At 45.7% G+C, this 71,799-nt stretch overlaps 2 protein-coding genes across 2 annotated transcripts in view; one reads left to right on the top strand and one right to left on the bottom strand.

Moving 5' to 3' along the window:
* The window catches only part of LOC123023091 (16 kDa beta-galactoside-binding lectin-like), a 6,671-nt gene extending 663 nt beyond the window's left edge, over positions 1-6,008 (top strand). The window contains exons 2-4 of the mRNA XM_044429471.1: positions 2,778-2,857; positions 3,307-3,478; positions 5,610-6,008. Of these exons, the coding sequence (XP_044285406.1) occupies positions 2,778-2,857; positions 3,307-3,478; positions 5,610-5,756 (399 nt within the window). The 3' untranslated portion in view covers positions 5,757-6,008. The remainder of the gene's footprint in view (positions 1-2,777; positions 2,858-3,306; positions 3,479-5,609) is intronic.
* Positions 6,009-14,839: 8,831 nt separating this feature from the next.
* On the bottom strand, positions 14,840-57,456 carry SHROOM3 (shroom family member 3). The gene is made up of 9 exons (XM_044429454.1): positions 57,335-57,456; positions 41,992-42,123; positions 31,937-35,273; positions 27,112-27,188; positions 23,514-24,398; positions 22,105-22,590; positions 21,090-21,234; positions 18,565-18,837; positions 14,840-16,450 (listed from the first exon to the last, which is right to left on the bottom strand). The coding sequence occupies exons 2-9, from the start codon at positions 42,048-42,050 to the stop codon at positions 16,100-16,102; spliced, it is 5,613 nt and encodes a 1,870-aa protein (XP_044285389.1). The 5' UTR covers positions 42,051-42,123; positions 57,335-57,456; the 3' UTR covers positions 14,840-16,099.
* Between the last annotated feature and the right edge of the window lie 14,343 nt (positions 57,457-71,799).

Here is a 71,799-nt window from a genome sequence, read left to right as displayed (position 1 = left end):
GTGACTGTCTGGAACTACACTTTGCACGCTTGAACTCTGACCAGGGATAGAAGTTTGGGGGTTCATTAAGGGCTCTCTAGAACTACTGGGATCGAGGAAGTCTCTGGTGCATGCATGCCTGCATTGTGATGCAAAGTTTATTTATATTAATTACTGTATCTCTTGGCTGCATGTAACAGAGCTCCTGGAAGCAGTGCTTTCTCTAATCTGGGAGCCCTGCAAGAGCTGCCTTTCGGGGCTGAAATCTGAGGCTGTTACTGGGAATAACAAGCCAGGGAAAGCAGAAACTCTTAGCCTGGAGATGCAGTGCAATTCACACTCCTGACTGCAAAAGCAGGCAACTTGGGGGTCGAAACTTCCTGCCTGTGTGTTTTAACTCCCATTACAATGAAAGAACTGGCAATGTTTCAACAGAAAATAGATGCTGCCTTGAACAAACCCATCCTATTCTAGTCTTTCCAATACTTCAAAATGATTCCAGCTGCTTGAACATCTACCTGGCTCAACTGTTGCTTCTCCTTTGGGTGCCACAACTGAAAAGGCCCTCATTCTTGTAGCTGTTCATCCAAAGTCTCTGGAGGAGGGTGTCTGTGGGGGACCTAAGGGTCCAAACAGCTGCTTATGGGAGTAGATAAGTTTGGGTGGGCCATATGGAGCCCCTGCCATTGCCCTGGTATAAACCCTGCAGTTCCCTGCAGAAATTGGCAGCAGCAAAAAACTCACCCCTTCGCCACCACAATTCAACAGTAAACCCCTACCAAGAGTTCCAGTGAGCAAATTGGGCATGTTTTCAAACTGCATTTGACTGTGGCAGCATCACCTTCCGTGTTGCCAGCAAAAATCAGTGGTAAATCAGTAAGTACTTTTTTTCCCCTTCTGTTGCATTGCCCAGTTTTTCAGGGTAACAGCAGCTACGGGGTGCAGCCAGCGTGGGGTCTAAATGCCTGTAAGCCCCCCCCCCCTTCATTCAGTACTCTGCTCCTCATCTATTTGGACTTAAGAGGGAGGCAACAACGCTTGAGCAGTGCTGGGGAGCCAGAGAGGCTGGTAAAGAACGGCATTGCGGGGCCATAACAGCCCCTGAGTGCGCCTCTGAGCCGTGCTCTTTGGAAGCCTCTCAAAGTACCACAGGTGGGATGCCACCACCTTCCCTGGCCATGCTCCTCACACCTGAAGACTCACCTGTCAGTGCACCACAACCTGCAGGTCGCAGTCTTGCAGCCTTCTCCCTGGAAGCAGCCGCCTTAAGCAAGGACCGCTCTGCAGCATCCAGGAGGGCGTCCTTCCCCAAGCCCTCCCTGAATGCACATCTGGCTAAGTTTGTGTGTTAGCAGTTTTGACGGCATATTGCTTTTAATTTGGTTTTCGTGCTTTCATTAATGCTTTAAATTGCCCTTTAATGTATATAATAATGTATTTAATGATTTTTTTTAGCTGAGAGATACCTTAAACTAGGATAGGATATAATCCTAGTTAGTCAATGTTTTTTCTTTGTATGGAAATAGGAGGTGAGAAAAGCATCACCAGTTGTTAAAGTTAGACTGAACTTATGAAAACAAATCTGACAGAGAGAGCAATGAGGATGCCTCTTTCATTATCCACCTCGTGAAAATAGTTGTGGCTGGAAAGTTTTCCATTATACATGGGAATGCAGACAATATAGAAGCACAGTGCCATAGCACTTTTAAATCTAAGTGAAATATTTTATTTAGTGTGGTTAGAGTACTGGGTTCTAGATCAGGAGATCCAGGTTCAAATTCTCACTCAGCTCACTAGATAACTTTGGGCAAATTACTGACACTCAGCCCAGCCAACCTCAAAGGGCTGTTGTGGGAATAAAATGGAATACGGATAATAAGATAATAGTTCTTTGCAAGAAGAAAAACGTGGGATATAAATGCAGTGTAGTAATAGTAATATTAGTGATAATGTCAAACAAGGAACCAATTTAGCAGCAATAGAACTTTTAACATTAAGAATATCTGTAATACTTTGGACTTGTGACTTGTAAACCGTTTATATAATCCCTGTTCTGCTATCAATAAACAGAAATATGGGCTTAAAACAAATAAGCATGCAAAACATTAAAGAAAAACTACTTAAACCTATTTATATATCAGAAACAAAAACTTTATGATATAAAAATTGAACCCCTTCTCAGTGAACTGATTAGAAAGAAACACACACTAAAAACACCATGACCTAAAAGCTTCCAGGGTGGCAAAGGTCCAGGTGGGAATGATACAGAGAACCACAAAACTTCCAAAGCATCTGTCCGCATGCACAGTCAGTCATTCTTCAGGAACAGGAACATAGAAGCAGAGCGAGTCAGAAGGGGACTCGGGGGCCATCTAGTCTGACCCTCAGCTTCAGCCGCTCTGCTCATGACATGCCCACCATGTGTGTGTCAACAGCCTCGTATACGCAGTCTGGAGACATCCTGGTCAAAATGCCACTGAGAACTAAATAGGAATAATCCAGGGAGCCCCAAAACGATGAACGCATCCGTTGGTCAAAGAGCCACCACCACTTTCCTTCAGGATTTACAGGTTGGGAGCGTAACCCTTCCATCACCATCATCCAAGACCCCTATGCCCTGAGGCATCATCCACAACCTGGCTGCTTCACAAGGCTGCCATGGGGAGACGAGCTCAGAGCTGCCTTGGGTTCCTCACAAGAGGAGAAAGGGTGGGATATAAGTACAAATGAACAACAACAACAACAACAGTTGTCCTGCCATCGCAGCTGTGTAGAACATTGGGTTTCTGCTCCCGCAGGGACTGACTGTCACTCATGTGAACCTCCAACCTGGACAAAGTGTGGAAGTGAAGGGGACGATTCTGCCGAGCTGCACCGGGTGAGTGGCGCAGGAGGCCAGAGCGCCCTGGCAGATGGGCACCGTTGTCCTTTGTTTCAGGTCCCACAGAGCGGTGATGCATTGCTGCTCTTCAGCTCTCAGCCTGGCATCTTGGGACTGGCAGTGCATGTGCCCACATCTTTGGCAGGGGAGAAGTTTCAGGGGGTCCTTTACTTCCACCCTCCGGATGTGGGGGACTGCAATGCCTGTAATTCCCAGACAGTAGCCCTTCTAGCTGGGGATCATGGGAGCTGTGGTCGCAAGCAGGTGGTGGGCACCAGGTTGGAAATGCCAGGTCTCTGTGCTTTGCTCTGCCATCGCCTCGCCTGGCAACTTGGCCGAGGGCTGGCCAGGAAAGGCTGGGCAGTCCTTCCGATCCCACCACGCCTCCCGGTCTGCGGCAAAGGGCCACTTCGTGTCACGATCTCGGTTTGCTCTCACCCTCTCAGCTTCGAGGTGAATCTGGGCAAAGACTGTGACAACCTGATCCTTCACTTCAATCCCCGCTTTAATTGCAAGGGGGACATGAACACCATTGTGTGCAACTCCAAGCGAGACGGTGTGTGGGGAGAAGAGGAGAGAGAAACCAAATTCCCCTTTGAGCAAGGCGGCAAGTTTCAGGTGAGGGGTTAGCCGGGGGCCAATTTGGCACAGGGGGGCAGAGCGGGGATGGCGGGGGCTGCTCTGGGAAACTCCTGTCTCGTTCATTTCCTTTTTCACTTGTTCCCTTTCTGTGCTGCCCAGCGCCAGGCTTCCTGGCAGTTCGCAAAAGCAAGAATCCAAAAATGGCAGATCATGGAAACATTAGGTAGAACCGAGCCTTCCCAGGACCAAACATACAGAATTATAAAATGATTTGCAGCAGTTCGTATGTGGGACCTGACGTGAAACGCTCGCATGCAGCTGTGCCAGATGCTTGGGAATAAAGCTGGTTTTAAAGCTGGGGCACGTGGGGAAGATGCGTGGTTAGGACTGACAGCTCTCTGCCAGTGTGGCGTAGTGGTTAAGAGCATGGGACTGGGACTCAGCGGATCTGGGTTCTAGTCCCCGCTCGGCTATGGAGCCAACTGGGTGACTCTGGGCCAGTCACAGACTCTCAGCCCAACCTACCTCACAGGGTTGTTGTTGTGGGGAGAAGATGGAGGAGGAGAATGATGTAAGCTGCCTTGAGCCCTTTGTAGGAAAAAGGCAGGATATAAATTGAATAAAAAAAAAAATCAGGTATCTCCACCTATTCTAATGGCCTGGCCATCCATTCATTCTGCCTACCGACTACCCTGGCCCTCCACCAAACAAAGCCAGTTTGCCCAGTGCCACGAACAGCGCCTTACTGGTGGCCGCAACTGCCAAGCTACCTTAAACGCAGGTTGTGTCCCTCCGGGATTCACAGCCTGTCTTTGGCTTGATGCGGCTACAGGTGGAAATGTGGCTACAGGCTGACCCCGGCCTTGGGTGTCTGAAAAGAGGGGCAGCTACGCCTGGTCCTTGGGCTTCGATGCGCCACAACCCCGCAGGACCTCGTCCATCCGCAGAGGGTCGCCCGCCCGGGGCCCTGCCGCTGCCACCCCTACTTGTCCACCCCGTCTTCTCCCCCACCGCCGCTGTCGGCCCCCAACCTGCTGCCTCCTTGTCCTCCGCTCTCCTTCCCTTCCTCTTTCACCCTGATCTCCGGCACCCTCCCTGCTGGCCACCACCAGTCGCTGTACTGGTCCAGTGGGGGCAGGTGGCCCCAGACCACCTCACCAGAATGCCTTGCATGAGGAAGGACCCCTCAGCAAGGCATTTGGGCCCCACCGAGCAAGCTGCGTGGAGTCGCTTTTCTGCCACGCATTTGCCCCAGTAGCATCGCTTCCCAGAGTGTCTCCCTGTCTTCGAGCCGGGCAGCTCGCGGGGTGCCCTGCAGGAAAAGAAGGCCCAGCATGGCTCTCCAGAGTGCCGGGGGGCCAGTACCCCACTCTGAGGATCCCTTGGAGCCGGTCCTCCCAGAAGTGGAGAGACCAGGCACCCCACCACCTTGAGGGGGATCTTTGCTGCACCCAGAAATTAGCACCTGTTCACCCCACCCCACAAAAGAACGAGCCCTCAACTTGTCCGGAAGGTCAGGCAGGGGCAGGCAGAAGGCAGATCTAGATCTCCTGGGAGACACCCAGAAGGTCTGCAGCACAGAGGGCTCCAAGGCTGCCTTACAGTGAGTCAGTCCCTTCCATCGAGCACAGCATGCTGGGCACTGACTGGCAGCAGCTCTTCAGGGAGGAAGGTTCCCATCCCTGCCTGGAGATACCGCAGGCTGGACCCAGGCCCTTCCGCATGCACTGCATGCATGGGCTCCCAATATTTTAATAATTCTGGTGACAAAAGGCCACCCTTTGGCCTTAAAGCTGACAGGAAGAAAGCGCGGAGTAACCGCGAGAGGATTTCTGTGCGGAGGGCTCTGTGCCTCCTTCAGCTCATCATGCAGATGCCTGGGCTCACACTGCCTGCATTCTACGTTTTTGCACCTGGCTGCTCCTGGGAGCGCTTGGGGTTCCAGCAACAATCAGCACAGCCCCCAGATCTAATGCCTGCTGAACCCTGCCATGAAGCACTGCGGTAAAGCCCCACGGAGATTCCCTTCCGGCGAGGTCACACTCCCAAGGGCCGCCCGTTCTCCTTTTGGAAGGGCAGCCACTCCGTGGCCTGCCTTTGCATGCCGTTGGGGCGTGTTCCCTACCCCAGGCTGGATACACTCCCGCTCTTGTTTTGCTGCTTGCAGGCCTCCTTTAATTTTGCTTCTAGCGAGATAAAGGTGACGCTGCCTGAGGACCAAGTGATCTGCTTCCCGAACCTGTTGGACCTTGATGTCATTGACTACATTGAAGTGGCAGGAGACTTCAAGATCAAAGTGCTCAAGTTCCCCTGATGTCGTCCTGACCTGTGGTCTGGCTACATGTCTGAAGAAAGCCAAATGTATTCTTCAGGCTGGACAGATACAAGTTCTGTTGCACTGCCTTCCCCTTTCTAGCAAGATGCTGTCCCTTCCGCAGTGAACCCCCTGCTAGGGTTTCCCGACGGCAAATGACCCAAGAACCTCTTTCTTCCATGCATCCGCTGTGACGGGCAGTCTAGGAGGTGGATCATTTTTATTATACAATAAACAACTTTTGAGGTTGAAGCTATGGGTGCTCTCTGTTTCCCAGAAGTTGTGCGTTTTCTGCTGCTGGCAGGGTACCACTGTTGGAAATTGTATACCGGTGGAATTTTCCGTATCATTCAGGAAACTGCCCCATACATAGCTAGGTGGAGAGGTAAACTTGTGGGCTCAGATAGCATGATAGTCCACACTGAAGAGCTGAGAGTGGGTTGTTGCTGAGCTGTGGTTTATTATGTTGTATGAACCCTAACCGCACTAACAAACCATGCTTGGTTAGTACTAGGTTAACAACATGGGTTTCTTTCATGGGTTGTTTGTGCTTAACCGGCCATACTTTGTTAGCATGAATGGATTCCAAAATCTTAGTAACCCTTCTTTCAACAACCTACAGTTCAATGACAAGCCATACTCAACCCTTGAATGTAGGTTATTGTGTTGTCTGAACTCAGGCAGTCAGTGAAATCAATAGAACTACTCCCGAGAAAGTTTGTGTCATGGTAAGAAGATGCTTCACACTTGAGATGTTCAGAGATCTAACATACCCATTCAGCATACATCTCCCTCCCAAAAGTCTTTGCTGAACAAGTAATCACACATCATCAGTGGTGCAATTTACGCAGGCATCACAACACTGTGAAGGCAAACCGTGTCATATCCTGCTTGGAGGAGGATTCCTCAGATGAAGGAGGCCAGTGCAGGGAGCCCACACAGGGGTTGTGGTTGCAGAAAACTGCTCACAAATGCCCAGTCTCTGAGTTACCCTCTTAAGAATCGTCAGTTCAGTCCAAGAGTCAAAGTCTGTCTGTGCGCGTCCAAAGTTCCAAGAAAGGCAGGGGTGTCCAGAAGGATGTCAGAAATCTAGATACCAATCAGTTTTAACCAAGTTAGAGAGTGCGGATAACGAGTCTTGTTGTTTGCAACAAAGAGCAGCTCTGTCTGAACCATTTGATAGCCAGCTGTAACTGAGCCCAGCTGACTGATTAGGACACAGAAAACATCCTGTTCAGACTGTTTGGGCTTCTGTGGAAGCCGTGCACGCCTCCTTCTTTCGAGTGGGTCAGAATCACTTCTGCTCCTGACTCCTCTTCTTGGGGAACCACAGGGATGCCCAAGAGGGACCTGGCTGCTCCCCAGGTGGAGAGCACTTACCTGCAGCCACAACCTCCGTGTCCATGGATGGGGCCCCCTGCACTGGCTTTCTTCTTCCAAGGAATCCCCCTCCAGGTAGGACATGACAAAGAGCCTGTGACAACTACGCAGACGCTCAAACATATGAAAAATAAGTACAGGAACCATTTGCAAAGCAAAGTCGATAACGCAAGCATCCTGGTATTGCTGCATTAGTTATCTTCATCGACTCTGCTCTGTGGATGCTCAGTTAGCTTATTTTCCATGCATTTAAGCTTTGATGCGGAGGCCAGCGCGCCACCTGCCCTGGCTACGTTTCGTGCAGGCTCCCCTTCAGGGGCTCATGCTTCCAGCGTCTCATGACGTGGACCGCAGGTCACAAAAGCCGGAGCCATTGCACCTTCGCTAGACTTTGGGTGCACTTATCAACCACCGAGAATCGTGTGGCACGTGGGAAAGGGAACGCTATTGCAAGAGGAGGCGTCTCCCTGTAACTTTGCAAATGGCAGGCTTTCTTTGGGGTGAGGTGGAGCTGAGCGGCAAAGAGAAGAGGGCAGGACAGCTGGAAGGCTCCGGGCCTCTGCTGGGGCTTGACGGTATGAGTTCCTGTAGGCAGACCAGCTGCTGCATTCAACAAATGGAGACAGTTGTGCTTACACATGACCGGACTGGGGCCATGCCTGGCCGGGGGGGGATTAGTTCACCCCCCTGCAAACGCCTGAGCTACTACTGAGCTTTCTCACACATACAAGGGCTACTGCACCGGCAGGGAAATTTAGTTTTGAAGTCTCATGCTGTGACGAAGGTGCTAGTGATGGGTTCAGAACAACATGGTAACTCTCACTTGATGGTAGAGGATTTTAAATTTAGTTGCTGCTACCATTTTCACTGTAACTTTATGGTTTTTAATTTTGGTTGTGATTTACATTGTATTATTGGATAATTGTTTTATATCCCCTCTCAGTTTACTGATTTATCTTTTAGTTATATTATATATTTATTTTATTATCAGTTGTTTTATTATTAATTTTATTGATACTATTGTTTTATTGTATTGTTGAATTTTCCTCTTGTGATTGTATGTAAGCTGCCCAGAGAGCCTACAGCTTATCGGGAGGCATATAAATCAATCAATCAATCAATCAATCAATCAATCAATCAATCAAATAAATAAATAAATAAATAAATAAATAAATAAATAAATAAATAATAGAGCAGGGGTTGTTGAACTGTGAGTTGTTGCTGAAATGTGGGTTTGTGTGTCACTAAACAAGCCATGAACAACCCATGAAGATAATTCATTATTTGTTGTGTTGTGAACTGTGGGTTGTTCATCATGGCTATTACCTCAGTGAGGCTAGATGGCATGGTAACCCACGATGCAGCAGCAACCTACAGTGTGTTGTCTGAACCCAGGATCTCAGGTCTGTGCAGAGGAGGAGTTCTCTGTTCTGGCACAAAACAAGGGAAGTATTTTTCCATCTATTGGCACATTTGTTCTCTATGCACACACAAAATGCTTACCTATAACGGGATGGGATATTTGCAACCTTCTTAGAGTGGAGGGATAGTGGGCATTTCTCAGATTTCTCAGGGAGTTCTCAGATGTGCTGCTATTAAGATGGTATCCTGGCCCAGTAGGTATCCCATCCCCTTGAGAAGGATGGGAGGCCATTAATGTCAACAGCCTGTTAGCCAGCTGGTGCTAGCGGCGCCAGGGCAGGTACTTCAGGTACATGGAATGGCTCCTCGCTTGAACACATGAAAAGCCAGGAAAGCGCCAAGGGAATCGCGTCCATCAATCGTGTGAGCTGGAGTTTCTGCGATCTGCCTCACTTGTTCTCCTAATTTGCTCCAAATCTCGCATGGCTGTGTGCGCGAAAGGCCTGACTGATTGAAGAGGCCGACCGCCAGTGCAGCTCCTCCCCCCGCAAGCTCCCCCCAAGCCCTTCACCAACTGCAGGGTTTGTACTGGCACGAGAGCCCGTCAACTGCTGATAGGGGCATTTGCTGTCCTGATCCGGGAAAGCAGCTGCAAATCTCCTTTCCCCACCCAGGCATCTGAACACCGGAGCCTTTAGGAGAGAACGGGAACTATGCCGTGCCCTCGTTATCTGCGACGAGGCAACAGGTGGTGCTTGGCTGTGCGAGAGTATCTGCCCTTGTAGGGCAAGCGAAATGCTCTGGGAATTCCCAGCACCTCAGTCAGTGAGGAGGAGCACTGCTGTTGCTGGTCAGTGGTGAGAAGGAAGGGGTGCGGCACAGTCGGGCTCTTTTGACAAGCCCAGGGGATGGCGCCATCCACCCCACGTGGCAGCACGTGGCCTGTGCTGGGGGAGCTATGGCTGCTTGGTACCTGCAGCCAAGGAGCGGCTTCTCAGCTCCTCAGCCAGGGTCGGATAGAACAGCCTTCCTCAGTGTGGCATTCCCATCACGACCCGCTGCCGTGTTGGTCGTCTTAAGAACAACCGATCCACTTAAATCTTGCATAGGCAAGATCAGCAATGCGTGAGGAATCCAGCTTGGGGGTGGGAATCCGTTGGGTTTCCTCAGCAAGCCACCCCAGACTTGGGTCCAGTTTCCCTCTGCCCTAAGTCCGCCTCATGCCACAGGTACGTACAGACATCTGTGCACCCAGCGCACAAGCAGAGTTTTGCTTCTGCAAAAACTTCCGCACATATGACTTACTTTGCAAAGAAAGGGACTGCTTCCTTTCCCAAATATTCCTGGACTTGAACTCAGCTCAGCTCATTCTCTAGGCCAGGGCCAAGTGCAAGAAATCTCTCTTGCTTGCCAGGTTCTGGGTGGATCTTCAGACCCTTAATCAAGGTAACATTTTTGAGCAATGGGTATGACTGCTGAAAGCCAGGCAGGCCCTGCTATAAGCCAGGGGTGGTGTTCTGGACCATAACGTCTGTCATCTCTGACTTTTGCCCATGCTGGCTGAGGCTTATGGGAGATGCAGTTAAATGGGAGGGCATGGAATCATGGGAAGGCAGGGAATCACTGTCCCTTTCCATAAACCCAATTTCCACTGCCCTCTTTGCTCCGTGAGCTTGGCAGTTCTTCAGTGTACACTTATTCCGTACTACTGTGTATTCGTCCTTGGACAGGACCGTCCACTGTGGGGATGGGGAGCGTGTGATCCTCCACAGGGCCACAGCCAGCTCCAAGCAACTCATGAGTAACCTCATGCAAATGCTGCCACGGGAAAGCAACTGGCAGGGCTCTCTGGAGGTGGTGGAGGACTCTCCAGGCTGGAAAAATGTGCAGGTCGCGTCAGGCTGGGGGTGAGGGAGCAGCACCGTCTGCTGTTCTTCCAGCTCCACCACATCACCTGGTCACCTCACCTTCATGGGTGGGCTGGCTCTGGCAGGAAGGGGGACTCTTTTGCAGCACTGGAGGAGAACCAAAGCAGCATCAGGTTCCATTCACGAATCTGCTTCGAGGGGGACACGGAAGCGCCTTTTCCCCACACCCATTTACTTAGCCATGGTTTTACGGTCGTGATACGAATGCCTCTGCGGTATACATTACATGGTCTAATTGAGGCAGGTCTCACAGCTGCGCTCACAAGGGCTCTCTTTCATCCAGACTCCATGCACACAACTCCATTTTATGCCTAAAACAACTCAAGGTAGATTTTGGCATGATAACTCAGGTCTCTAATTTCAGCGAAAAGGATACGACACTGGATCAGCGAGACTTGGAAGTGTTTAACTCTAGCGAGGGCCTTTTGCTGCTACCCTCAAAGGACACCAGTATATGCCTGCTCGTTTTCATTTCAAGGCAGTTTGTAGCCATCCAAGTTTATATTCTTCAGTTCGCATTTCTGGGGGGCTTAGCCAAGAAGCTATCAGTGGGTTCCTGTCCCTAAGCAACTGTGGGTGGGTGAGGGATAAACAGACAAGACACAAGAAATGTTTCTACGGGGCAAAATGAAGCAAGTCAGCCAGCAGACGATAAACCCTTTCCTTGTACTACCTGTTACCTTCAACCAAGGATTGCTAATGGAGCTTTGTAGGCCAGAAAACGAATGCAGCACATGCCTGAAACATCAAGAAACCGTCGCACAGAGAACTATTAACCTTTAATTGTTTCCAAGTACACACCATCTTTTCCCCAATGCTGATCATTCACAAAATAAAAACTCCCGAAGAATAATGACAATCTTTAGATGATGCAGTACAAGACAAACCCCCTTCTTTCTCTTCTTTCTTTAGTCAAGCAAACAAATCAACACAGAACTGGAGTAAAGCAATGTTCCAGCCCACAACACTTAATTCAGGTACCCCCGTCTGCTAGAAAATGGGCACAGAGTTTAAGGCCTCCAAAACCACATTATATGATTGCTAGTCGAGGATTATTCTCGTGCGTTTTCCTGGGACAGGCAAATATCATCTCCAGGTGACCATTCTGGGAAGCTTTTGCCAATTGAATGAACTGATTCTTCCCATCCCGCCCTCCTTTAGGCTGTTTCCAAACATTTCCTAGATGGTTACACAGGCAAGTTGACTCTTAGTAGATTTTAATGATGTGGTAACTATGAGTTTATAGCTGACTAGTTTGTCATGGATTGGCCACTACGCCAGGCTATTTGAAGAGGACACTAGGATCCTGAAACAACCGCTCTGCATCAAATGGGGGCGCTGAGGGGTGATAGGAATTTGGGGTTGGGCTATGCCACTCACACCAATTCCGTTAATCTCCAGAGGGCACTTGGATTAACAAGCTCAGGTTCTCTACTGAAACTTTCACCCCAAAATGCCCTGTGAAGAACCATTTCGTCTTTAGCATGAAGGTTCTCAACCTCCAGCATCAAGGCCTCAATTATTCCATCATGTGGAACTTACAACTTCCCTACAAGATCACAGTAGCTGAATCACACGATCACCATGGTTTTTTTCTCCCAGTGCACTCTCAAGGAAACATATTTTCCCCTCTGGGTGTTGCTGGAAGCATGTGCAAAAAGCAGGTAATGCAAGCGAGGGGGAGTATTGTTTGTAGCAGTTAATTAAAAAGAAGTGATGTAATTTTTTTTTAGTTCTGGACAGATGAAAGAAATAAGAATGTGAACTTTCATAAATTAAAGAGCATTTCACCAGACTCGGAAATAGACTCTCCTGATGAAATGGACTGTAATGTACAAATGTTGGAGGTATTTTCATGGAAGCAAATAAACCAAAGGGGCTTTTGCCGTAGGACTGCCCTGGCCTCTAAAATGAGGGAAGCCTGGACCACAAGCCTTCTGTGTTCTGCTGCTGTAATTACACTGAATCCAAAACATTAAGCTTCTGAAGAAACTCACTATCTGTAGAGTGACAGGCTGATAGATCCACAATGCAGAGTCTTTGTGTTGCATGGGTCCACATGTCATGCTAGGCTATCTTGCCAACAAGTCCTGGCTGGATCCACTGTGGGTTCCTCCTGCTTCCCCGTCATTTCTCCAGCTGGGTCCAGCGATTTCCCAGTGTCCTTTGACATACCTCCCCTCTGCTCCCGTTTTTGTTCTCCACCATTGCCGTTTCTCAGGGCCTCAAAAATGCACTTGAGGTCATATTATTTCCACTCCAGAAAATTGCATTAAAAAGTATTATTTGGGCCTTCACCGGTGTGCAAGCACACACACATATCTAACAAATATGTGAAGTCTTGCCTGGTCAATTCTCTTGTCTTTCCCAGCTCTCAAAGAGAGGGCAAGGTGAGGCTCCGTACAGGTGAATTTGCACAACACTGCTAGCAGTCATCTGCCTGGCAGTCAGGTGAAAAGCACCAGCAAGCAGGGCAGAAGAGGGGGAAGAAGGTACACCAGAAGAGGGGGCCAGCAAATCAGTCCTTTTGCAATGCAATACTCTGGGTTTTGGTTGCTGAGCTGACCTTTCCTGTTCCCTTGGCTGTTTCAACATGTCCTCAAGTCCACAGCTACTCACTCCAGAAAGGGGAGATACTTCCACGCTTTATGGACTCCGTTTCTGAACATCTTCTGTTGCAGTTCCCTGAGAGTGCTTAAAAAACCGTGCAAAAGCATATGCACTTGTAATGGCTGGAAAGTACATGAAGGGGGAAATTGTGCCCAATTAAAGGCTGGGAAATAAATGGAGGGGAATTTGCACACTTGCACTGACTGGTCCAAAAAATGCATAGAGGAGTTAATCTCTCCCCTTTCTGGACTAGCTGCTGACTAGAGGAAATTTTAAAAATAGGAGAAAGACAGAGAATGGTCACCTCAGCACTTATATTACATAAGTTATATTGCAAAGGGGGTGATAATGTCTCCACCCGTTTGATGCACTGTTTTTCCTGTTTTCTTGCCCTTTACTGGCCTCCCTGTCCCAGAGTGGTCACTGTGAGGATGAACTACCCTTGCAAATTAGAGAATGCTAATCAGGGGTTAATAACACTAGTGGTGCTTTCCGTACAGCAGAGAAGGGGCCAATCTTGATGGTAGGAGCAACACCATCGAATCAGAAGTGACCGACACTTGGCCCGTAAGCCACAAGAGTTGCTGGTGGCCAGACCCAACTGGGGCGTAGCGGCACCCACAACCCTTACTAACAAACCTGGCTGACGTGTTCAACCAAGAACATTCGGGGAGGGATGAGGGGAAGGAACCACGCATGTACCCCTCCACGCATGCTGAGCCTCCCTCGGATATGCTGTGATATTTGACCGTATGCTTGAACGTGCTTCTTTGGCTTTCTCCTTGGTTCTGCACAATGTGACACAGTAAGGGCCGCCATTTTAGAAATGAATCCTGTTTCAGAAACAGAACCCTTTTCTTGAGAAGAAGGAGGGAGGGGAAGACTCTCCTGCTGGTAATGTTGTGATAATGATGAGCTATAAAAATGAAAATGGAATGAATGCTCTTAAAATATACCTCCCTGTTTTGCAATTTAACTTGGTTGGAACTGCGTATTATAAGGGGAAAGCAGAGTTTATATCTTTGTTGTGGCTACGGATGACTTTGGCAATGGTCAGTTCCAATGGGACTGGCAAAGAAAGAGATCACGATGTTGAAAAGAGACAGGGGGTTTCAAACCCTTAGTTTACCCAATAATGGTCATCAGGGTGGGGTAATTTGCAGGGGAGGACCGGGATGGGGGGAGATTACTTATCTATTCCCTACGTGCTGGCTCTTCTCCATCCTGCCCTGATGGACTCTCCCCATGTTTATGATTTTATTGTCTTCCTGTTGGGCTCTGAGACCCAAAGAAAACAGTTGATGGGGAAGGGGACATTTGCAGGGAAGGATCAGCAAATGCAAGGAGCAGGAAGCAGCCCCCACCCTGCAATTTCTCTGCTAGAAATATTCCTGCATTTGCGTTAGCCAAAAGACACACGTTTGTAGGTATAGCATCATTGTTTTGCCACTGAACTGCATCTCGAAGCCCTTGTTGAACTCTGCTCCTGGCCATGTAAAGCAAGCTGCAAGTAAAAAAACGGTAACCCTGCCTTAAAAAGTTATGGAGAAGTATTTCAGATATTCAGCAGACATGTGAAGGCAGGATCTGTTTATCGGAATATGACAAAGCAGCATCTAGTTAAGAGACTGTGAGATAGTCAACTCCTTTTGCACAATTTTGGGGTTTCACATTCCGGTGGAGGCGAAGGATCACTCTGGAAATGGTCAGATACAATGGGATTAGCAAAACAAAGTACCACTACACAATGAAAAGAAACAACCAAGGCTAAGGATTTTTTTAAAGCAATCTATAAATAAGAACATTCAAAGAACCACCTCAGTAAGTCATTCAAATATCTCGCAGGCCGCATGCGGTTCCATGCCTTCTGGTTTATTGTTTTAAAATGGTCACTGAGCTCAAGACAGAGTCAAGGGAGAAGTCTCTTAGCTTCAGTTTCACACCAACTCCTGAGTTGTTTAGTTCACACAAGTGCTTGTTGAAATAGTGGTCACTTCACATCACAGATCTGGAAGACGGTATTTTGCTGTGCAAAGCATTCTCAGCAAGGTCACTTACTGGTACATTCAGTGGGTACTGAAAGAGATAAACACCTGGGGCTGGGGACTGCCTGGTGCACCAGGGTGGAGGGGCTGCGGTGCATCCTGCGCATGGAACCTTGCTTACAAACCTGCACAGGACCCTGCCGTGCAGGAAAGAGGGGAAGAGATTTCGCCTCTGCGCGCCGGAACGCACCGGATGTTGTTGCGTGTGGGAACGCCGAGTGAGCGCCAGTGGCCTGTACGCGCATGGACAGCGCGCATGGCTGGGGATTCCTACCCAACGGAATGGAGGACGTGCTCCCCATCTGCCTCCTGCTGCAGGCACAGCTGCCTCCACATCCGACGTCTGGGGCGATGCAAGCGAAGCACCAGCCACAGACAGCATTTCTGTGTGCATCAGCACCCCTGCAGAAGGACCCGAAGCTTTTTCTGCGAACCGTTCATCATGCTCCAAGCTAGAGTGTGTGGCTACATTCGGGATGGGTGGGAAGGTGTTCCTCTTCTGTTTTCCTCTGTTCAGTAAAACAAAAAAACATTTTTCTACATACATGTTGAAGTAGAATCAAATAACTGGTTAGCATATGTACACAATCTATACAGAATTCTATCTTGTGGGTTTAAAAAATATAAATACCGATATTGTTCAAGACAGTGGGGATCACATTAATATTTTAATTAAGGCTTCATTACTGTATATCCTTCATTCTTGAATGATCCACGGTGCACAGAGGGAACCGAGACGCCTTTCGTGGGAACAGCCTGAAATTCTTCAAGATAAGCCAGTCCTTTCCATTGCTGTTCGCTTCTGCACCTCACTTGCTGCCCGTTTCTGCATCACTTTTACCCACAAGAACCCCACATGGATCCAGAGAGGCGTTACAGTGTAATGTCACAGAGAAGGAAAAAAAAATGCTTCCATGCTGTTTATTTTCCCTATGTTAATTAAAAAAAATAAACTCATCATCAATTTAAAAAGTTAAAAGCTCTGTCTGATTAAATAAACTTAGGGAGGAGCGAGAGGTCAGAGCAAAGAAGATGGAGCAGGAGGCCTGCTGTTACTGCCGGTTCCGCTGGAGGGTGCGGGAGGTTCCGTCGCTGTTTTGCTCTGGAGGGTGAAGTCCGTGGGGAGGCCCTCCACAAGGCACTTGAGCTGCTCCTGACCGAGTTTGATCTTGTCATCCAGCTCACGCTGTTCTATAAGCAGAGTAGATTTCATCTTCACAAAATGCTGATATTCCTGAAGCTTTTCCTCTGGAAGGTAATTGCACAAAATGTTCAGGACCACACGCTCTCGCCGGTCGAGGTTCTCCTTCAGCTCACAGGCATCTTCATGCTGGCCTGCCAGCATTTTCCGCTTTTCATTCAGAGAGCTCTGTCCCATGTCATGGGGTGGGGAGGAAGGGAGGGAGGAAAGAAAACATGACATTGAGCACCGCAACTCAGTGGGTAGCATTCTCTAATCTGCTCCCTCATGCCATCAGGTCCAGCTCCCTGCTCTGCTTCCACACGTGGTCCCCCATCTGGCTGCAGCTTGTGCCTTTCCAGCTTAGCAAAGGTGACTTGATGGGCTAGCTCAAGGTATAGCTATGCAGGTGATACTTACACAGCCTAGAAATTGCATATTACTCCCCTAACAGTTCAGGAATCCTCCCAACATCATTGGCATGCTCTAAAAGGTGACCTGAGTTGAATTCACCTGAGAACGGGCTTGCTGCAGAACACCACTGCCCCGCACAGGTGTAGGAAGCAGGTCTGGACCTCCTTGGCCTACAGTGCACAGGAAGTTCCTTGTGTGAAAGCAGGGGCACACCGAGCTCTTGCCCCTGGACTCTCTCAGTGTGCTATTTGAAGGCCTTCAAGGTCGTGCACTGGCTCAGCTTGGGAAGGTGAATGCCTGTCCGCTGATTCACAAGATGCAGCAATCGCGATTACATTTACAGATTTTAAAAGCCCTGAATGAATGACGAACAGCAGAGTAAATGGCCTGGGAGATGACTGCTCACTGGTTTCAGATTCCAGGCAAGAACTGCATCGTTTTTGCTGTCTTTTTCGATGGAAGTGAGGGAGATAACCTCCCCTTTGAAAAACAAAGGGTTTGCCACCCGGATTCCTTTCTGGGCTCTGCTTCATCCGACAAGCTTTAAAGTGTGGAGCTGCCCCGTTTGTTACTACGAAGAAAGCCAGAAAGCCGCTCCTGCCCCCTTTGAAGTGCACAGTGAAAGCCAGTGTGAGCTTTGGAGCATATGCAATCAGTTGCTGGATCCGAACATGCACTCCAGGCTTCCTCAAGGTGGTATGGTGTAGTGGTTAAGGGTGCTGGATGGGGACTCAAGGGATCTGCATTCTAGTCCCTGCTCAAGCATGAACTGCTCTGCTTGATTTCAGGCCAGTCACTGCTTCTCAGCCTAGCCTACCTTACAGGGTTCTGGTGAGGATAAGATGCAGAGAAGGAGAATGTTGAAGCTGCCTTGGGTTCCTTGCAAGAGGAAGAAAGGCAGGATATAAATGCGGTGTGGCGGTGATGAGGACGGTGATGTTTTGGGCTACAACTGCCAGTATTCCTGCCCATCAAGTGCACTCCATACAGCTGATGCGAATTAAGGCCCACAATATCTGGGTGGCACCCAGCTGGGGAAAACTGGATCGTGCCCTTCCTAACTCAACTCAAAGAGCTTGAGTCATATCTGCTTCACTTCTGTATCATTCACGTTGGCAAAGCAGTCTGCTCCCCTCCCCAGAAGAGAAGTAAAACACCTTTATACTCTAGGATTAGCTTCAGTGGCTGAATGTGCTGTGATCAAATACTTGGGCGTGCCACTAAATTCATCGAGAATTTCCCTGAAGGCTACGACTGCAGGACTCTAGTCTAAACGCATCAGGGCTGGCACCCAAGCCTGTTTAGACAAAAAAAGCCCCTGCGATGGCCAGAATGACGAAGCCACTGAGCTGCAGGGGGCTTGCATTACACCCTCGGCTAGCCTTTTGCAGGGCCAGAGGTCCTGGTCTTCCATTTATGCAAACCTCCCATGTTTTCCGAATCGTCCTTCCCCCCTTTTTCTTATCACAGAAAATCTGCTAAGCAAAAAAAGTTAGCACACACTTTCTGACTGTCAGCAATAGGAAACTCCTGCCTAGAATCACCCTTGGTTGTTATTCTCAACAGTTTCTGTACTGGTTACGCAAGCAACGAGGTGCAAATAAAAGAAAGGTACATACAGATCAATCCCCATCAAAGAGCAGTGGTAACTTCAACAGCAAGTATTCAATTTCAATGAGCAAAGTGCAATGCGGTATAAACAAAAGTTTATTCCCCACTGCCTTGGCCATGTGGACTGTATTAAAAGTGCAGAACTTCATATACTGCTGTAGTAATCAAACACCCTGTGAACTGGCCATAAAAAAAGTAGGTATTTTACTGCCAAAATTACTGCTGGAGTTAATTTTTGCTGCTTCAGGCAAGCCCTGGATCTTGCTGAATCTACATACCCATTCTTGATTGTTGGTATCTTCTCCGAGGCTGCTGAGGACATTCTCCACCCGGGCCAGGCGTCCCGAGAGCGAAAGCAAGAGGCTCACCACCTTATCCAGGTCTCCAATGAACATCTTGTATTTTTCAAACTCGTTGGGCTTGCATAGACCACTGATCAAGGCCTCCACTTCTTCTCCCAAGGCATTGTTCAGCTTGATGTCAGCCAGCAGGTTCTGCTTGGCTTCTTGGAGAGTCTCCAGCTTGCGGGACAAGCTCTCAATAAGCTCGGCCTAGCAGGAGAGAATCAAATAGAAATCGGTCCCTACTCTCATACCAAAACATTTCTGCAAAAGATTCTTTATCGATCCCACGCCAGCCAAGTCATAAAATATATGCAAATACATTTATCAGAAAGAGGAGTGATTTCATGTATCGTGAGTTCACCACTGCATGATGTCCTAAGGCAGGTGTGGCCAATGTGTGGCCCTCCAGGTGTTTTGGCCTAGCCAGCATTGCCAATGGGGAAGGATGATGGGAGGCTGAAACCTTCGCAGGGTCCTAAATTCTGCACCCCTGCACTAAGCAAACCCACCATGCAAAGTGGGAGTAGCAAGCTACTGGGTAGAAAGCATGAAGCACAGTTTGCTGAGCAAGAAGGGGGCAAAGAGACAGACATTTTGTTCTCTATTTATGCAGCATAAAGCTAAAGAAGAAACTCCTATTCAAAAGCAAGAACTTGACAATGATACAATTTTCACTTGCTATTCCAAAAATCAAGGGATGTATTTTTCTGGTACCACTTGCATCACCACAATAGAGAACTTTTTTTTAAAAAGCCACCTAAATTTTTTTGCCTGCATGGTACCCTATGTACGTATGAGAGGTCGTATGTGTGAGATTATTTTGGCTTGCTCTTTCAACACCTGCAGTATCTACTGACCAAGGCACAAACTAAGTAGCTTTCTGTTAACAGAAAATTCTACGACACAGACTGAAGATCTTCACAAGCCTTCTACATTTGTCACATTTTAGCCAGAAGAAAGCAGTTGAGCAGAAAACACTTGTTTTCCCTCTTATTGTTGTATATTTGACATTTAGCCCTTTCTGTATGGATCAAGTTCCCCAATGCGAGTCATCTAGCCTCAATTCCACCATGCTTTCAGCATCAGTTTAAGACTGCCCTCTATGCCAAAGCTTTCCAACAGCTTTAAAGTGTGTGTGTGTGTGTATGTGGAGAGGTCAGTTGTTTTAACAGGCCTATTTCAATTAACTTTAGGTATTCGTTTAAATTAAACACAGTTGTTTTATATTCAGTTTTTCATAGAATCAGAGAATTGTAGAATTCACATCTTTCAGTAAATTGTTACAATGCTGTTACTGTTATCTGTTTTATGAGTTCTATTTTATTGTGTTATCTGTATTTTATGAATTGTTTTCAACTGCCCAGATAGCGTCAGCTATTAGTCAATGTGGAACTAAAGCAATAATGATAATTTCTAATTGGAGGCTTTATTTCACTTTCTTACTGCATTTGACCAAATTTCTCCCATTACCCAACGCAGATAACCCACCCAATCATGTACAAACCCTGCTTTTCCTGCCAGTTTTGTATCATCAACCTAGATTTGCAGTCTGCACGTTTTCTGTAGGAAACAGGAAGCTCTGCAATTGCTTTTCTTCTTTTCTGCAGCCCCTCTGCCCAACTCATTTTACTTGGGGAACAATTGCAGGAATGATAGCAAAGTGCCTGGGATTAGTGGTCTAATATTTCAGCTCTGAGCACACAAGCATTTGCTTTGAAACAATTAATGACTCCAAACAGTTGCTGCTGCTGTTTGCCGGGATACTGATAAAACAGAAGGGCCCGCTGAGGGCTTCCTGTCCAGCCCAGCACCCCCTTCCACCCAAACCCAGATTTAACCTGAGGTGTCACTGCTCTCCAGCAAAGAATCTGAGCTTCCACAGTATTTTCTGTTTATTTTTAAATGCAGTAAAAAACACAACCATGTTCATTGCAAGTGCAATAGCAATGCGACAGAGGTTGTTTACACGGATAGTTCCATTAGGGTCAGTCCTCAAGCTGGGGTGATGTCATGCTGGGCTCGGGGAGATCTGGATTCTATTCCCCACTCAGACATGAAGTTCACGGGGTATCTTTAAGCCCGATATTGACCCTTTGCCTAGCCTGACTCACAGGGTTGATTTGCGAGGATAAAAATCTAATCAAATAAATAAATAAACCGAGCAGGAGAGAAACCTTGTACGCATGTCAATCCTACGGAACGTCTTGCGAGATGGAAAAGGGTAGGATATGAAATCAATGTAATGATAAAATAGATAACAACCCCCAGGAATTCGCTTCAAAGTCTGATCTGGCACCAACTCTCCTAGATTCCACCAGGCATCCTGAACTGACTGTCCAGTCAAGGGTTAGCAACTTGCTTTCTGTTACTCTGTTCTTCCTCATGCACAGTTCAAACAAAGGAACGTGGGATTTGCACCATTCTGCTTAGGATCACGGCCAGGAATACATAAAACTCACCTTCTTTGCATTGATGCCCACCTGCTCTTCATCCCCATCTGCTTCTCTGGGCGAATCCTTGGCTTTGTTCAGGAGTTCTGGCTGGGGGACAGACATGCAGTAAGCTGGACATGAGACCAACGTCGCAACAGCTTCTTTGTCCTTCCTAAACAAAAAGAACATACAGAACGGAGTCAGGGAAGAGGTGTGTTTTTCTTGTGCCAGTCAACAAACACTCAACATTGGTATGGGAAGGCAAGGAAATTATTTTCATCTCTCTTTGAGAGCCCATCTCAGCCAGCATAGTACATTTCTAAAAGTACCTGGTCAGGGACATTAATAGGGGTCTGCCACCAGATGGCACAGGTCCACTGTTTAAAAAATAGTCCACATCTTCATGTACAGCATAGATTGTCTCCCTTTCAAGGAATCCTTTCCCCACTGACTCATCTGCCAAAGAAACCCACAATGTTTCAGACTCTAGGAATTGTGGGGCATCATTGCATGGTCTTCAGATCTGCCCTGCTGAACTGAACACATACACCTAACCAAGACTTCTTTGTGGATTCACATTAGAATGGAAATGCAAACAAGCCCTCTTCCAGAAAACCTTCTCTATTACTGATCCTCTTGCTGCAAAAAAAAAACCTTGATAGGTTCATAAGACTTGGGACAATCTAAGACATGTAACTCAGCTTGCACCTTCCACTCAAACTAGAGTAGTTTTTTAAAGATTTCTTGCAACAAAGACACAATGTTCCACTCCCACATGTAATAGAGGGGGAAAATAGATGTTCACTTTTCCAGGGAAGCAGGTAGAGGGCTGAGATAAACCTGATTGCTACTTCCCTTTTACAAAAGAGCAGCCCTGGCCAGAACCCTAGCAAGGACTACCCACAAGCGTGATGGTTACAAGAACACAACACGTGTTTGTTTCTTTGTTTGGAAAGCATGGAATGCTGGACAATCTTCTGTACTGGAAGCAGAGAGCAAATCAAAGGCATGTGGTGAAGACGGTAAGAAAAGTGGTGCTCACTTGTTATCTTCTGGAACTGAACCTCCGGTCCCTTTCTGCAATATTTTCCTTTTCCAGCTCTCTTTAAGTATCCAAGACCCTCGGGGAAATATCCCTTCCATCAAGTCCATGGTGGTCTTCATCTTGGCATCGGGATCCAGGATGCTGGCTAGTGACTTGTCCTTGTGGATGATCTCCTTAGCTAAGGCTTCTTCCTTCATTTCCTCTGGGGTCTTCGTCTTCCCTGTGTGACCTTCAGGGCTGCACCCAGCATTTTCGGAGTCCCTGCTAGCAATGACGGGCCCTTTAGGCTGACTGGCAGGTGTTTCGGCAGCTGGCCCCAGTGTGGCCAGAGGCGGTGGCTGTGCTTCTGAGGAGGATGCAGTGCCATTCAGCTTGGACCCTGAGCTCTCAGTAGGTGACGCTGCAGAGCTGTTCCTGGAGATGGTATTGCTTGGTTCTGCTTTCTCCTTCTCACTGAAGTTCCTGGGAAGCTTTTTAAGGTTTCTGTTAATAAGGAGAAAAAACCCACTTTAACTCAGGGGTTCTGAACCTCTCCAAGGCGAGGAGGGAACAATTTGAGCTTTCCCTAAAGTAACTTACATCCTGATTTTAAGTACTTGTATTTGGAAGTTACATCACATTGGTTTCTAAGGCAGTGAGCACAGGGTAACAATTTAAGGCAAAATGCCTTAATATAGTTTGGGAATCAAGCTGGACTGATCATTTGTAAACATTCAATATTTGCCAATGCATTCAATTTCACCATTGGAATTTGAATATGTTTGGATTCAAAACTGAAAGCTGCATTTTGCATGTGGATTTGTACATTGTAATGCAATTGCTTTAGGTTTTGTGGGCATCTCTTGATTGTGTGTTAAAACTGATGAAATCAGAACAATCAAATCGTACAAGCAACTGCGCCCCAATTGTAAATCACAGTCACCCATTAAATGCTATTGCAGGCCAACCTTCAATAGGTATAAATTACCACTGCCTATCAACTTGATCAACAACCAAATAGAATCAGATCCTACCTTACCACTATCAAATATCAACAATTATATATCAAATACTGAATAGCATCATGTATTAAATATCAAATCACCAACTGCTTGGTGAATTAGTGAATTCACTTGATGAATTGCTTGTAAACTGTACTTGTTTGTTGTAAGCTATCCCGAGACACTAGTATAGGGACGGTTTATCCAAAGCTTAGAACAAGACAAGACACTGAGCAATGGTTTGCATATTCAGAGAGTAGTGCAGAGAATAATTGGGGGGGCTAATTTTAGTTTGCAGCAGGCAGATGGAAGAAGAATGGAGGGCAGGCGCACCCATTCAGAGCTTTGCTGCTAAGACCCTAAGGCAGCTGAGCTGAAAATGGATTGCAAGGAAGAACAGGGAAGGGTTCGCCAACACCTCTGTACCTGATCACAAAACTCTCCCCTCCGGGACGCGCGGGCTGGTCTGCTGCCGGCTTGCCCGCTTCTGGCGCAGCGGCAGGAGGCGCTGGTGATCCTTCCGTCGTGCTTGCTGTGGTGCCGGGGCTCGGTGCAGGAGGCGGAGGCAAGGGAGGGGGAGAGCACTCGGATGAAGACCCCACGGAACGAGGCAGTGGCTCACTAAAGAAAACGTCGTCGTCGTCGTCCTCCTCTTCCCGACGGGTCAGCGGAGGAGACTCCTGCAGACAGGATTCTGAGATGCGGAGGGAGAATCTTCCTGGCCCAGAAGCAGTCCCTGTCTCAGAACTGGAGCTGCTTTGGGAGGGAAGGTTTGGCCACTGCTGGAAGACTTTCTGCCCACTTGTCTGAGGAGGCGTGCAGCTCTTTGGGAGGCCGGCATCTTTGACCCATTTAATTTTAGGTGGGAGACATCTCTGAGGCACAGCAGACTTCCACCTCCAAGATGCTTCTTCTGTCAGTTCCTTGGGCAGACTATCATCCCCCTCCAGAACGTGGGGCTGCCCTGTACCCTCCTGATCAGGTTTGGGCTGCCATTTTGTGAGGAGGCCTTCCGCAGTCCCTAGAAAATGCAGTGAGGCTGGTGTGGCATTAGCAGCATTAGACCAGCCAGATCTGGGAGAAGTATGGGGCCTGCCCGTCCTCTTTGAGTCGGGATGGTGACCCTTCGCATCTGCTGAAGGCGAGACGGATGCAGATGTTCTGCTGATGTGCCTGAGACGATCGAGGGCCTTCTGGCTCTCACTCAGTACAGATGAACTACCAACGCCCTCACCACTTGGACGAGGGTGGGGATGATACTGGGTGAACGCTGATGTGCCAGTCTGACCTCTTTCTTTACTGCCAAATAATCTAGGACAGGTGTAAAAATAGGAAAAGGTTTATATTCCTTTTTATAGAGAAAATAACTCAAGCTCATGCGTCAGTTCCATAAAAACGTGGCGTCTAGTCTTCTGCATTAAAAATAAAACAAGCAAAAGTTGAAGCAAAAATGCTAGAAATTCAGCAAGGAAAATAAAATCTGCACAGCTGAAGAATATTTACATACACACACTTTTCTCAATGTTTTCTAAATGCTAGAACTGTGTTATTCCTAAAGTTGAAAGATTTATTTTTTGGGTGGATTTTTTTTGTATCACACATTAAGACAGTGAAGGTTGTGGACTGCAATTACGCTGTAGCAGGTGAGATGATCTGCGGGGAGGAGGTCAGAATGCAGCCATGTTCACACTGCCTTGTCTCAACCTGTTACCTGCTTTATGATCATGACCACAGATGCTTTATGTTTACCCTTAGTTACAAGAACCAGAAGCCTATAAGTATTTTTTTAATGCACATATATTTAAGAGACACCATAGGGCAGTTTGGTGATACAGTGATATTTAGTGATCCAGTATCAGTTCCGATTGGGTATCAGCGTCACAGTCGATCACCTCACTGTTTACCATTTTTCCTGTCACAACTGCTCTTTATTCCTCTCTTGAAAGGAACAGTTACTGGCGCCTATTCTGCATGTCTTGCCTTTGATCCAGTTGTGGATTCCTATACCTGAACCATTTCTTTTCAAGAAGATCCAGCACTGGGTATGCTATAACAAAGGGTCATTATATGCTGGTAACTATTCCAGGTACAGAATCTCATTCCCCACCTTTACTTTCCTATGGATAGAAAAACGTTTTCCCTGGTTAATTAATGTTTTCCAGGTTCTGGCAGAGGTACGAGTCAGCATTTTCCCTGAAAAGGTCCAGACTGATTTTTCAGTGTCGGTCCAATTTAAGTCCCATTCGTTTTAATGCATCTACCCCTTGAAGAGAACTCACACTGGTACAACCCAACACACTCTGTTCATTTTAGTTCCTCCGCCATAGTTAGCTAAATGGTGGGTTATTGTTGCTTTTAACTCAATTTGTTCCATCTGGGAGGAAAAAAAAATCTGTAGAGTGACTCTTGAATGTAAAATACTCCCCTGCAGAGGAATGTACTTAATGCAACACATAAATTGCTGATGCAGCAATGGCATTCCAATGGTTTTAAGATGGTAACAAGCACTTAGGAATGTCAGACTTGTCACTAACATATATTACCTAATAGCCCATTTCCTGCTCCTGTTGGCTCATTTCTGTGCAAATGTCGATCTAGCTACTTAAGGAGCTGCGTGGAACAGGCAATGCACATATAATTTTGAAACAGTGATTAATTGGGGAAGATGAGAAGGAAAACTATGTTGTTTCCATGCAATACCACTAAAACTAGTTAGGAGCTACTTAGCAGGATTCTCATGTGGGGGGTGGGCATAAGCCCCAACTACCCCCTCTTCAGAGCACTCTCTTGTTAGAAACTAGACATCAACTCCAAGCCTAGCCTGGCAGCTAAAGTTCCCAAATAAACATTTTGGTGTGACTCTTGCTATCGCTTAGGGTTTCAACTATAATTTTCAGTTTATCAGAAGTCAGACACATGAGCCCTCCTGGCTGACTCAGAATGAAACAGGGGCTTGCGCAATGACCCCTTCGGGATGCTCCTGATAACAGGAAGACTTTCTGTCAAAGCGGTTAAGGCGACCTGCATCGTGCTTCATGCCACCAATACCTGCTCCCGCAGGAGACAGGTCAGTCTACACGGGAGATGCAGATCATGCACTCTGCATAGGAGATGTTCCACCACACACAGGTTAGCCAGGTGGGTGGAAGGAATGCACGATGCTCAGAGTGCTGCGAGAGCAACAGTGGCGCTCGTGTTTCAAGGTAAATACCAGGGCAAACATTTCACTGTGAGTGGGAACAGCAGAACAGTTTATGCTTAACCTGCAGTGCAACTTCAGGGTCTCTAAGATATCGCTCACCTACGGACATCTTCTAGACGTCATCCCCAGAGACACAGTCAACTGACAGCAAAGTCTCCATTGCAGCCGTTGGGTCTTCAGTTAGCAGGGGATTTACAGAAGTCAACCCTCGCTAAAGTGTAACTTCTGCATTAGGTAAGTTTTATGAAAATAAAACCTTTGTCCTGCACGCAGGTTCCATTTAACTCAGGCAATAGGGGCAGGGTCTGAGCATATATGGAAATGTTTAAACATGTTAAAACAGTTTCAAGGTGATTCCTTTAAAAATAAAAGGTCTCTCAAACTCATGGCAAAAGGAACCTTTTTGGATTTTGATAACTGTACCCCTCTTTTCTTGCTTCAGACACTGTCTCTGCAAGACTTTTTATAGGAAAACTGTTCATTTTAGTTTGTTTTAAAAAAATTGGGTTAGTTTGTGTAAATCCTTGCAGGTTTACAACTGTGCAGATATATTTGGCTCCCCTCTTGCCATGAGGCATACACTGACCAAACAGGAAAAACAAACCGCCATGGAAGAGGATATGGAAGGGGACAGTTAAAAAAAGTAATGGTGTTTTCATTTTCTTGAGTCAATTCTGTTATGCAAAAATATCCAAGAATACTTCATCTGGAGAAACTGAGAAATATCCAGTGCTTGACTGTACCAAAGTAAGCATCTGATTTCCTAATTCAAATTGTGTCATTAGACCACAAAGCATTCAACACTAGAAAATAAAGATTTACCTGCTTCCAGCATCCACCACATAGAAAGGATCTTTCACAAAGTGACTGAATGCAGTCTTGTCTCCCATCAGCAAGTCCTTAAGGTAAAAAAACAGTTAAAAAGGAAACAGAAACCTGAACTTTCTGCAAAAGAAACCTTTTGAAGGAAGTTGTATTTTGGGTGAGTCCAAGTGCACAATAAATACTGGAGGAAGAGGAAGAAGCTGGCTTGCATGTATGGCATGAAGGTGTTTGTGATGCCATGCTCACATCTTTCTAAAATTAGAGGTTCTTTGAACTCCTCATATGGAGCTTAGGTGAAACGAAGCCCGTTCCCCCCACCCCGAGCCAATGCATTCTTGTCAGCAACAATTCCTAATGGAGGGCCAGTTGAGAGAAACAAGAAAGCACATGGCAGGTGAGAATTCTCTCCTCATTCTGGAAGCAAATGGTCAGTTCGTTCCAGAGCCACAGCTGCTGCTCAGTCTGCAATCCCTTCAGTCCACCTCCAAATTGCAAGCAGGAGAGCTGATATCTGACATGAACTCATTTTGGCCCAGAGCTGTTCACCTGCCAATTGTGAGCTTAGCATTCCAATCCCCAAAGCACCCGCCTTGTATACTATATTTCACACAGGCAGTGAATCCTCCGTGCACACACGCCCCATCACCAAGCATTGTCCTACTCACAGATCATCTTTTTTGTTTGAAAGAAATGGGAGTTCTCTGTTCATTCTCTCTCTCTCTCTCTCACACACACACGATATCTGTGCATGCACAAGCGTGCAAGAGTACAGGCATGCCTTGATTAACACACTGAGAAGCCCCGTCTAATTCACCGAACCCAGCAGATCGGCATTTACGAGCTGCAGGAAAGGGGTTCAGTGATGTTTGCTTGGCAAAGAGGAAAAACTCCGGCTGGGACTTTTGGCTGGAATGCCTCCCCACAAAGCTGCTGCTCCGCCTCTTGATTCTCTCTCACTGATGTGCAGCTGTGCCAACTAGTTTTCCTGCAAGGGCACTTTTCACAATTGGAGAGCCACGTGTGCCTACCTGGCCTTGGAGATCATTGCAGGGCCTCTTCTGTGGGAGCCATCCCTCAGGGAAGCAAGCGAGGGGGCCAACAGAAAGACGGCCTTTCCTGCTGCTGCTCCCCACAGTTGGAATGCTCTCCCCAAAGAGAGTCGCCTGACTCCATCTTTGCATTCTTTTCGGCACCAGGCAAAGACTTACCTCTTTAAAAGATATTTTAATGTTCACTAGATGCCACTATGGCCTTTTGGTTGAATTCATTTATTGGAATTCATATTTATAATAATTTATAGATTGTTGGCTTATTGTTTTCATAGCGATTTTTAAAAAACTGTGTCATGTTTTGATATTGCGAGCCACCTACAGATGCCAGTGGTGAGATAGGCTGCATATAAATACTTTAAATAAATATCATAAACAGGAACTAAGATTTTCTCTTGCTTGTGAACATTATGACCAAACAGACATGAAAACCAGTTTAGCGTGCACGTGAGATTTAAACCTGGTCTTTGTGCATTTATCTGTCCTTAAGTCCATTGATTTTATTGGGCCTCACAGGTGCTTAACTGTGAGAGTTCCAGTGTAGCCCAGAGGTTAAGAATGTGGGACTGGGATGACCCGGGTTCAAGTCCCCTCTCAGCCATGCAGCCAATTGGGTGACTTTGAGCCACTCACAGACTCTCGGCCCAGCCTACCCCACAGGGTTATTTTTGCGGGGATAAGACTGAGAGCAGAAGGCGGAGAATGAGTTTTGAGTCCTCTGTAAGAAGAAAGCTGGGACAGAAATCGAATAAACAAGCAAGCAAACTGTCAGAAAGTTGCCAAACTCTTTGTCCATTTATCTCTATATCATTCATTCATTCATTCATTCATTCATTCATTCAATTTCTCATCTCCCTCTTTTTCCTTTTAAGGCAGCTTACACAGCTCTCTCCCCTCTCTCAATAGCAACCCTGTGAGGTAGGCAGGCTGGGTTGAGAGTCTGTGACTGGCCCAAAATCATCCAGGGAGCATCATGGCCAACGGGGATTAGAATCCAGATCGCTTGGATCCCCAGTCCAGCACGCTGAGTGCCACACTGGGCCTTGCCGGGCTGTGCCCGGCAAACAATGTTAATGCAAAAGAAAGAGGTTGCGGAAATGTACTCAAGCACAGGTCAATACCAGCTTCCAAGGACTCACATATTTGGGCGTCAGGTATCTCTCAACTTGAGCCACACTCCCCTGCTCCAACGATTTCTTTCTGCGGTAGTCTGCATTGGTGTTAGGGGCCAAGATGAAGCCCCCTGGACCCAGCCATTTAAGTGCTCACCCACATTTACAAGCCAAAGAGCTAAAAGGCATGTGGGCCGAGACAAGCTAAAAGAAGGAGATGGAGAATGTGTGGCCAGACAGATGGGCTAGCAATTCCACACAGCTATCAATTTCCTCAGATCTTTAAACAAATTCCTTCAGTGACAGTGCAATGTAATTTATAGTCAGTCTGCAAGGAACAGTCTATACTGCAAGCAAAGGCTTTAAAAATGAGCCAAGAGATGAGGAAAGTCTGCTGACTGTGGAGCTGATTTTCGTTTTTTAAAGACAACACTGCTTTGCTTATCTGCTGTTCTTTCTTTGTCCTCTCCTCCTCCTCCTCCCTCTGCCTTTTAAAAATATGTTTAGGGTTGAAGAAAACCATTCCCATTAAAAGCTCAGATGGACTGACTTTGTGCCATGGATGGTAGTTCATGGACACACTGCATTGCCTTTCCAGCCCTCCAGCTGCACCTGTCCTCCACCCACATGTGTGACCCTGCATCTCCGCACAGAAGGCAGCAAATGCCAGCTGAGCTCCGTCTGAAATCCTGGAAGTTGCCTTCTTTCCGAGCGGATAATGGAGGAATAGTTGAGAAGAGGAGGTGGCTCATACTCCCCTCTTTGCTTATGTATGCAAGCACGTGAATTTTTAGAATTCTTAACTGAGTTGTCAGCATGGCTACCAGATCTTGTTCCTCCATCATTAAGAAGCATCTGATGGAAAACAATTAAAATATTAAAGCTTTTCCATGTCAGGAAAAAGCTCCACTTCCTAAATTTCTGCATGTTGAGATGATGATGATGAGATTGCATATATATCTTGCATTTTTCCTCTCGCAAGGAATCCAAAAGCAGCTTACATAGTTCTTCTCTGCTCTATTTTATTCTCATAATGACTCTGTCAGGTAGCTTAGGCAGAGAGTCCACAGCTGACCCCCATGGCTGAGTGGGGCCTAGAACCCAGATCTAGAACCCAGATCTCCCAGGTCCCCCATTCAACCCTCTCACCATCACACCACACTCTCCCTTTTAGTTTAATGAATGCCCATTGCCACTCAGCTGACACAAACATAGGGAACGACTCGAGTAACATCCAGACTGAATTTTCTCCTATCAATACTGAATGCTGCCATTTGCCTTGATTCTCAATGGATCAAAAGGGTAGTGGCATTCTTTCCCAAAATATTAACTGTTAAAGCTCTAGATATTGTACACTGGCAAGTTAAAGAGGTGATCAGTTTAATCAGGGACTGTGGTCTCGTCATCAAGGGACTCTGAGGACACAGAATCACCCTGTTTGTCTGAAACATGAGAAGAACACCAGGGATTCTACCCAGATAATGTAAGAAGAGCAGCAGCTTAAAACATTTACCTCTGAAGAAGGTAAATAGGGACACAGAAGAAGTCTGGTGGTCTGCTGGAGATTCAAGCAGATGTTTAAGTATTTTGCCCACTTAATTATCCACTCTGCTGTTTATCCTGTCTTGTTTTCAAAACACTGGTTTTGTGGCTTCGACTCAGAGGGTGGTCCCAGTGACCCAGCTAATACGCCCCACACAAAAACACAAGGAAGTCCACAGGAAAAAGAAAGCAAGAAAACCAAGCATTTCACCATCTGGGGATCCCCAGCTTTTGACACAAAAGATGTGGAACACATGGCTTTCCAGATCACCTCATAAAGTCCGTGCTGGTGGTGGTGGGAACAATACTGTGCGTGCATTTTGCCTCCTGGACCCTGGTCACTGGGCTTGCTCTAAAACTGCTCAGAAGGGGATTCTGCTTCAACATCTGCTTTATAAAAACAGTGAGCCAAGAAGTAAGGACCCCACAGCTGGATGTGCAGTGGAAACGGAAATACTTTAGTGTTCTGTTCTTATTACCTCCAAAAAGGAATTTGAGAGCCACTGCAATTGATGGGATATAGCACTAGGTTTAGAGCAGGGAAAACCCGGGCAGCCTTGAAGGCTGGACCTTGGCCCAAACACTCTTTTGCCTTAACCTTACAGTTGTGCTATGAGGATCAAATATCTTAGCTGCATCCAGCTTTGCACTTCTTAAAAGGGAAGGTACAACCCTGTGCCCCTCTGTAGTCCTAGAGGGATTAATAGGATACCTGTGATCAAAATAAATAGAAGAACAATATGATATTTCACAGCCAAACTTTTCTGGTGCCATGGAAATGAACAAGAGCTGTGCAAGAGCTTGCACACACTCTTAAAAGCCTGCTGCTCAATGACTGCAGAGTGGAGAAACTCCCTATGGATTTGGTTAATACACCCAGGGCCCCACAGATTCAGACCCTTTGGGCATGTAAAAACCCCCACTCCATTCAAATTCCCAAATGTGGGAATTCCCTAGCACACAGAAGAAAAGAGCGTGTCCCCCTCCATCTCTGCCAGATTCCTTTGCTCCCTGGAAGCCTCATACATCTGCACTCCAGCATAACTCCAAATAATGGAGGAGACAACAGTGAACAGGCCGTAAGGATATGAACAAAGATATCCTGTATTCTATACATACCTGGCACTTCTTATCAGCTATGGGAGATGACCTGGATCGGACGTGCACAGCAACTGCCTGGTTTTCGGATCTCTCCAGCAAGTCTTCTGCAGATGCTGACTTCCCAGGCTTCCTGATCAGGGCCGGCTTTTTCTCTGGGGCTTGGGTATCATGGCAAGGCTTGGCACATATGTCAAGATCTGTCTGAGTGCTTTTCGTGAGTTCCGGATTGGCTCTGTGGTCATGATGCCGATCTATTTTCAGCCAATGGGGAAAGGAGGTGTTTGAGTGGGCCGCCTTCTTGCTCTCAAACCCACCAAGATCGAAAAAGCCTGTAAGCCCAGGAGGGAGACTAGCAAAGCCCCGCCCTGCTCTCGGGATGTGCTCCAGGGACTCCCTGCGAAGGTTAAAGCTCTGGTCCTGAAGGGAATTCATGCTGGAAGCAGACGAAAGGGCTTGGCCATCTTGGCCACCCACCTGCAGGTACGGGGTTGGAGGGCCCTCCCGCAGGAGGCTGGTATCATGGGACGCAGACGACGGGCGCTTCCCAGTCTTACGTTCGATGTAATCTGCCAGGGCGTTCTGTTGCAGCTGCTTCAGCTCCGGCTTGGAAAGATTGATGGTGGAGCACGCCTTGTTCTCCCTCTCGAAGATCTTGCGTCTGTCTGCCACCGTGTTCTCTGGAAAAACAAACTGGGGGAGCTTCTTCTGACGGGAGAAGGGCGAGAGATCACCGTCGGATACACCAACCTCATTCATCTTCTCTGGCTCCGAGTACGACCTCTTTTTCTGTTCGGCGGTCAGGCGTTTCCGACCGCCAATACGGGGAATGTGCAGAGCCCCAGGAAGATTTCCTTTATTGGTATAAGCCACCTTCACCTCCGTTGGCGTAATGCTGTGTCTCTCCTTCGGGGTATGAGGGGACACCGCAGGGCTCCTCATCCCGAGATGCGCCGAAGCCGGCCTCTGTGCGCTTCTTTTGGGCTCCTTCCCAAATGGAGGGCTAAAGTTGAGGTCTTTGCGCCTGAAGGACGTGGCCCTCAAAACCCTCGACTGGGCATCTTTGATCCTGTTCCTGTATGCCCTGTTAAAGGGGATGTCCAGCTGCGAGCCATTCAAGTCCTGAGCAGTCCCCTTCCAGAAGACCCCCTTCTCAGGTTCCTCCAGCACCTGGAAGGTACTTCTGCTCCGCTGCAGCTGCTCAGCCTGTAGCTGTGCACCATTTTCAAAGGGCCCACCACAGTAGAGGCCCTGCTGCGCTGTCACTGCTGCAGCAGGAGGTGCAGCTATGCCTGGCTGCTCTGCAGAAGGCCAAAGAACCCTCTCCGGTTTGCCAGTCTCGTTCTCACTCGGTTGTTGCACATATGGGGTCAAGTCTGAGCTGTTAACGCTGGCCAGCCTGCCATGTTCACTTGGCAACTGACCACGCTCCTGAGAGATAGGTCTATTTTGAATGTCCTCAATACTGTTACGGCCGAGCCTTTTAAACCCATAGTTCTGAGCAAAACTGTTTGCATTCAAACTCTGTGGCCACTGGCTGCCTTGTTCACGTTGCTCTATCTTGTTGACTTTCTCCAGAACAGAACACCGGGCCTTTCTGGATTCCATTTTGCCATACGGACCATTCTGAAAGCTTTGGCTGCTGCTGGAACTGAGCCGCCGAACGCTGAAGTCGGATGTCTTTGGTGGCTGTGGAGAAGACAGTTCCTCGTACTTTGGCTCCACACCATGGCTGTGCTCTGCATTAGCAGCGGTGTCCTGGTGGGCTTCCAAGCCTTGCCATTCTGCATCCTGCCCGTGCTCAGCAAATGGTCCCTCACAATCCTTCTCCTCTTGGCTGCTGTAACTTATGAAGTGCCAGTTGGCACCGGAGTACCTCTTACACAGCTGCGCCTCCTTCCAATCGCTGCTGTTTTGCAGCCTGGTGCTTTCCGGGATGTTTTGCAAGGAGGAAAACCCATGTTCGGCTTTACTGGAGGAGCTCCACTGGTTCAGTGTGGTGGTGGAATCCACCTCACCTTTCTGCAGGTGAGCACCCTTGCTGTCTAGCTGCTCCCCTGAGCCATACTCCTTTGTGGGGTGGTGGGCTCTGCTGTCCCTGCCATCCCTCAGGTGAGGCTGCCACGGCTGGGCACTGTGGTTCGAGTGCTGTGCATTTCTTGCGCCTTCCTGGACTGTGGGTGCCGCCACAGGAGGGGGTTCTAATTCCTCCAGTGTAGGAGATGTCGGGTACCCCAGGGGATGAGTTCTGTACAAGGCAAATGTGGCAGCTATCTCCCCCACCTCCTTCTTTTTCCCTGCCGCTGGGGAGACGTACTCAGGCTGGTAAAAGATGGCAGCCTTGCCGGGAACACTGTGGTTTCCATTCTCATCCAGGCCAGAAGGCTGCCTGCGGGCAGCAGCACTCTCATAGGAAGCCGGAGCAGACGCAGGGGGTGGCACATACCCGCTCTCTTTGGCGAGCGCTGGATAAAGCGTCCCGCTGTGGCTCGCCGAAGCAGGAGGGACCTGGGCAAAGTGTGGCTCGGGGGAAGGTACAGGGTAAACCCCCGTAGGAAGCAAAGGCTGCCCCGGTTGAGCGGCTTGGGAGTAGACCTGCTTGGGCTTCATTACGGGACTGCTCTCTGGGCTCTTCTCCACCACGGTGTGGAGCTGTCCTTCGAGGAACGCGGGTTTCTGGAAGGGCCCTGGAGAAGGCGTGCCTGGGCCCAGGTGGGGCCAGCCGCTTTTGGGATGGACTCTGCCGGACTTCCTGTGCTCCAGGCTAGACCAGGAGCTGGGCCTCTCGTGGTGCCTTATTGCGGCGTAACTATCACTTCGGGCAGGCGGCATGGGAGGCCCCTTCATATACTGGCTCTCGCCGTCAGATGAACTGCGGGTCGGGGGACCTTTGCTAGAGCCGTGCGACCTACTGGAGCGGTAACCTTTAGCCTGGGCCTCAGTGCGTGGCAAGAGAGCAGAGGAATTCACCTCGTATTCCTCTGACACTCCTCGCTGGGCATTGTAGACGGTTTTGATGTACCTGATGTCCGCCTGCCGCATGCCCCCCTCCTGGGATCTGCCCCGGGAATGCACGTTCTCCACCGAGTAGGACCGCTCCTTGCCGAACGCAGGGACGGGGTATTCAGGGGTGCTGGAGTTGGTTGAGAAGGAGCTGTAGGCGGAATCCCTCTTGCTGTGGAGGTGGGCGAGCTGGTCGATGCTGTTGGTGGATTTGGCCGGCGAGAGGTGGCAGGGGTGATGGGAGAACCCCGCGGTGGCATGGTCCAAGCTCTCCATGCTCCCCCTGGAGCTGTACTGGTCGGGGCTTCTTCTCAAAAAGCCATGGTCGTAGCTGGAGAGATCACTCGTCGAGGAACTGGAGAGAGAGGCAAGAGGGCGGAAAGGAGGGAGAAGGAAAGACTCGTCAACAGGAGAGCAAGAGAGAGCTATACTAGCTTATAAAGGGGCACTAAGGGATATGTTTAGTTTTTAGAGGAACAGACGAAAACCCATATTTGGGCCTCGTTATGTTTTAGTCTGCAGTCATCCTGGTTTGCTGGGAAGAACCGCTTGACATTGCAACACTTGCCTCTTATTTATCACTATGAAGGGGAGGAAAAAATAGATGGAAGCTGAGCACGAGCAGCAGAGGCTTTTGCAGGGAAGTCTAAGCACGTCTACTTCACCCTGGCAATCTATCAAAAGCATCCTAAACATCCCCAAAATATCCAGGCATCTTGAGTGATAGAGAGAGAGGGAGAGAAAAGGAGGGTAGGAGGAGGAATTTGCTCCCTCCCCGTCTTTCTCTTTTTGCCCCATTTCTTTTCTTTTTATGGAGGTGAAGGCTACGCTCTGGCAGTCTTCCTGGAAACTCCAACTGGACTGGAGACATTTTGTTTGCTGTGAGAAAACTAAACAGACATGACAGGGAATGAGGCAATGAGGGATCGAAGGGGGCAAAAAGGAGGGAAACCACAGCAGTTTGAATATGACACCAGCAGAGTTTCTCATCATGGACCAAGTTCCCTTGGCGAGCGGCTCTAAAGCTACTACCAAAAGGATATCAAAGGCCGCTGCTTGTCACACAGGCTAAGATGCAGGCAAAGAGCAAGAATCATCCCATGTCACTGCTACTTGGAGAAGTGGAAGTGGGAGCCTTTGATTCTAGGGCATTCTTCTCCTGCATATGATCCAAAGTGGAAGATGGGCCAGCCGTAAAACCAGCCGGATTCCTTCTCAGGGCACGGTTGTGTGAACGCCTGCATTCAAGTCCCAGTGCTACTTGGCCCACTTGCCGGCTGATCATTGCTCTTCACACAGTGTATGGTCAAACTATGGAATTCGCTGCCACGGGGAGCAGGGTGGGTTTGATTCAAATGGAATCGATTTAAATCACTAGTCAGTAAGACCAGATTTAAACCATGGTTTTCTACATAATTTGAATGCCTGCCTTACCCATAGGTAGAGGAATTTCATTAAAATATTCCCAAACTGTGTCTCTTTTACAGCCTGCTGCCATTATAGGTTTTCCTCTAAGGAAAGAATAATATGATACACCTTCAGGCAATGCCCAAACGATCCAAAGACTTGTGGAAAATTCTGCTCCAAAGGTTTCACTTTCATTTTCACTGTCTGACCCTCCCTCCTCACACTTAGCTTCTTGTGCAGAGCTATTCCACTCCCAACGATCTTTTTCTATTTACTGGACTTTTTGAAACTTGGCACTTAAGAGGTAAGGGGTTGAGATTCTGTGTACATAGATTTGCAAAGGATTAAGGTCTTTTTTCTCAACTCTGTATGTTTATTTTATAACAATTTGCTGTGAAGAAGAGGCACGTGATCTCTGAAGACATAAATGCATAGTTTTGAGAACTGTAAAACCAAGCATCTGAGATAGTATCTTCTAGATAGAAAAACTGCCCAATAATCTTACAGAAACCCCTGGAAAAGCATGACATTGTGAATGGATAAATGCAGTGGTTTTCAACTTTTCCACAGCTGGGGACTGATGAAAACAGGAAAACCACCTCGGGGACCACCATACACATGGTACAGTATTCTGTGTATTAGTTTCCAAACACAATATGGAAAAAAAAACAAGAATTCTTCAAAGCAACCAGAAACCGAACAACAAAAATGTCAACACAAGAACAAAATACCAAAATCTGCACGGTGTGGCTCCCAGCTGGCTCCCACTGAGCCGCCTCTCCCCTCCCTGCCCCCCCGGAGACACCAGTGCACTCCCCCTCTCCCCGCGAACACAATGCCAACCAAGGAAGAGCACAGCCAGCCCCTGCGCCGGGCCTCAGTTTTCATCCACCCTCACAGGAAGTGGTGATGGCCACGATTCTGGGTGGCTTTAAAAGGGAACTGGACATATTCATAAGGGAGGAGGCTACCAGTGGCTACTAGCCTTGCTGGCTCTGTGCTTCCTCCTTCACCAGAGGTGGCCTGCCTGCACACCGCAGCTGCTGAGGAGCCTGGGCAGGCAGGGATCCTGTGGGCAGCTGGTTCGCCACTGTACGCATGGGTGCTGAACTGGATGGACCATTGTTCTGATCCAGCACAGATTCTCTTATGTTCTTACTATTACTCAATTTCAATTCTTCATAGATAAAATGGGAATACATCATCATCATCATCATCATCATCACATCATTATTTTTGGATCTCCGTTTCTTAGAGCATCTGAAAGCCGCTGCAACAGCACGCAGCAATGCCCAGGCCTATGACTGTGCAAACTCTTCTCGCCATGCCATCTTTTCCATTTAGAAATGGGGTGGTGGTGCATGTGGACATAAGTCTGTTTTGAAACAGCTTATTAATTTAGACCAAACTCTGGAGGGATCTTGGTCTCAACTGGAAATAGGTTTGGTTTTTTTGTGGGGGGGGGGAGGTGTTAGACCTGTGAAATTCAGTGCCCGAACCCCTCCACACCAACAGCCAGTGCCACCATCAATGCTGACTTCCTTCTTAGTAAATTCTAGGGTAGGAGGGTGGCACGGAGATTCCTTACGGATCTATTTATTTACTTGGAGGAGGGGTTGGGGGTTTTTTGGTCTCAAAGGATTCATCAGTCTTTCTTGGGATGTTGAACCCTGTGCTGGCTACTCATGCTGATTTAAAGGAACTCTGGTGGGTGCAAAACATGATAGATGATGTTATTTCCTCAAGGGCAATAATCCCTAAACTGCAAGCAGAGCATATTAGTGTGACATGAGAGAACAACTAGCGTGTCAAAGGAAATTAACGAAAGCATTATTAATTAAAAGCTTCAGTAGAGCCCAAAGCACTCGTGCACAGAGGAGCGAGTGGAGCAGGAGGAGGGCTGCCATGTTTCTGGCTGATTCTCGGTCCTTGCCTTGCCTACTTTTGAGCAGCCTCTGCTGGGGAAAAGCCACCTCGTTGCAACTTCACAGCAGGTTGGAAACCATCATTCCATCACCTCGAATAACGGAATGCAGCCCAGTCCTCCAGCCAAAGAGCAGGCCGTGTGTCTCAGTGTGAATCACGGTTCGAAGGCTTACTTCCCTCCAGGCAGGAGCAGTGGCTCACACAGAGATACATCGGGTGGGCTCCTTTGGGGGAAGTTTACCCAGATTTTTACATGCTCTAATCTTCGGGGGAATAAGCATAAAATGTGCCTCCAACTCTCAATTCATAAAGGGTGCTGTAGCGATCAAAACTGAACTCCAAACACCAACACCAGGGCATGATCTGAAGGCAGGAAGCAGCCAGAACCTGGAGCTGGGATTGTCTGGGAGCACCAATGAATGCTGCTGAGAGCGCCATGGAAGAAAGGCTGGCTATAAAATGGAATTAACGAAAAACTGAGCATAAGGTCTCAGCTGAATTAAGACAAATATAAGATAAACTGTACCAGACCAGAGGAATGTGACCCGATGCTTCCTCACTGGAAGGGATGAGTACAAACAGTGGAAATGGTACAAAATAAGCGGTACAGGAGCCCCCAAAGGCCGAAGAGGTAACATCACAGGCTGCAGAGGTTCCTGCAGCTGCTGCTTCTCTTCCCATTTCAAACTGGACTTGCTAGACCTTCCAAGATAAAGAGATCTACCCAAAGTAGGCCCTTGCTCACCTGCTGGGATAGGTACTGGCCAATGGAATACCTGAGTCAACGCTGACACCAGGGGAAGGATCAGCACCAAAGGAAGAGAAACCTGGGGAAAGTCTATATCAGAGTCATGGGATGGCAGGAGAGTCAGTGGATCCTGGTGCTCAGAAGCATATTTCCAGGGGCCACGAGGCCTGCACTGGTGGCCACTGGGCCTTAGCTCTGGCGTCTGCTGCCTCGCGGACTCGCTCCCAAAGAAGCACTCTGCGCCTCAAGGTGTGATGCTGACCAGCCTGCTGACTGGAAGCCCGGCCAAAAGAGCAGGAGTCTTACCACTCTCTTCCCGACAAGGCAGGAAGAGGAGGGGCTGCCGCAGGGGGTGAATTGCTCCCTCCTTGCAGAAGGGAGTCTTACAAGCCCTAAACTGTCTGCAATGCCTGGAGACAGATGTGAACTGAAAAATAAAATGGTAAATGCTAAATAAGGGAGAAACTAGAGAGGCAAGCAAGGAAGTGTGACAGTGGAGATACAGCCTTGGAACAAATGCTGGCTTTTAAGAGGTTCCCAGGCGGAGGTCTCTGCTGGTGCAGAATCCGGGTGTGAGATGCAGAGGCTATGAAGATCATCTCAGTCTGAAACTGGGATATGGTCTGGAGAGCTCCTTGGCACCGGGTCCATGTGGACCTCAGGAAGGAATAAGGACATGCCGTATCAGCCACTGCGATCTGGAGGCAGTACGAATTTCTGGGTTGGCCAGGCCCGATGCCAGTATGAACAGGTTGACCCTCTGTGGGTGCTTGAGCAAACCTTCTGCCTGGCCTAGTTAAGGCTCGAGCCCCAGGTAAGGCTTCTCCAGGACATGCCTGGTCTGGGTTCAAATAAAACTGCTTGATCATGGCAGAGCCAGCCCATGCCTATCCCACTCCCCTGATCATGGTGGCATCATGTGGGTCTCCTCCTGCCAAGAAACTTTGGCCAAACCCCTCCCGATTGACCAACGGAAAAATTATGGAGGACCTCTTCTGCCCTTGGTCCGCACCTCCTGCTTTAGCTCACACAGAGCTTTGGAGCACAGCAGTGACCAAACTAAGGGTCGCTTTCCTCCTTTTCACTACTCTTGCCCAAACTATGCTATCTGCTTCCTCTGTGACCTCTTCTTGGGGAACCCTCCTGGCCTAAGATTGTTTTCCATACCACAGGAGGGCTCAGAAATAGGAGGAGGAAAAGAGCTGAAAATATGCTTTGCCAGGTAAGGTTGAAGGACTGAGAATGAGAGAGAAACCAGGACACAGCAGAGGAGGAATGGTTTGCATGTTTAAAGTTCGTTTTCTCAACTGCTTTGGTCATTTGTTGTCTCTTTAAAACAGACAGACAGATGTTCTCAGTCCCTGACAATTTGCCCTCCCCAGTCCTCATTTATTGTTGCTGAAAGAGGACAGGCAATCTGACCACCGGATGCCACAGAGGTTCGGCAGCAGAGAAACACCTGGGACAACAGCATCTTTGCCAAAAGAGATGTGATGCAGAAAGCACAAACCTGGGGCTCGGAACTCTTTGCACCAACCCATGTTAAAAACTCCCCAGGATAGAATGAATGCCAAGGCCCGATGATTTGTGATGGCTGTTGCGGGGCGAGAGAAAACACATGTCTCTAGTAAAAAAAAGTCTCTCTCTCCCTCTCATTTTCCGTCTTGTAATCCTAGCATTTCTTCCTGCTTTTCCCATCCCATGTCTGCTTTGATCAACAAAAATTAATAATGACGCCAGGACTTGGGTTTCACAGGGGCTTGACATTCCACTGCCCAAGTTGGAGATGAGGGAGAATCAGTATCCTACTGTTGAAAAACAGAATCTGTCAGAAAGGGGAGATATGCAAATATACCAAAAGACAGAGGATTTATTTATCTGTACAAAAGAAGCCAGAAATGTAATTAATGCTTTCCAGATGTTATGTTCCATACATACAACAAAGTGGAAACACAGGGTGAAAAACAGGCAGTGGATGTACACAATCAGTCATATACATTCAGGCAGTCCTTGAGTTATGAATATCAAAGTTATGAACAACACAGTCCTACAAATGAACTGCCATAAAGCCTATTAATTTTTTAAAAATATTGCAGAAAATTGCCATTACCATAGAGAGAGAGAGAGAGAGGGGAAGCAAAAGTGGAGAGAGGGAGGCCTCCAAAGCAGGCCTTCCTGCCCCACCCATCCAGAGAGGGAAATCCCTGCAGAATTTTCCTGGTGAGTTTGCGCAGCATGGAGGCTTAGAGATATTCGTGGTTTTTCCACTCTCCTGTGGGTCCTGTGCCCCTGACCACCGTGAATGTGGAGGACCGATCTTACATGATTTGACTTACATACAAATTTGACTTAAAGACAAATTTTCATTTTCTCATGAAAGGAACTTGTTTATAACCCAGGACTGCCTGTATATACATAAGCATATGCATATACATTTCCTGTCAAGAAAAGTTAAACTTGTATGAGTTTTGAAAGTTGAGTTAACTTGCAATAATTGTCACAAACAGAATAAATGATTCAAAAGAAGCAAACGTATGAAATTTGCATAATATATAAAAGTTACATAATTCAGATTTTCTTAGCACAGAATTTTTGTATTACACTGCCCTGTGTACAGAGATCTTCCAGCCAACAAGGAGAAGAAGGCTGGATTTGGGGTGCATGCATGATCCTGCAACCAGCGGACAAATCTGGACAAAGCTCAGTGTTTGACAGCTCTTCCAAATTTTGCAAACTGTTTGAAGGCTCTTGTCTGGATGCCACAGTTGTAGTTCTAAACGACCACGGTTTGAGTTCTGTAAAGGCAATGCAGCATCTGGCCTTTTAAAATACTGTGTATGAATACAGTAGCTTTTGGTTCAGAGAAAGAAGGAAAGAAAAAAGAAAGGGTTCTTTTACAGCACAGAAGAAAATGTTCTCTTCCTGGAATCAGAAGCACAGAGTGCGCCATTCCTTGGAGGCAGGTTTGTGGCCAAGACGCTGCAAGGCTTACCTGGAATGGTAGGCTTGATGCCAAGGATTGCCAATCATACCCTGAGATATTTGCATCATACTGAGATCGGGTTGGTTCTCAATGAACTTGGCTGGATGCCAGGAGTGTGGTCGGCCCACCGGGTCACTTCGTCTGGAAACAAACAGAAAGGATAAAATTACTGGAGACTGCCACTCACTCAGGTACTCTGACAGGTAGAGCAAGGTTATTATGATTATTACTGAGCATTTATACTGTGCCAACACTGTGGCGCTGTCTAGACGATACACATGTCAAGGGCTGTGCTCCCTGAAGTTTATTGCTCTGCCACCATTCATGGACAGAAGCCACCAAAACCACCCCGCCGAAAAGCAAATTCATCACTGAATTAGGTCGGGTGCAAAGCAAAGCAATGAAAAACTGAGCCCTAAATGTCCCACATGTTGTCAGATTTGGCAACCTTGGCGGTCACAGGTTTCAAAAAAGTTCTGGCTATAACCAGTGATGGGCTGAAGCATTGGCATGGTCAATTTGTGTAAAGAGGGAGGGAGGGAGAGATAGGAAATATAGAAATCATATGCAAATCTATTAAAGCACAATAGAACACAAAAGACATACATAAATGAAGATTCAAATAATGCAACGACATTCAAAATTGGTTACAATACCCATACTGTGTTACTGTAGGCACTCAATGGGAAGTCAGTCTCATACCCCAGTTCATGCAGAAAACTTAAACCAGTGTACTCTATCTACAAACCCCCAGTGGCACTTATATTCTCCTTGTAACTTCTAAATTTTATTTTATTTCTCATTAAAACTCACTTTTAAACCTGGATCCTGGTATCTTGGAAAGGGAACTGTTGCCCCCTAGTGTCATCTTAACTTGGGCTGAAAAGAGCCCGGAGCCCACCTGTGCCCTCTACCTTAATTCTTGAGCAAGTCCCCCCCCCCATGAGTCCTACCAGTTTGCCTTCCATGAAAAGAGTGTTTTGTGGCTGGCCATGCCCACGATGGCAGCCATTTAATCTGAGCACCCACAGTGCTCTCAAAATTCCAAACATTCCCCACACACCCCAAAAAATTGCTTGCAGACTATATAAAAACAGTAACACTGGCTGATTAGTAAGAGCTTTCGTAACAGTTCATACTAGGATACTGGGGGATGGCATCCATCCCAGTCTTCTCCTCTCCCCAGCTATCCAGCACAGCCCTTTGTCCCTCCTTTGAGATTGATTTCCAGCCTCCATGATGGAGCTGGCAGTTCTTTCTGTGCCAACTAAGACGTCAGAGCACCTCAGACCTAGGACTGCAAATAACCCTCTGTACCCACTTCACACCATGTCAGGAAGGCACAGGATCACACCCTTAGACACCTCTGGAGTAAACCTTTCCACTTGTAAGACTGAGGCAGACATCTGGCAACGTGCAAAAAATGACTTGTGCAGTCATTTTTCCCAACAAGACCCTGACTGTTAGCCGAGAAACACTTGTGGTTCAGACGCAGGGATATAAATATTTTGCATAGTAAGCACAGATTCACATTTAATTCAGAAAAGATCGGTCTCGACTATCAGGCATTTGATAAATACTGTCTGATTCTTAAGTGTCATGTGCCCCTTTCAACATCACCAGACTAATGAGATTCTCCCACCTCTCACCACCCCGTTCTATTGACCGAATCCTTATCGATCTGTACTAAAGTTTTTTAAGAAATGAAACTGCACAAATCAGATATCCTAAGTAGGTCCCTTTAAAAATGGGTTCTTTCGTTAACTCCTCTGCCATGTAAATCATGGCACTGAAGCCTGTAGGCTGGGAGGTACTCTGTTTAGTGTATTTTTATCCTTTGTTTTTATGGATTGTGTAAACCTCCCAGAGAACTTCAGCTGTCGGGAGGTATAGAAATGTAATAAATAATAATAACAACAGCCTCGACTTCAGGGAGACCCTCAAGATGTCTCCTCATAGCACACGGCCAGCCTGAGGGATTTACAAGATGCCTTTGTAGTTCTGGTTGAATCAAAACTAAGGACACTTTGATTTCTCGCTTGAGCAAACACTTTGTATGACAGAAATAAAGCACCGTCTCCCTCAAAACCACCAGCCACTGACTGTTAAGAGAACCGCTGTGCCAAGGTTTGTTGGTTTTTTTAAGCTCATAATATTTTAAAACAGCCCCAGGACAAAGCAGTGAGTAAATAATGATGCTGGATCTGAACCAAGAGACAAGAGAAAATAGCTGTGGGGCAAAATCTTAAGTCACATCCATGAATGTTGGTTTCTATGGTTGTGGGATTGAAACTGTGATTCAGAGCCTCCCTCCATGTTGCGAAGATTGGCCCTCTCCTTGTGGTGTGGGAGCTTTTATGAGGAGAGCAGGGAAACCTCGGCTTGTGCATCCGGATCCTACATTTCTGCTTGGAAGCTGAAGGAAAAGGTGCTCAGCTACTTCAGTAAGATGCATGTTAATAAGAGGGTGCATTGTATTTCATCAGTGAAATTGGGGATGGGAAGGCAAATGCGAAAAGATAAGAAAGTAAAAATGGATGATCTCTGATCGTGAGGCCCTTGAGCTGAAGCAAGTTGATGAAAATGTACTTGTTTTAAACAAGTAGGATTAGAATGGACCACAATCCCCCAAATTCATGTTACAGGAAACTGTGGTTTAATCCAAAGTAGAAGTAGCAGCTTTCACTTTCTTTCTCATACAAAGACAGAAGAAAAGCTTGGGAAGTTCACAATCTAGAGGCTCAAAGAGCCGGTGTGGACTGGGACTCGGGCGACCTGCGTTCTAGCCCTCACTCGGCCAAGGAGCCAACTGGGTGACTTTAGGCCACTCACAGACTCTCAGCCCAACCTACCTTGCGGGTTTGGTGTTGTGGGGATAAGATTAAGTCACTTTGAATTCTTTGAAAGGAAAAAGGTGTGATATAAATCTAATAAATAAATATAATTGAGATCGGGGTAGACAATCTGGCATGCCCTCAGATGTTCTGGATGACAACTCTCACAATCTCTGACCATTGGTCACAATGGCTGGGTCCTATGGGAGCTGTACATCTGAAGAGCACAAAGGTGCCTAACCTAGTTTAGATGATAATCCAAACTAGATATTACTGTCAGTATAAATACGGAGAAAACACTGAATGCAAATGGAAATGCAGATTAATCAAAAATGCTCAAGTGCATCACAAATGGAAGTGACAGAAGCACAAATCTTCCCAGGATGACTGTGCTGCATACAGAATAAGCAGGGCTAACTAAATCTGGTTAGTATTACTTCTGCTATTATTCTTATTAAGAAAAGTAGCAAGATAAATGAGCTTACCCATCCTTCAGCACTAAGTGATTAATATACATTTCACTGAAATGGAAGAATACCTCATTTGAAAACAATTTTTAAATTGTGTGTAATGGGTTGACTTTATTTTTGTAAGAGAACATACATTCCTTTGGGGTAAAAAAAATCATAAAAACAGCAGCAAACAATGGGCCAAATTCATCAATACACTGTGTGTGTGTGTGTGTGTGTGTGTGTGTGTGTGTGTGTGTCTCCCCCAAAGTTTTGCCATCCAGGGGCAGGTTTTTAAGCAGTGTGTTGCAGCATGTGGAAAGGGAAGGCTTACCCCTTCCCTTCCCAGCTTTGATCCCTCTTGAAAATTGCCATCCACCCGGCAACTGAGGAGAGAAGAGCTTGTACTGGCAGCCATGGATGCTGGTGGTTCTGTGGGAAAGACCCAGAGCCCTGAGAAGGAGGGATCGTGGTGCCCCTGTCACCTGGCCCAGCCCTCCCACTACCTCCTGCTGTGTCCTTCAACAGTAGGAATAGAAAAGACAGCTTCATTTTCTTGTCTCAGCTGCAGACCCCATCCCAGGCTGACTCCGTGGTTTCTAGCTATCTCCTGCCTCCACTGGAATGCCCACAACAGCCACACAACACAAAGTTTCAGCTATATAAAACACAACCAGTGATGCTTCCGAGTGATGTCACTGAAGATGACACACCATTCAGGCCAAGCAGCATCCAAGGTGCCACTTCCAATCTAGCATAAAGTGAGGAGGGGAACACCTCAGAGACTTCCGGCATATATTTATTTAATGCTATTTATACACCATCTATTAGCAAAGATTCTCTGTGCGGCTAACAACACAAGACAATGGATGCATAAAAAAATAAGGTCATGCCATCTAAATAGAACATAAAATCAGTTGCAGAAGATCATATAAGTAGACTTAATAGCAGCATCAGAGATTTCACAAATCTTAAAACTTTTAAAATGTCTCAAGATATATCTGCGAGAGAACAGTCCTATGTATGATGAAGCAGAAAAGTGTCCTAGAGCTTTGGGACTTGCAGGGAGTTCTGGCACTTTTTTCGGTCTCAACATGCATAGGTTTGCACCCCGAAAGACTGTTAAAATTAAAAGTAAAAAGGCCTGGGAAAACACTGGGCAAAGACTTCAAGTCACAGGTAAGTGGGGAAGGGATAACTCAAGACCATTTTCATGCACAACATTAACCCATCTTTGTTTCTCAGACTGAATTTATTTTATATACGCATAGAGCAGAAAGTGGAAGTGAGCTATTTTAATATTTTTTTTATATTCCAGACAAGTGAAGGCGAGCATGGCCCCTACGTGTGCCGGTATACGATGCTCGGGGTGATGCTGGGGTGACTGGACTTGCGTGCTGACAGAGAGTGCTCTGCATGCCCACAGTGGCACGTCTGCCATAGGTTTGCCACCACGGCCCTGACCCTACCCTGGTGCACTCCCCTAACCTTAATATAAGGGTAAAGTTCCATTGGAAATAATGCAATTTTGAAAAAGCCTTCCCTGAGTAGCTTTTTCTGCACAGCTCATCTTTTCTGCCCATTCTAAACACACTCCAACCATCAAAATCTTACCAGGACACCTTGTTTTTGTAACCCTAACCCTACCCTGGTCAAAATCATGCCAAGACATCTCGTTTGTCCAATCCTAACCCTACCCTGGTGCACACCCCTAACCCTAAGAGGGTGAGAGTTCCATAGAAAGAGGGCGATTTGGAAAAAGCCTTCCTTGAGGAGCTTTCTCTGCACAGCTCATCTTTTCTGTCCATTCTAAACACATTCCAGCCATCAAAATCATGGCAGGACACCTCATTTTTCTAATCCTAACCCAGTGATGGTGAACCTTTTAGAGACTGAGTGCCTAAACTGCAACCCAAAACCCACTCATTTATCGCAAATTCAAACCCTGCAATTAAACCTGAAATCTGAGGTTTTAGTTCAGAAAAAACACCTCACAGCCAGTCGGAGCAAAAAATATATATCCTTGGCAGCGCACTGACCAGCCATCCGAAAGCTTGGACGAGTTGCAGCTAATGAGTCACTTGTGACATCATCGCCTGGCGCCACTACTCCTTTCCAAGCATGCGCATGGCCCCTATGTGTGCTGTTATCCAATGCTCGGCTGCTGGGGCGATGCTGGGGTGACTTGGCTCGTGTGCCGACAGAGGGGGCTCTGCGTGCCCACTATGGCACGTGTGCCTTGGGTTCGCCACCACTCTTACATATCCAGCAAATGAAAGGGGTAAAGACACACCATTTCAGCACAGTGTGTTGAAATGGCCTTTGGGTCTCATCCACAAGTGGGTCTACTCAGAAGAAAACTCATCAAGTACAGTGAATTTTACTTCTTTACTTAGCAGGTGTACAGCTAAGGAAACACTTTCAGGGATCAAGTTGCCTTTTCACCATTCACAGTCGCAGCCTTTGTCAACTTGTTATAAAATATTGGCAGACATGGAATCGTCTCGAGCCATTTATCAGCATTTTTGACAGCAAGCTTCTGGCCAAAGCAATTATCAAATATGTTCGGTATTTGGCCCTAGGTTACTTCCTCCTCTTTCTCATTTCTCATCTTGTCTCATTTTTGCGTTCGTGAACTCATTAATGAAAATTCCTATAAGCTCAATTTCTTGCTTCCTTTAGAGACTTCAAACCTCCCCTTGTGACAGTGGGAAAGCACCGACTGCCTTGGGCCTTACCATGCAAGAAAAGAAAATGGAGCTTGGAACAAAGAAACAAAAACTGATATTCTCAGTGTCAGTTTTGGGGGAAGCATATATGAGGGGCGGAGAGCAACATGGCAGAACCCATGATTAAGGCGGACGCTTTCTTGAAGATGATATAGCAGGCTACAATTGTAGCCCCCTTGCACACAAAAATTACAAATCACTGAAAAAGTTCAGTACCTTTTCAGCCAGCATGCTGTTGGCAAGATAATACTGTAAAATGCTTGTGACAGAAAAAGGAGAGAGAAGAAACAAGGCAGTATCTCACCAGTTGCACTGGGAGAATGCTAAGGACATGTTTAAACCTCCCATGGAAATCAGTGCAACTTAAAATGCTTTACTTCTGCCGGGTGTGCTCAGCTGCAGTTTCTTTGAAAAGGGGATCCGATGTATTTTGCAGTGTAGGATGTCTAAGCAGTGAAAGCCAATGATAACTAGAGATGAATGTAGAATCCAACAGGGGAGTAAAAGTGCAAAATTTTGCATAGGGATAAAACAATATTTCTGCAGTGAGTAGAACCATATTTTGTTTTCAGATGATCCATTTGTGTGATGCAGCACATCTTGTCTTGACCAGGCATTAAGAGAAAAGCAAAGTATCTGGTAAATGTAGTTTGAAAGTATTTACATGAATAGTAATTAACAGTTAAAATGGTGCTCAATAAACTGGAACATCTGTTTAGTCAGTTCTAAGGGATTTACTTGCTAAATGTAGTCATTTTAGCAGCTACTGCAAAACAGACTACATAAAATCACTTTTTCTCCTTTCAAATAATATACCAACTTGCCCATACAACTCTCATCCATACTTAATGGATGCAAAATCCTCCACTGTTTCAGCTATATCATTTCTACCATAGCTTGAAAGATACTGTTGGATTTCAGGTTCTTGGCTGAGGCTTCAAATCACAGATGGCGAGAACAGAAACCAAGTACATAAGCACAGTATCTTCCACACCCTGAGATCTAAAACTGTTCTCCCTGTACTATGCATTGCCATTCTCCAGAATAGCCTTAATCCAGAAAGGATGTTGTTCCTTAATGAGAAGGTCTGTACACTGACGGCAGTGCTGAGATCTGGAGTGGCTGAGAAGGCTGGATCGCAGTCCTGAAATCTGCATCATCAGAGGTGGCAGTGAAGAGGCCTGGATCCAGGCTGCAGTATTTCAGTCTTCCAACTTCCCCACACCAAAAAGAAGCCGATTCTTTATTACACTTTCTGGGAATTGTAATTCATTAAATGCATTTAAAGGTCTATTAAAAAGTTGATAATGCATTGAAAAGTCGATTAGGGGTTCATTAGTACGCTGCCTTTGTCCCCTCAAAAAATTGTTCTTGTAATTAACACCAAGTCATGGATTTGAAAAGAGTATGTTGGGGACTAGGCTAGCAACTGCAGTTTGATTCTTCTTTTCTAGAGATGTATCTTTAGATTTTCAGAATGCCAGGGCGCCTAACCCATATGTCAAGGTGCTGCGGGAACGGAACTGTGATAAGCACTGTATTATTCACTCAAAAGAGCAGTACTTCCAGAGGTGTCCTTTTAAATTTCAGGGGAAGAGGTTTTGAGACAGAGGAAAATAAAGCAAAAATGCTCTTGCTTATATTAAGGTGCAAGAGCATTGCACTGATCATTGTTACAGTGATCCTAATGCAACAATGGTGTGGTGGAGAGAACGTTGAACTGGAGGCCCGGGTAATCTGGGTTCCAGTCCCCACTCAGCCAGAAAGCTCATGGTGTAATGTTGGGACAGTCAGCTGGCTTGTCTTCCTCACAACAGGAAAAAAGGGATTTAAATGCAGTATTACAGTAACTGTGATAGTAAGAAGCAGCAGCAGCAGCAGATGAAGAAGAGGAAAATATAAATCAATCTCCTCTATATTTGAACTGGAGGAACGTTCATCTCTCCCTAGAACAGACATAGAATGTAATCACTCAGTGGTTATAGCCATTGAACTGGTCAGAGATTTCTAAGTGTTTACTCTGAAAAACAATTGCTATTGGAGCTGGAACACATGGGGGAGAAATTGAATGTTTGCCCCCTATCTCTAGGTGGAGGCCCTGAAAAATGCTCACAGGGGTTGCCCAGGGATTCTGGACAAGGCAAAGACTGATGCATTCATGCATATTCCACCAGTACTTGGAAAACATGCACATGGTTATTGAAATAAATCACACAAATAAGGTTGAAGCATTTTTTATTCTGGTAGTGAGAATGGATGGCAAGATGAAACCATGTGATGACACGGGAAGGGACTATATCACATAATGCTCCTGTTCCACTGAAGTAAAATTTTATATGCTCCCTTTGAGAGCTTCTACCAGAAATTGCTGGCACAATCTTTAGGCGTGAAGCCTTCCCCAGATGGGTAGAGGACTACAGTAATGATCCATGAACTGCAGCAGGGTTTTAGATGTACGATCTTGTAATTACAACACTATGGCCAGGTAGGTCCGCTTCTATACTGGAAAATGAATGTACAGCACTGTTTCTGTATTTAGACTGTGACCAAGAGGGAACACCATAGTCAAGTAAAGGATCTGGGAATACCCCTCCTGAAATCAAAATGGACATACTACTCACTAGACTGCTGTGTGTGTGTGTGTGTGTGTGTGTGTGTGTGTGTGTGTGTGTGTTCATATTCATAAGCTCCCACCTACTTCCCTTAATCTAAAACCTGCATGATGGTCCACTTGTAAAGGACCAAGACAGGTGAAGTCTTGGTCAGCCAAAGTGAAATTAGGCAGAACCGTGCTAACTTCACTAGGTCACAGTCTGTTCTCCTGCAAGATTTCAAACAGCCATTTATCCCTTATTCAGTTTCACACAACACTGTTCCCCATCATTAATCTTTCTCTGTTTACACAAATAAATGAAAGGCAGGTCTGCAGCCACAGGAAAGGGCAAGAGGACAGTGGCACAGCCTGGAATTCCCTCCTACTCAAACATTCCTTTGGAGCAATGCAACTTCCTGTTTGCAGGCTATTTTCCCAGCAAAATACTATCCATCCGCATAGCAGGCACAGGCGTTCAGGCTGGCCTTTACTAAGGCCACAATCCACATAACTGCTTTGGTCATGTCAAAGGGCTTAGAACAACATCAGAAAAAATGCCAAGACTCGAAAGGTACACATTAGCCTGTGTGTCTATAAATTAAAGGCATAAAATCCTCAGGGGAGCAAGAATTCAATTTATTATTTCTAATAAGGCAACTTCTTCCCACCAAATCACACCAGATAATTCACAGTCGTGTGCTTCTCCCCAGTTATGAGGGCAATGCCTGCCAACAACACCCCAAGACGCGTATGGCTCTGAGCTAATTTATCCACAGTAATACATCACTGGCAACGACCAAAAAACTCACCACTTTGAAACATGATCATCTTTTCAACTTCCTTGCCACACAAATGAAGTTGTATCAGATGGTACAGAAGAAGATGGAAGAAGTAAAAATATAAGACAAGTCCTGCTGGATCAGAGCAAAGCTCCATCTTAGTCCAGGCCTCTGTTCACATGGTGGCAAAGCAGCTGCGCACAGGATCCCTCAGGCCGGATGGGTGCAAGATCTCCCTGCACAAGCAGGTGTGCCACTCTGCTAAAGGAGGTACTACATAGCCCACATGGCTGGTAACCACTGACAGCCCCCTCCCTCATGAATCTGTCCCATCCCCTTTTAAAGCTATCCAAACTGGCGTCCATCACCACTTCCATGGCAGCAAATTCCATAGTTCAACTATACTTCTGTTGATCTGTTCTAAACTTCTCACCAATCGTCTTCATGGGGTAGTTCAAGTGCTATGAAAGAGGGAGGGGAAAAAGTCTCTCCCTCCACTTTCTCCACACCATGTGTTATTTTAAACACCTCCATCATGTCTCCCCTTCCTCACCCTTCTTCTAAGCTGAACAATCCCTTGTAGCTGCTCCTTATAGGAAGGCTGCTCAGTCCCGATCATCTCTGCCCTGCTCTGTACTTTTATCTCTAACACTGTGAGGCACCTGAACTGAGCACAATACTCCCAGGTGCACCAAAGATCTGTATAAGAGGGGTAAGCCAGTCCACAGCTGGTATATTCCATGCCAGCCACGTTTCCTGTCTAAGCTGATTTGTGTCTCCACTTGTGCTCTTTCAAGCATATTAAAAAAAGCAATTATTTAGAATTCCTCCCTGCTTTGTAAAATGTGGTTCAAGCTTTTTGAATGCTGGTTTTTAAGACTCTTTTTTTACAGTATTGGCCAGATGTTTTTTAAAAAATAAATGAACAGAAAAGGCTGGTTAGATGTGCCAAAGATACAGAAGTGTAGGAACTTTCAATTACATAAAAACAAAGTCAAGGCCAAAGGAAAGGAGACCCAAAAGGTTGAACGAAACGCTTATATCCTCAAGACTGAAATTTTTATGCCCACAGAAAGGAATGGATTTCTGTTTGCAGCAAAGTCTTATGCAGTGACACCGGGGGGCACCCAGGCAAGCTGCTCATCCTGCTTTAGTGCACATCTAAAGCATCTTCTGACCCGTGTCATCTTGCATTAAAATCATCCAAGTATGCCATATGAAAAGCCTTTTATTTCTGCAATCTTTTTGCCTTCCCTAATGCAGTCATCACATGCCCAGTACTTTTGTCTGATCTGGCGAGGCAGAGCCTCATCATTATGGTGAGCAGTAATATAGGTCTATCTGCGACTGGCTCAGCTCCTCAACAAGGCCAGGATCCCAAAACCTTCTCTAGGTATGGCCATCCACTGCACTTTCCCCTTCTTTACACAGCAGGACTTCCTTCTTGCTTGTGCCAAAGCCTCCTCTGCTGCCATGTTGGAAACATGAGCTCAAACAACTTTGATGTATATGGAATGAAGTGACTTGGTTGGTATTTAGTGAACTGTGGGGTTGCTGAAGATGCAGTGGAAGCGTGTATGCTGGTTTCTCCGTGCGCACCCACTCCTGCTGCAATATGCAGCCTATAGGATGTTTGAACTGCTGGGTTGTTAATCCCTCAACAACCCAGAGTTCCAGGTTCTGACATTATGGTAAACAACCCAGGAATGGAATATTTATTTATTTATTTATTAAAACATTTCTATGCCACCCCATTCGCCGAAGCCTCGGGGCGGCTCACAACATTAGGTTAAAATACAAGAAATAACAATATAAAATAAGCTGCCCTGGCCAGATAAAATAATCAAATAATATTAACAATTAAAATGACGCTTAAATAAAAAGGTCTTCGCCTGGCCCCGAAAAACAAATAACGATGGTGCCAGGTGGACCTCTCTGGGGAGCGCATTCCATAACTTAGGCGCCACCGCTGAGAAAGCCCTCCTCCGAGTACCTACCCTCCTAATTTCTTTCATGGAGGGTTCCCAGAGAAGGGCCTTTCCTGCTGATCTCAGGGGGCGGCCGGGCATATATGGATGTAAGCACTCCTTCAGGTAGCTGAGTTGTTCATAGTAGTGAGAACTGGTGCATTCATGCTCTTGCTGCATTTGCCCATTCTCTATGGGCTGTAGACAATGTGCAAACCAGTTAATTGTGTGGCTCTTAGGATCCCAACCTCTGGACCAAACTTGTTGCCTATTCAGAATGCTTTTTTATAAAAGCAAATATGTGGTTTTTGTATTGGGTACAAAAATTATAGGAATTCACAGGACCTTCCTGTAAGCATTTTTGTTTGGCTTTCAAAAACATGCTCTTGTAATTGTCCCACACCTTGAACAAGTGTGAAAACATAACCATGGGGTGTGACAGACAAGGAAACTCCACTCATGCATCTGGCAGGTGTTGCCAGTATTTGCCAACACATTTACACACGGGAAAAGAAAATGTGAAGGACTATGGGAAAGAAAATATGCACACAAAGAAAGAACCAGGATATCCTGCAGTGGAGAGGAGGTACGAGGCAAAGCAGGTAAGGCAATTCTTTTTATTTACCTTGTGCTTCCAACGCTCTTTCGTATCCACACATAATGCTACAGTTTAAGGCTCGCCCTGTCTCCTTTGTCCCACTTATTTACTTATAGCACTAGATCACACACACACAAATGCAGCAACAGCAACTGCCAGAAAATACAGTACAAAGAACATAGATGGCAATCCAAAGTAAAAATTAATGCAAAGAAAGCAATGGTGCTTTTGAAGCTTTCTTTGCACTTCCCATTGCCAAAGAGGGAAGCTGCAGTCCCATGTAAAAATGACTTGCCTCCTTCGTAGTGGAAGCTGCTGCAAGTTAAAAATGTCAGCAAAATGGGAGCAGTGCTTTTATGTGTATTTGAATCATGGCCTTAGAACTGTAGGGTAGCAGGAAACTACACTGTCAACTAACCGCATCCCTGGCAATAGTAAATTAAAATAATGCATACATTATACAGAATCTTGTATTCCCAGCTCCAGCTATCTCATTAATCTGTGCCATTCAGATTATACAATAATTATTTCTCTACTGCGAAAAAGGACTAAGAAAAATGGGAAAAAAGATAAGCCAAAGAGAGAAGCAGCAGAAAGAAAGAAAAAGGAAAACAACCAAAGCATACCACACCTGTTTCTTCTTCTGTCAGCCAGGTGTCTTTTAGGGACATCTTTCACCTGAGCCTCAGCAAGCTGCTTTCCAGGTGATCTACCAAGACAGCTCCAAAGAAGCATCTCCAGTATCTGAAAATTTTGCCTTGCTCCCCAGACATTTGATTGTGTCTCCTTCTAGACTATAGAAGCACTAGACTATAGGAGTATTAAGTGACTGGGAAGGGCCTTAAAGGCTGGGAAGGACCTTAGAGGAAGCTGTATAATTGCCCTGGCATAACTAGCCAATTATCTGTTCCTCCTCTAGAAGAGATGCGATAAAGCCCTAGTAATTTATACCAAGACGGACTTCTCCTTAACCGGACTGGGCTAGTTTCATTTAATTTTTCATACAGTATTTCATATTTCTCTTCGCACTTGGGCGGAATCATCACATTGCTGTTTTGATGTTCAGCGAAGGAAGGGCCTTTTTATTCAAACAGTATTTTAATAATCTTTAATATTTATAGTTTTTAACTGTGCAGCCAGTGTGTTTCCAAGTTTTAATTGTAATTGTATTAGTTTTATTTATTTATTGCTGTGAGCTGTCCCGACGCTATGTAGCAAGGGGACGGCATATAAAAACCTTAAATAAGTAAGTAAGTAAGGGCAATCATTTTCTAATGTGCAAGCATGTATCAGTATTCCTCAAAGCTCCCAGAATAAAGAGGGATCCCATTTACAGAGAATTCTGCAACAGAATTTATGGAGTCCCTATACATCCAAAGACATCCACATGTTTATAGCATGACTCGCTAGCTCCTCTGCTGAACAACCACCAGCTTCTGGCAGGGCTGGTCCATGGGTTGACTAACTTGCCGCCCTGGCTACTTCTTCATGAGGGCTCGCTCGCCCACTGACTACCATGCAGCTCCTGCCTCCATATGAAGGAGAAATTTGTTCAATTTCCATTTTAGTACAAAATACCACGCAGACCAAAATTCAGTTGTCCTTCAAAATGTGCACTTCTCCAAATGTTGCAAGTCAATCAATGCATGAAGTATGCTTATATTGGCAAAAACAATATTAAGATGCCTGAATTTTAAGAACTCATAACGTTCCTAATGATGTTAGGAAACGGCTTGCAACCAAAAGGTATATAAGGCAACATATTTTATCACAGGCAAAGTATATTAGGCAAATTAGGCCAAATATGCACAAAAAGGCTTACAAATTTTCACATAAACTTAAAAGGCATTTACGTCACCAACTGGAAAAATAAGAAACTGAAATGGAGCAAGTCTTCCACCTCTATTCCTTTCTAAAGTGCGAGGCAGCTGGGACACATCTATTCCAAACTCTCCATAACCTAGGAAGGATTCGCATCATAAACAGCCTCGGGTAATACAGGATTGGCCTGGGAACTCACCTCAAAGAAGTGGACCTAAGCAACTGTCCATAAGAAACATTTATGACTTATATGAAACACCGGAGCTTATGATCCTATGGGGTTGTATGCAATATGAATCCTATTCCTATTTACATAGGGCTACCAAAGTACATGGTGCTTTATTTATTTATTTCTCGATTTACATCCTGCCTTTTTCCTACAAAGGGCTCAAGGCAGCTTACATCATTCTCTTCCTCCATCTTATCCCCACAGCAACAACCCTGTGAGGTAGGTTGGGCTGAGAGTCTGTGACTGGCCCAGAGTCACCCAGTTGGCTCCATGGCTGAGCGGGGACTAGAACCCAGATCGTCTGAGTCCCAGTCCCATGCTCTTCACCACTACGCCACACTGGCTTTATAGAGTGTGGTCATTCCCCAAGGTGCTTATAAGTCCAACATCTGACATGGGGGTGGGGGAGATTATGAGTTTGCTTAGTATCACAAACATCTGTCCAAAGTTTAACACACACACACAAGAGAAGCCTGCACACATTAGAAGCTTTCTCATCTAGACCCTTTGTCATGTCTGTTTCTCAAGAGTCAGATCTATCTGCAGCCCTATCCAGGCTTCTAACACCCAGGCCCAAAAGAATATCAACAATGTCTTGTCCTTCCTGTGTGTTGGGGTAACTGGTCAACCCTGGGCTCACATTCTGTGGCATAATTTACACTTAAGAAGACAAAAAAATCTAGCACATCAGGGACACTGCCAAAATCTACTTAGTAAAAACTGCCTCCAAATTTTGTCTTCCTGACTTTTACAGCTTTCATTCTAGAAACCAAAACTTGCCTGGGGTAACAGAATGTCCCCAAAGTGGAGCAAGAATAGTTCTGTGTACTTTTATACCCCCCAAAACAGGCAGCTAAGAATGGCACAAAAGAAGATTATCTACATATCACCTTAGTCTCCTTTGAAAGCAAAGAGTCTAAGCTAAAAATTCTAGCAAGCAGAACAAAATTCCATTGTGGGAAGGCTTTTTAATGCTGCTTTAAAATTTCTAGACCACACTATTGTTTTGCAGCTCAAAAGTCAATAGGCCAAGCACTGTTATTCAGATATTACCGATATGCATAACTGCAGAAAAAAGGAAGTAATAAATTATCTGCACTACCTGAACCCCAAAATTCATTTTCATGATGACTGGAACCTCCTGGGGGGAACATTCACCCAAGCAAAGTCCTTTTCACATGCAGCATTTGCTTTGCCTGAGGAACTTTTGTCTGGGGTCAAAATCACCCCTTTTGTGACTGATCCTAGGTTTCATAGTGACACAGGGAGGAGGCTTTAAGGAGAGAAGGAACTAAAGGATGTAACAAAGAAGACAAGTACAGTTTCTGTCTAAAGAAATATACTACTTCTCACCTGTTCTTCAGTCGTAGTTTAACTCCACCTGACCATGCTGTTTTGCTATACCGCGAGTCAGGGTTGAGACATTCGGGACTGAAGGAATGGGACTCCGCAAGGTCAGTCTGTCCCTTTGCTGCAAATGTATCCCTGGGAAAAGAAGCAAACCAAAGAAGACATTCACTCTTCTACCATGAGCATGAAGGATTAAAAATACATAGCCAAATACAAAGGTAGTTTAAGTATAAACTTATAGATTTATTAAAATGTTTCCATTCCACCTTTCAGTCTGAAAATTCTGGAGGAGGTTAATAATATAATCATAATGCAATTGTTTAAAAGAAACACAACAGTGCCATAGAATGAGCATAAACTACCAAGAAACAGCCTCGGTTCAAAAGATGCAAAATGGTATTCGAGGATTAGTTGAGGGTTGGCCTCATTTCTGTTGTCCTTCTCCCAAAAGGCAAATGCATTTTATTCAGGCAGGCTTTTGGCATATAAACTGGTCTGTTCCTGATTGGGGCAGGGGGTGTCCATTGTTACATGCTATTTATTTCTTTTCTGATATTTTCAATTTGTTTGTTTGTACTTGGACAGGAGTCAACTAACTCAATGAAATTTAGTTTCATAGCTACCTAAAGAATCCATCTGGATTGGTAGGCAGCATACAAATCTAAAAATAAATAAATAAATAAGAAACATAGGAACTGAGTGAGTCAGAAGGGGTCTCCCGGGCCATCTAGTCTGACCCCGCCCCCCGCCCCAGCTCCAGCTGGTTCTGCTCGTGACATACCTACCAAATTCATTAATATTATCCAAAAGATTTGTAATGTAGAAGTAAATGCTATTGAGCTCAGTGAGATTTATTCATAAATAAGTGTGCACATGAGGATCGCCACCTTACACTCCCCATCTTCTAGGCTGAAACTACATTTTAATTACACTGTTAAAGTTCCACTGAAGTTGTTAAGTCTGTAGGGCTGCAGCAGTGTAGCCTGATCTCTTTATGGTTTTATGCAGAAGCAAGTTCTGGTAGGCTCAAAAGAACACCTATGTAAATGTACTTAAGGACACAGGAATCTGCTGCATGCCAGGCCAAACAGGTCATTAGCCCAGTATTGTTTGCTTTGATTGGCAACAACCTTTCCTCCCACATCTTCTTTATTCTAATTTTAACTGCAGGTTCCAGTGACTCAACCCGAGGGATTTGGCATCCAGAACACGTACTCTACCATTGAGAGATGGTATTTCCTCAGGAGGATTGCAGCTCTGCTTGTGATTAAAATCAAAACCTGATACATAAACCAGAGGCAGTTGGTAGTTGAAGAGAAATTGAAAGACTTTTAATCAATGCAAAATGCAGGGGCTGATTTGCATAAACTGCATCTATTGAAAATAGCAAGTTAAATTCTGCATCTGCAGTATTTCTATATTGCAAAGTATCAAAAATCCCTAAGTGGAATGCGCTCCCCAGCGAGGTCCGCCTGGCGCCATCGTTATTTGTTTTTTGACACCAGGCTAAGACCTTTTTATTTAAAAAATATTTTAATAATGCTAGATAATATTTATAGGTTTTAATTGTGCAGCCAGGGTGTTTCTGGGTTTTAACTGTATTTGCATTATGTTTATTTATGTGAGCCATACCGAGGCTATAAGCGATGGGACGGCATACAAAAACTCTAAATAAATAAATAAATAAATAAATGGTTTATGTATGAATATTAAAACCATATTTAAAATACATTTTTAAAAATCCCAATTATAACAACGATAGAGAACAATACAGGGGCAGCGAAATGGAGCAGCATGATTAATTTAATAATTAGCCAAGGAAAGCCTGGGTGAATGTGTGCATTTTCAGGAGCTGAGTGAAAGATGTCCCAGTCATTCCATCTATATGCCATAGCTGCTACAGTCAGTGATCAAGAGGTACAGGTGTATTCCCCCCAACCACCAATACATTTAGTATCAATATGAAGGTAATGCCTGCTTGGCTTATTCCCACAATATTTAAGCCCTAACAATGGCCGTACCAACGCCTGCAAAAAGTACAGTCTCTATTTAGTGCCACAAGCATCTACTGATATGGTATCCAAAGTTTATTCCAACATGAAGAGCTTATCTCCTGAATGTCTGTGTTAGGCTGGCGTAGTATCTTCACCAAGAAAGATGCTTATGTGAGCCAGATTGTGCAGTAAGAGGGAGAAAATGATTAAAATCCATTAGAGGTCTTCCTGGTAGCCAGAGCTAAACAATAACAAATCAAAAAGTGTTCTCCTGTTACAGGAAGCAGACAAGCTTAGCTAGTAAAGCCAGAATTTGGCGGAACACACACGCCTCCACAAGAGAAAACAATCTAGAACAATCAGATGTGGTATCAATATAGGAGGTTATTGTTATGCAAGCTGAAGGGTAAAAATAATTATATATGAAGAATACTTGCTTGTATTCTGCACCTAATTGACACTTCTAAATGCCTCCACGTCTGCAGACACAAAACGAAAATTAATAAATAAATAAAAATCTACACCACTTCTGCAACTGGCTCCCTAAAGTCAGTATTTGTACAAATTTGCACCCCCAAAACTGAGCAACCCCCTCCCAAAAAAATACACAGATCTGCCCCAAATGTGAATGGCATTTTGGTCAGTGTTTTTTAACTTTTCTATGCTGAAATTTGCATAAAATTACGGAACATGAAAAAAAAAACCCCAGTCTACAAGTCCAGATTCCATGAGATGCAGGAAAAGTTGATCCACTGCAGAATTGATGGGCTGTGTTCTTAGAAACACAAGCATATCTGAGTCCACTGCTGACTTCTCCAACTTCTCTATTTTCACAGTCCAGTGTCTTACCTCCTACACCACCACCCTGGCCCTTCTTTTGCACGCAACAACACTACAGGCAACTCATGGTGTAACTTTAGCGAAAGTCTGCTCGTGTGTTTAGCCAGGGTGGAAAATAAACCATCACAGTGAAATACTGATCTTGCTTTGCCATGATGCATGGTTGTTCTGTTTATTTCTGAGACCCAAGAGATCATCACTTAATTCCTGAGCAAGATTTAAGACTGCGATGTTCTTGATAAGCAGGGCTGGAAAGAAGAAACCTCCTTTTAAATGCTTCAGCACAATTTATTTAAATGCTAGTTCTGAACCTGGCCTGGTATTGGGAATTAGAGGAAATGTTAAATAATAGGCACTCTGCATGCCAAGACTACAAGTAATTAGATGAATAAAGGTAAAGGTTTCCCCTTGACCTTACGTCCAGTCATGCCTGACTCTAGGGGCGGTGCTCATCTCTGTTTTCTAGCCAAGGGAGCCAGCATTTGTCCGCAGACAGTCTCCGTGGTCATGCGGCCGGCATGACTAAACACCGAAGTGCACGGAACGCTTTTACCTGCCCACCGCAGTAGTACCTTTTTATCTACTCGCATTTGCATGCTTTCGAACTGCAAGGTTGGCAGGAGCTGGGACGGACCAACAGGAACTCACCCCGCTGTGCAGATTCGAACTGGCGACCTTCAGATCAACCAGCCCAGCAGCACAGCAGTTTAAACCACTGCACCACCTGCAGTCCCTAATTAGATGAATATTAAGTGTTATTAGAGGAGAGGTAATCAGAACATGCATGAACTAACTATAAGATGGAGGAAAGACTACTGCAAAGCTAAACAGCAGCATCTTGGATGAAGAACAATTTTTTAAAACATGTGGGGAACTGCTCATAATATCTGATAGCAGTGTCACTCATTACATCCTATCAGCTGGGCCCAATTCTGGACCCTGATCTGCAACGAACACTGGACCTGTTCATTTAGCTCTCTCCTTTTCTGTATGAACCCAGTATAACAAGCACTCATTTAAACATCATTATTGGAGGAAAGTTGTCCATGGGGTCCCGATGGGTCGGACACAACTAGCAACAACAAATTCTATTAAATCAATAAATATGAGGATGCTCTGGGTAACATGCCAATCCGCTTTGTTGTGGCACTGCAATTTTAAGCTTTACCAGCATGGACACTTTGGCAGGACCCAGAAATCCCATTACTAGGCTGTTGTAAGGCCCTTAAAAAGGGAAGATAAGCTTTTCAAATGAAATACTAGTACAACTCCTTGCAGAAAGTGTGGAGAGAGATGCCTTAGCATCCTGCCCAAGAAGAGACTGCACAGTCTGAAATTCACTGGGACCCATGAGATAGGCGGTATAAAAGAATGATTAGCATGTGATCGGTGAGCTGGAAAAAGAAGGGTCTCAAATCTCACCCATGCGCTCACTAAATTCCATGAATGAGGCAGTGTAATTGGACAACAAAGGCTTCATCTGGAAGCACTAGGCATGTGAGGACACGGGGGGGGGGGAATGCGGGGGCGGGGGGAAGACATTTTGTCCCCAAAGGACCATTCCCCCTCCCAAACTGGAAAAAATGACCAGCTTCGCATTAATAAACTTTCCCTTAGAATTCGAGACAAGTTGTACTGTAACCTCGCCCTTACACCCCCCCCACCCAAACCGGTTTCTTAAAACAATGCAATAAGCACACATGTACAAAATACTAGAGATACAAAATATCTAGAATTATCCAGATATTTATATATGGGGGAATTATCTTCTAATTCTTCCTGTAAGATTTCCACACAGTAAATTCTTTATCAAAATTATTGTTCTAATGTACTATTTACCACTAGCTATTTATAGGGATTTCAAGTCATGCTTAGTCATGTGAGTAGAATCATTTGATCATGTTATTTAAAAAAGTGCATTCTTGACAGAGTATACTTTGCCCTGCTGGGTCCTGTTTTCCCAGGCCTTTTCGGTCAGATGCTGTAGCTATCCATTAATGCAGTGATTCCGAAAGTGTTCCCCTGGGGTTGGTGGAAATATCCAGGGGGGTGTTGACTGGTTGTCCCACACATGCAGCAGAGCAACAGACCAAATGCAGAGAGAGAGGCAATGGGGAGCTGGGCTTGTTATGCAAAAGAAAAGGGGGTGGCAGACTGAAAAATTTGGGGACCACTTCATTTATGTAATCTGAAGCCCACATGCGGAGAAAACACACTGTAGATTATCGTGCCGCCGTCTCCAGATATAATAGAACATGTGGGTTACCCCATCTATGTTTCTGTATATGCATTAAATTCAAATTTTGCATCTATAGAACTTACTGTCAGTTTTTAATGAAGTTCTCAATTAGAGAACCGGGGAATGCTGCCTCAAGCTAGAAAATCTTTTAACTCCTCGAATAAACCTCCTCTACCAAAATTCAACAGCCTGTTTTCTGTGGTATAGTCACCCTGAGCTACAATTCCCAACCACTGACTCTGCTACATCAGACTGATGGACACTGATGTCCAAAACATCTGGATGGCCCCAAGTAAGGGAAAGCACTTCTAAATTGCACAAAGAGTGCAACTGCAATGTATTTTTCAACTTCCCCCAAATTGTCCGTTTTTGCACTAGAAAAAAGGGGAAACAGTCTATATGACCCAATAGCCGCAACTCTCTGGGTTGCTCACAAAAATTTAACAAAGTATAATACGAAAAATGGACACCATAAAAATACAGATAGAATAACACACCGTATAAAATTAAAAGCTGCCTCGCCCCCTGTGGTGCACTGCAGATAGTGCCCCAGCGTGAACTGAAGAGCTAGCAATCTTAGGCAGCCAAACTACTCTGCATTAGCACTGTAGACTTCCTAGCTAATTATACCAATGCCATACAAAATAAATAAAATTAAAATATAACGCTATTTAAAATAGTTCAACTATCTAAAACAATGTCAATAATAATTTTTTAAGGCAACTGAAATATCCCATCAATTGTCATTAAATGTCTGAGAGTAGAAGGCAGTTTTAACCTGATGCCAAAAAGAGAAGGGGGCAGTTTTAACTTGGAGCTAGGCAGGCCTCAGTACTGGGCATGTTTCTAGTCCGATATTCTGTACACATGGTAGCAAACCAGCTGCTTAGAGGATTGCTCAAGCAGGATGGGTGCAAGACCTCTACCTGTGTTATATGTTCAGTCTTTCCAGTCCCAGTTATTAATCTGGATGCCACTGGTTGCACAAGCTGCAGCTTCTGAACAGTCTTCAAGGGTAGCCCTGCAAAGTGCGCATTGCACTAACCTAATTTAGAAATTACCAGAGAGGAGATTATTAAAATCAAGCTGTCCCTGTTTAGTTGATCCCCCAACCCACCTGAGCATCCATCCACCAAAAAAATTGGATCAAGGTGAACCCTAAAGCTACAAACCTGGCTTGGCTTCAAAAATTCTTGAAATTTCATAGCTCTAGGAAACCCCATTCCTGACTCTTGACCCAAGCTATCAATCCGTGGCAAAATGTAGTCCTGCATTCCTGTCCAGCCACCGTACCAATGCAGGCTGTGGTGAGCTTTCTCTTTTCTCTCTCAAGATTTTCTCGGTTCCATCCCCATTGCCTTGTTCCATTCAAGTGAATGGAGAAAAGGGGAGAGATGCTAATTCAGTTTGCTTTTATAGGATGCATTAGTCTGGAGCCCCTGAATTCTGCTTTACAGGGCAGCAGACAATAGTGCCTGTAATAACCAGGGACCCAACATGACACCCTGAGCACCATTTCATCCTCATTTCCAAGAAAAGAAGGGTCTGGAGGTATCCTAAGAAATAAAAATGGTGGATGGCTACAACCCAAGCTTTGTTTTGAAGAAGGGCCTTCCATGAAATAAATGTTATTGCACAAATCTGTATTTTGGCCTTGGACAAATTAATTAGGGGATCTATCCTATGTGTGTTTAGACAGAAAACAGCCCTACAAATCCTGTACATACATAGGATTGCACCTTCTTTTGTCCTCTGAAAAAATGGTATTTTATGGCTGCCAACATTCCTAATAGCGACTGTTCAGTGATTGGAAGCGTCTGCCATGGCAGACATTTTCCGCGAAGGCTTATGACAAGCACTCACAATTCCCTAAATGTAGGGGGGGCTAAACTACTGGGGGCCTCTGGCCGCTGGTTAAACGACTTCTGCATAAATGGATCTTATGCATCATTCATCCTAGCTGGGCTTGCTCAAGAATTCTTCCCAGGGGATTGTGCCCAGCTCCTGAAATATTTTTTAACGGAGTCTGAAAAGCTGCTTTTATTAAAAATAAACTAAAGCTGGGTTCTTGGGATTCCAAACTTTGCACTAGATTCCACGCATACATGGCACATGGCCAGGCTTGTACAACCTCATTCATAGCAGTGATTGCAAATGATCATCCCTGGGGGGAAAAAATGACCAGCATTTTTCCTTCCTGTAAAAGAACGAAATAAGGACCTTCAGGAGTTATTTTGGTCCATGTTATATCCCACTGACCCATCTCAACATCTAAATGTTGGCAACAGCATTCGAAATGTTCTCTGTGGAGACAGAGAACACTTCTAGCTGTTCATTTTTACTTCTACCAGCTGCTCCCAATGTGCCTTTGGAATTTCATGCCACATACATTTGTCACATACTATACAAATCCATTCTATAAATGCTGTATTGGGGCTAATTGTATGGCAGGATGTTATACAGAGAAAAGTAACCTACATTTTATTGAAAATGCTTAAATATTTATGCCCCACTCATTTTAGTGGGTTTGGCAGCCTCATGCTCTGCAGGTCAGTCCATGCATGCTGTTCACACACAGAGAGCCAGTGTGGCATGAGCACTGGAATGAGGACCAGAGAGATCCAGGTTCTAGTTCCCACTTGGCCATGAAGCTCACTGGGTGATCTAATTTAAGGATTCACTGAAGCCAGGCTATCCCTGTCCAGGTATGGGTGCAGCTGGGCCACCAGCCGATGCTGGTAAAAGGCACTCCGAGCCACCGCAGCCACCTGGGCCTCAAGGGACGAAGATTGATCAAGGAGCATCCCCAGCTACAGACCTGCTCCTTCAGGGGGAGAGCAACTCCATCTGGAACAGGTTAACACCCTCACCTGGTCAAAGGAACCACCCACCAACATCAGTCTTGTCTGCCCTGAGTTTCAGTTCTATGCATTGCATTTACTTTACTCTGTAGATACAGAACAAATAGTGACACCTTGACACAGCTTTGCTGTTCAGGTGGATCCCAGGTCAAGTTGCACAGCACTGCGGAAACCTAGATCTTTCCCTTGCCATTCTTTTCATCAGACAGGACTGCCATCCCCTCAGCTAAAATCCATGGAAAAACCCAGGAGGCTGCAGAACTACTAAGTGCGCTTGCAGCTCACTGCATTCATGAAGACTTTTTTGTGCCAAGGGAAAAATACGCAACAGTGCAAACCCCACCCAAGCTGTATGCTTTCATTTTGGTGTGTGCGGATTTGGGCGTGAGACAGAAGATAAACAAAACAAGGAAATGGTATGTGTGGCAGGTGTGGTTTTGCACCTGCTTTGCATGGCACAGGTTCCAGTCCCTGGTATGTGTTGTTTAAAAGACCTAGTAGGGCTGGGAAATAGCCCCGGTCAAGATCCTGCACTGCAATGCCTGTTGGACGCTATCCTGAAGGAACCAACCACACGTGACAAGGCAGGGTCACCTTTGTCTGTGTATCAGAAAAGCATGGCAAATTCTGGTGCTGCACAGCATTGTAGTTCATCATTATTACCCTTGGATAAGGATGCTGCAATTCTCATATCACACTTTGGAAGTGATTTTAGGAATACGTAACTAGACAGGCAGCAACCGATCCCAATTAAGACAAATTTCACATGGTACATTCTGGAGCACTGTTCCCTTATCTCCTTAGCACGAAAGGTGCTCTACTCTTCTCTCCTTTTTATTTGCTGTGAAAAAAACATGGGTAGTTTGTAGGAAAGATCATGAATACCACCACATTTCGCTGCAGAAAACCCTGGTCCAACCTGCCGCTCAACTGCTAAGCTCAACAGCTGGCTTTGGACAAATTTTGTCATTCTCAGTTTCTCCGTGTATAAGGCTTGGTTCACCCACAACCATCTGCAGTTATTTTTTTAAAACCCTCGGTTGCTGTGAAAGAAGCCACAAGGTAGAAGTGGATTAACAACCTAGAGATGCCCAGTGGTTACATGCAGTTACTTGCAGAAACTCTGGCTTGCCTCTCCCCTGACAAGCCATGGTTTGCTCTTGGGTTTTTTTCTTTGGCTTGCTGGAGAACCGATGCACTTGCTGCTATTTTATTGATGCTTTTGTCATTTAAAAGCTATCCATTAAAAGATGATGGATGATGTAAAAGTACACAGAGGTAACAAAAATGATAATGGGGACATGAGTGCTGTTATTTTTAGACTCTTCAGAAGGCTCACCGCCATTCGCAGCACCTTTAAAAGCTCCATTCACTTACTAATGTTTATATAAACATGAAATGGATTTTTCTCTAATATGTTTATCCTTTGGACCTCTGCCTACTGATGCTACTTATGGGTAATATGCTACTTTGAAATTGTGCATTTCCAGCTACTGGCTGCATACTGTGGCAAGAGCAAAGAATGGGCAGAAGTCTGCAAATCTCCCTGGCTCTGCTCTCCCAGATGGAGCAAGTGAGGCTCACAGACGAGGTGCATAAATTTGCACTGCTGCATCTTCACAAGAAAAATAATTCATCAACTCACATCTGTTCATTCATTTAAATAATCTGTAGGCCGTCCATTACTGACATCTCTGGACAGCTTACAACATTATTTCAATCTTCAATAAAGTAAGTTAACTATTCCACACTGAGCATTATTTAAAACAAATTAAATAAGTCTTACACAATTAAAATTACTATATGTTAAAATATTGGCCAAATAAAAAGGTCTTGACCTGACGCTGGAAAACATATAATGACGGCGCCAGGCGGACCTCTCTAGGGAGCGCGTTCCATCTATCTTTCATATTTCATATTCAATCTTATCTTTCTTTCCACCAAAAATTTGCGGCTCAGGTTATAAAGATCCCTTCACCACTGTCATTGTTTTCATAGTTGTCATGCCTGGTCTTGTGAAGGCCCCAACACCACCAAAGGCCACCTCTCAGCCTTTGTTCACTCTCATGACGACCCAGAATGAGAATGAGCTGCTGTTCTTTCAAATGGCTTCTGCTGGTGCCAGCCCTTTAGGAAAACTAAATGTGTGCATCCATACATGTGTAGCAATCAAGGCAAAACTCACTGGAGAAGACCTCCACCCTAGAGAACACTGAAGGCAGAAGAAGAAAGGGAAGACCAAATGAAAGATGGGTGGACTCCACCAAGGAAGCCACAGCCCTGAATTTACAAGAGCTGAGCGGCAGCGGCATGGATAAAATTTTGGAGGGCTTTCATTCAAAGGGTTGCCATGGGTCAGTGATGACTTGATGGCATATAACAACAATAACATCCAATACTTATCCCACATATACACTGCCGTTTGTTGAGAACACTTAGTTACCACACCATATGTCCACCCCACAATCGAGGCAGATATAAGGGATGTTAAATCAATGAATAAGAACTGGTATTTGTATTTATACCACTTGATCACCCACTGCCAGAAAAATCCTAATGGGATTGTGGGTAAATGCAAAGGTGACTGACTTTTTCCTTTAACTTAACTTTGTGCTTATTGCTTTTCATTCATCCATTTTATAAACAACTAGGCAGTACTGAAATTATATCCATCTCTCCTACTGTCTGTGAGTAGTGCGGCTAACCTCGGTTTGTCAAGGAGCAAAATTCCACCCAATAGCAGCCTCTCCTACATAGCCTCTTGACGGCAGGCAATTAATTCTTCACTATTAATAAGATTAAATACAGCAAAGAGATGTTTACCCATGAGTAATGGCAGGCAGGCAGGCGGCCCTTCAGACCCAGCTGGAGGGGGCTGAATGCCCTGAGCAGCATTTGCCTTCTAGAGTAATTAACAAAGCACACACATCCAGGGCGTTCGCTGCCACACAGCACATTATTGGGATGCCATGCCCCAACCTGGCATGGCAAGGACCCAGCAAGGTCTGGAAGAGTCCACCCAGGCCAGGTTTGAGGGGAACATCTCCCTCACCCCGTCCCTGTCGCAGGCTCCAGCCCACTTCTCTCTCACTTGGTTCCAAGAAAGCAGAAGCATGCATTTCACCCTCATGATCCCTGTGAATAATTCATGGGTGCACATCCCAAGATCATCTCCAGCAGCACTTGCCAGCTCAGCTCAGCTCCTTCTAATGTTTTGAACTACATCTCTTAACATTCCTGATGATTAGTCATGCTGGCTGAGGTTGATGGGAACTGCAGGCTGAACTTGGGAGGTTGGGAAAGACTGGCATCCTGTGACAGGCTGGTTCTCCCCAGGGTCACCTGTGTCATTTCACTCAGAGGGGACAGAGACCACACCTGCACACACGGCAGGTCCACCAGTGTGCTACACACCCATTTCTGTTCCCCAGTTTTGAGGACCTGATCCAGGGTGAGCGGTTGCATTCTCCACCGAAGGAGTCTTATTTGTTCCTCTATGTTCTGTTCTAAAGCAAGCAAAGGTTGCACAGACTTCCTGATCCAAAGAAAACTAAGCTGCCTTCTGCTTCCCTTTAAAATTTTATTACTTGGGGAAGAAGGGAACCTGCAATGTACAACAGGTGTTCCTGAACCTGTAATATTGCCCCAGCGACAAGGAAGCAGTGGACTCATAATCTATTGAAGTACCTACCCATCTTTTGGAATCTAATGCAAGGTCAACATAAATGGATTTCCCATGCCCTTTGAACAGCTAGAAGACCAGTATTACAACAGTGAAAGATAAAAGGCCAACTGCAATAACACAATGGGTGGAGGAGTGAATGAAACTTCCCATTTTTGAGTGGGGGAGGCTTTAGGTGTAACTTACAAATGGATAACATCATGTTTTTATGTTGTTTCTGTTTTTATTTTGTTTTCCCGTGTATATTTTTAAATCTGAAAACTGCTCTGAGAGCCCAATGGGCTATGGGGACATATAAAAGTGATACTGATGATGATGATGATGAGGATGCCATGCTGATGCCTAGAAAAAATGTTGCACTACAAACCAAGAAGCACAATAGCACATCCTCTGCCCACAAGCACCATGCTCTGGAAAGGGAGGCCTCACATGGACAGGGCAGTATGTGGGCCATTAGTGCCGAGGATTCCTCTCCATTCCATTACAAAGAACTCTGTATAGGTCAAAGGCTTGCATACTCCTGGTTCTGGCAGAATTTGACCCAGCAAAAAAGCTTAGGCAATGCATCCTTCCATTCTAGTTCCAAGATTGCTTTCCCTTGGACAAGCTGCTCACAGATGCCCTTTAAAATGGCAATATCACATGAACACCAAAAGGGGATGAGATAATAGCCCTAATACCCGGCGGGGGGTGGGGGGGAGATGATAAATAGTTTACATCTGGAAGGCTAGGAAAAGGTTAAGTCGTCCATCCTGTCCTTATCTTGCCCTGTCTTGTCACACGATGTCACACGGCCTAAAAATCCCTGCCCAATCAGGTCTGGGCTCAAGCAAGTGAGATAAGGACACCGGTTTGGCCTTAGCTTGCAATATCCTCCATATCCTTGGCCATCGGGGTTAAGGCAAGCTTTTAAAGGGCCCGGGAGCCAGATGGCTGCCTCCTTTGCACTGCTTTTTGAGAGACAGGGAGCCCTCTGTGACACCGCAGGGTGGAAAATGAGAATTCCCTTTTGCCACCAGGGCGAAACCTGGCACAAGACTCGGGTGATGTCCGTGGGAGATCAGACCGTGTTACCTTTCAGAAACAGGTCTGGCCTTTCAACCTCACAGGGTTGTCATGTTGTTGCTGTGCTTTTCTAATAGCTGTGCTCCTGTACCTTTAAACGACAGCCATTTAGCACATCTGAAGCTTTTCTGCATCATTTTGCCTCTGTGCCAGGAAAACCTTTGCATCTGCTAAATGTCTCTGAGTCTGGCTGCTGTCCAAAGGGTACGTAAAAAGAGAGAAAAAGCTGAGGATCCAAGAATCACCCTAGTTTTAATGACTGGACAGGGACTGCTGGAAGGCATTCTCCTCTGGAATGGTACCATCTGCAGTTTTATCTTGGGGGCAGTTTCAGATTAATGCCTCTTCAAGGGAAAAAGGCCACATCCCTGCAAGAGACCCTCCCTATCTTTAAAAACAATCTTTGCAAACCTCCAGATGTTGACTTACCATGACTGATCACTGGCCTTGCTAACTGGGGCTGATGGGAGTTATAGTCCAAATATATGAAGGACATGAGGCTGGGGAAAGCTGATCTAGAAATGCTCATAAGAAGAGTATATAATTAGACCAGGAATTTATTATGGCACTATTAGGTTTTCTCTCCCACTGCCCATCTCCTCTGGTGCATCTGATTCAACTTCTTCTAGGATTATTAGCCTAAAATCTAAGGATACAATCCTATGAATATTTAGACAGAAAAGTGTCTAGCATTTTCAGCAGGGAATTGTAGGCCTTTTTTCTGCTCAAATATTTTCCAAAAATAAACAAAGATTCCTGCCTGTAGGTTTAAAATCCACAATACAGACCAATTAAAAAGACACCGCAAAGAGGAGGGGAAAGGATATTGAAACTGATGCCTTGCACAGAAAAACAAAGCTGGAAAAGCTGAAGAGAAAAAAGGAGAAAATAACATGAATAATCAGAGGAAAATGCATTCCATAACAAGGAGAAAGTGAAAAGCAGTAAGAAGAAATGGGCAGGCGGCAAGAAAGGAAGAGAATATTACACAAGTACTGGTAATGAGAGCATGATCCCCAAAGTCAGCCATGCTGAGCAACTCCTATGAAAAAGTGGGCATAGTCCTTGAAGAATATGGGCTTTGAACTTAGCTCTGCAAACCATTTATACTTGTTACCTGCACCTTTTAACCTGGTGATGCTAGGGAAGGCAGGCATCCTTCCCACATGCAGCCACCCAAGACCTGAAACTTGATTTTCTTAAGAACAAAAAATTATATTTGCAGGATGCTGAAACCCATGCCAGACACAAAATCCTCATTTTTGCATGCAAGTCCTTGCTCACATGCCCTTCATAAAGTTCTTCGTTCATAATGGCTTGGGTCCTGGTTACCTGAAGGAGCGCTTACATCCATATATGCCCAGTCGCCCCCTGAGATCGGCGGGAGAGGCCCTTCTCCGGGAGCCCCCCATGAGAGAAATTAGGAGGGTGGCTACTCGGAGGAGGGCTTTCTCAGCGGTGGCGCCTAACTTATGGAATGCGCTCCCCAGAGAGGTCTGCCTGGCGCCGTCGTTATTTGTTTTTCGGCGCCAGGCAAAGACCTTTTTACTTAAGCAACATTTTAAATGTTAATACTACTGAATTTTATCTGGCCAGGGCGGCTTATTTTATATTGTGTGTTTTAAATTATTATTATTCTATATGTATATTTTAATTTATGTGGTTTTATTTATTGTTGTAAGCTGCCCCGAGGCTTCAGCGAATGGGGCGGCATAAAAACGTTTTAATAAATAAATAAAAATAAATAATCTCGCAAATACTCAAGATGCTTTCAGTGCTGGAAAAGT

Source organism: Varanus komodoensis, unplaced genomic scaffold, assembly GCF_004798865.1.
Source record: "Varanus komodoensis strain SLA01 unplaced genomic scaffold, ASM479886v1 scaffold2, whole genome shotgun sequence".
NCBI classification, from domain to species: Eukaryota; Metazoa; Chordata; class Lepidosauria; order Squamata; family Varanidae; genus Varanus; species Varanus komodoensis.
Note: the sequence above shows the minus strand (reverse complement) of the source record. Positions and strands in the feature narration are given on the sequence as shown.

Excerpts from the sequence above, each read along its gene's own strand:
- SHROOM3 (XM_044429454.1), bottom strand. The coding sequence starts at position 42,050 with ATGATGCAAATATCTCAGGGTATGATTGGCAATCCTTGGCATCAAGCC. Across the intron at positions 27,189-31,936 it reads TAGCTGATAAGAAGTGCCAG|GACTTGCTGATGGGAGACAA; the intron begins GTATGTATAGAA and ends TTTTACCTTAAG. Across the intron at positions 16,451-18,564 it reads ATACCAACAATCAAGAATGG|AGCTCTCTGAATGAAAAGCG; the intron begins GTATGTAGATTC and ends GACATGGGACAG.